The sequence below is a fragment of the Camellia sinensis genome, unplaced genomic scaffold, assembly GCF_055761805.1.
Source record: "Camellia sinensis isolate YWXY unplaced genomic scaffold, ASM5576180v1 Unanchor1, whole genome shotgun sequence".
In the NCBI taxonomy this organism is placed as follows: Eukaryota; Viridiplantae; Streptophyta; class Magnoliopsida; order Ericales; family Theaceae; genus Camellia; species Camellia sinensis.
In genome coordinates, this window is record NW_028128987.1 from 26744753 (window position 1) to 26816841 (window position 72089).

The 72089-nt window shown below is 37.8% G+C and overlaps 2 long non-coding RNA genes across 2 annotated transcripts; both read right to left on the reverse strand.

Moving 5' to 3' along the window:
• Positions 1-40976: 40976 nt before the first annotated feature.
• Positions 40977-57209, reverse strand: LOC145814221 (uncharacterized). Its single transcript, XR_014357561.1, has 2 exons — positions 56742-57209; positions 40977-41285 (listed from the first exon to the last, which is right to left on the reverse strand). It is a non-coding gene; the product is annotated as an uncharacterized LOC145814221 (long non-coding RNA).
• Positions 43015-46715, reverse strand: LOC145814222 (uncharacterized). Its single transcript, XR_014357562.1, has 2 exons — positions 45419-46715; positions 43015-45318 (listed from the first exon to the last, which is right to left on the reverse strand). It is a non-coding gene; the product is annotated as an uncharacterized LOC145814222 (long non-coding RNA).
• Positions 57210-72089: the final 14880 nt, after the last annotated feature.

Below are 72089 nucleotides of genomic sequence, written 5' to 3' on the forward strand. Positions count from 1 at the left end.
GTTTAGCATACAGTTTCTGTTCTCTTAAGGTTTGTAGGGCATGTCTCAGATGATGTTCATGCTGTTCTATACTTTTGGAGTAAATCAATATGTCATCGATAAATACAACAATAAAGTCATCAAGGTATGGTTTAAAAATTCTGTTCATGAGGTCCATAAAAGCAGCTGGTGCATTCGTGACTCCAAAAGGCATAACTAAAAATTCGTAATGTCCATACCTCGTTCTAAAAGCAGTTTTATCAATGTCTTCCGGTTTAACCTTCAGTTGATGATACCCCGATCTAAGATCAATCTTGGAAAACACTTGTGCACCCTGTAACTGATCAAATAAGTCATCAATACGTGGCAAAGGGTATTTATTTTTCACCGTTACCTTGTTCAGTTCACGGTAGTCTATACACAACCTCAACGAGCCATCTTTCTTCTTTACAAACAAAACTGGTGCACCCCATGGTGAGGTACTGGGTCTGATGAACTTTTTGTCTAACATTTCTTGCAGTTGCACTTTCAGTTCTTTCAGTTCAGTTGGAGCCATTCGGTACGGAGCTTTAGAAACTGGTTGTGTTCCGGGAATCACATCAACGGTAAATTCAATCTCCCTGTCAGTCAAATCTCCTGGAAGATTATCTGGGAAAACATCTGGAAATTCTCTGACTATAGGAATGCAATTCACATCAGTTTTAACGCTATCATCAGTAGACACAGTCAGTACAGAACACAGATATCCTTTACACCCCTTTCTAATTAATCTAACAGCTTTTACTGACGAAATCAAATACGGAGGAGGTACTACTCCACTCCCATTAAACACAAATTCAGGCAGACCAGGTGGACGGAAAACAACTTGCTTGGTCACACGGTCAATAGTGGCATGATATTTTGTTAACCAGTCCATTCCCAATATGACATCAAAATGATCAATGTTCAATGGCAGTAAATCAATAAACAGATGCATATCCCCAACAATAATTTCACATGCGGGGTACATATAAGCACATGTCATGGATCCCCCTACGGGTGATGATACGACTAGCAGATAGTTCATAGGTTCTAAGGGTCTATTCAATTTCCGTGAGAAAGCATGCGATACATAAGAATGTGTAGACCCCGAATCAATTAATACATATGCATTTTGTGCACAAATAGAAAGAATACCTGACACAACGGTCTCGGTATTCTGCACATCTCCCGGTACTAGTGCGAACACTCGGCCTTGCCTCACAGGCTCTTTCCCGGTAGCTTTAGGGTTAGGCTTTGGTGGAGCATTTGATGCTGCGCCGCTGGCTGCAGCTTTGCTATTGCCTTGAGGAGCAGAAGGGCAATCTTTAACCATGTGGCCCACCTTGCCACACCTGTAACAGGCTCCAGATAATTTGTGACAAACCCCTTTATGCTTGTTACCACATACAGAGCAGGGTGGAATGAACCCACTCCCTTGGCTGGGGCTAGTCATTGATCCCGTGTTCTGTTTCTTATTGGCTGGGTTGTGCTTGCCTTTCTTGAATTTGAAACCCTGCCTTTTACCATGCCATTCGGTTGTTGGTGTTTCAGATTGTTTCACTGCTGCAATGTTCGACTCGGCCATCAATGCCCGGTCAAGAACACCCACAAAAGTCGATAGTTTCAAGACATTTATTCGATCAAGGATCGCAACATTAAGGCCGCCTTCGAATTTCCTGGCCTTCTTATACTCAGTATCCACCATATGCGGTGCATAACGGGTAAGTTCAGTAAATTTTGTTTCGTATTCGGCAACCGACGTGGTGCCCTGTTTCAGTTGCTCAAATTCAGTCACTTTCCTATCCCTGACACACTGAGGGAAGTACTTTTCAAAGAAGGACTCCTTGAACTGAGCCCAAGTCATAACAGTATTTGTATCACGGATCAACATCCACCACCTTCTAGCTTCTTCTTGGAGGGTGAAGGTAGCTAACAATACCTTATTCGCTTCCGAGCACGGAAACACTTCAAATAATTTTTCTGTTTCAAGCACCCAAGCTTCAGCCTTTAACGGTTCGAGGCCTCCCTGAAAGGATGGCGGTTTCATCTTGCTGAATTTATGGGTGAGAGCAATAATATCCCCATCATTCACATTAGGCTCCGGCTGTACCGGAGGAGGTGGGGGCGGTTGGTTCTGTTGTTGTTCAAGTCTAGCAGTTATCAGTTCCATCATTCTTTCCATTCTTTCCATTCTTGCCTCAGTAGATGAGGACTCAGGTTCATTTGCATTGTCCATTTCACTATAAGCAGTTATAACAGTTTTTAAACATAAGCAGTCATTTGTTTAACAGTTTAACACATTAGCAGATATTCAGTCATAACGTAATCACACACTTAACATGCTCATGAGATGCCCTAATCACTTTCTAGGACACCCTATGGCTCATTTGGACACGTGTGTGCGGTATAACTCGTGGTAAGTATCGCTCTGATACCACTCTGTCACGACCCAAACCCGGCCCTATGGGTTTAGCACCGTAACCGGCCAGTAATCCGAGATTACCGAAGGCCTGCAGAACGGTAATACAGTAAAACAGAGTACAGGGCCTGGCGGAAGCCAATACAGTAAATAAATAGTGTCCATTGAGCTGTGACAGTCTGTATGCAAAAAGGCTTTTCATACATTCACACATAAACAGTACAGAACAGTATGTACAATATTCACATCCATTCGACTAGGGACTCAACCCTACAGATCAGTACAGAAAACATTCCGTCTGTACAAAACAGTACGGTCTATACCAAACAGTAAAACAGTACAGAAGGGGGAAAAGCAGACAAAACACCCCCAAGCCATAGCATGGCAACTCGGAACCTCACAGTGAGGCACAAAGGCTGGCTTGACCAAACTGGAGTAACCCTGGCGCCTCTAGCTGCGGTCTGGTGCCTGTACACCTACATATATATATGAGCAGTGAGCTAAAGCCCAGTGAATAACATAAAGCGTAAAGGGGTTTAGAATGAATGTCCTTACAGTATGAAAACAGTTCATTTCAATCAGTCATTCAGTTGTTCAGTACAGTAAACAGTCATATGTGGTACATCCATTAGCATAACAGTAACAGTAGGTCTTAAAAGACCGAACAGTAATGATGGCCATCAGTCAGTAAACAGTAGTGGTTCCACGAGGGAACCGACAGAGATCTCTGTGACAGTAACAGTAACAGTAAACCGTAGATACTAAGGATGCCACAGTACAGTTCAGAAATAAAGGACATACATTCATTCAGTAAATAATACCAGTTCAGTAAACAGTTCAGTTCAGTATTCAAAAGATATCAGTTGAACATATCTTTACACAATTGTTACTCACAGAGTTCTGGGCTACAGTATGCTAGAGCGTGTCTCCCCAGTTGCCAACCCTACACAGTTCACAGGTTGAACACACACTAAGCTACACAGTTGGGAAATATCATAACTTAATCCCTAATTTGCCTTGGTGTGTTCTACAACGATATCCTCATCTAAATGCCTTAAACTAGGCCTAAGAATACCTAGGATGGGATGAGGATGCAAAAATGCACATTTAAAAGCATTTTCAGGAAAACAGAGTCCCGCTCGAGCGCAGGTTTCCCCCGCTCGAGCGTACAGGCAAACAAAGGTACTCGCTCGAGCGCAAACTTTCCCGCTCGAGCGTACTGTAAAGGTACTGGATGGGTGAAATCCCCGCTCGACGCCCGCTCGAGCTTGAGACATGACTCCGCTCGAGCGCCCAATCCTCCGCTCGAGCGGACTGTAAAACAGTGCAGAGAGATGCTGGATGCTCGGATTCCACGCTCGAGCGGCATTTCCCCCGCTCGAGCGGAAGTGCGAAATCTGGAAAACCCAGATTGCACCTCCAAGCTCAAACTCAAGTTTAAATGCATCAAAACCCGACCTCTTGGGCTAAATTTCCAGAAAACACATGTAAACTCATAGTTAAACATGATTCAAAACTCACTTTGAGAAATCAAAGCCCAAGGGTGTTTTATTCAAACCCAATTTCAAACCAATTTCAAGAACAATATGAACATGCAACATGCATGAATTCAAACCAATTTCAAAGCTTCAATTTGATGCTCTAAGGAGCTAATTGTTTCCAAAACATGATGAAATCATGGACCTTTACAAAATTATGGACATGCATGTGAGGAAACATGAACTTACAACCTCAAAACTCAAGAATGGCAACATGCATGCAACAATCAAGCTTCAATTCAACATCTAACCCATGATTGGCTCTAAACTCCATCAATATGACATGAACCATGCAAGAATCCACTCAAAACATGAATAAGAAGACAATGGAGCTACCTTTAGTCTTGTATTTCAAGAAGGGAGCTCAAATATGCAATCACTTCAACAATTCTTCAATTACCAAGCAATTTACCAGCAAAATCAACAAGAACAATTCTCTCTCTCTCTAACTCTCCTCTCTTGGTCGGCAAAAGCAAGAAATGAGCTGGGAAAAATGTTTGATTCAAGCATACCAAGGCTCTAACATGTTATAATAAGGGCCCACTAACAATGGCAAAACGGTAATTAAGTCCAACTCTTCAATTAGCATATTTTAATCTAATTTAATCATACCTAATCAGTTTTCAGGTAAATACACCACAAAATCACATAAATTATGATGATCATTAAACATCAATCAGTTTCTAATTCGGCCGCCGATAAGGCCTTCAATTAGCAGTTTAAACATATAAGTATGAACAGATAATCATACAATCAAACAGATAGAATGCAATTTAACTAACATATACTCAATCAATTCGGTTTCCAGTTTCAGTCAGTCAGTTCAGTACTTTTAATCAGTTCAATTATCAGTCAGTTATCAGTCATTATCAGTCTCGTTTAACAGTAATCGGTGATCAATCGGTCATTAATCAGTAAACAGTATGAGGGTTGTTACATCTAAGGTATGTTTTTTATATTCTGAATAGTGAGTTAAGCACTTTTGCTATCTTTGAGAGATAACTGACATGATCGTCGGAGTGCCCCCGGGTGGATGAACCACCGCCGGAATCTTTTCTTTTTATGACAGGTCATTCGGGCTTAATCTATTCTGCCAGTGTTCTCCAGCTGAGTGCTTGATTGGCAATGTGATCGAAAATTGACACACACAATTTGGCGCCGTCTGTGGGAAAGAAAGGAGAATAGATGGCCAACGACGGACAGAAAGAGAAGGTTGGGGACGACACTCCTACTAGAAGTGGGAAACCTGTTAACCTTGACGTCGAAGAAGACAACTGCAACGAAGAGACTCGTGATAGGAGTCACGGAGGAAAGGACATCGGCCAGGAGGGCGACATGCCAAAGAAAACGGACCGAAGCGGATATTACAACGAGAACGACCTCCAGGTATGGAGAGAAAGATGCCTGAGGAGGGATAATGACGTAAAGGCCATGGCGGACAAATTGGCGAACCTATAAATGGTGGTCAATTTCATGATGCAGAACAACGTCATGCAGCCACCGTTCCCGCTGCAAGATACGTCTATTCTAGCAACCAAGAAAGATGCCCGAAAAGATGGGCAGAAAACAGTCCCTACAGTTCCCCAGCACACTAGGAGCGAAAAACAATCTCACCGGCCTTCAAGGGAGGTCAGGCGTGGAGAGTCAAAAAGGAAAGAATCTAGAAGGACGCATCGCACCAAGGAAGCAAACCCCAAAGAACATCGGCATGTTCAAATGCAGGAGTTGTGCTTCGACACAACTAATGGAGAAAAGTCGAAGATGGCCCCACAATGAAGCTGACAGTAGTGCACCGAAAAGGCTGAAGTTAGGAGATAGCCGAGCTCCTGGACGGACCAATGAGGATCTAAGGGATTACCTATAGAGGAGGCAATAAGATGCCGAGGTAACCTCCCCGGTCAAGCCGAGAACGCCGTTCTCGGTAGAATTGGACAAATTCGAAGCCCCGAAGAGGTTTAGCATGCCGAGATTCCAGATCTACGATGGTAAGTCGGACCCCAACTTTCACGTCAGCTTATACCTGAACTCGATGGCGTTATACACCGGGAACGAGCCGTTGCTTTGCAAGGTGTTTCCCTCATCCTTTGAAGAAATTGTATCGGAATGGTTTCATAAGTTGCCAAAAGAAACTGTGAAAACCTAGGAAGGCTTGGCTGAGATGTTTGTGGCCAGGTTCGTGACAAACAAGTTGTAGCCATTAAGGGTGGACGCCCTGATGGCCCTGAGAATCAGCGAGGACGAAAGCCTTAGGGCCTACGCCAAAAGGTATTATGAGGTATTTAACTGAATACCAGGATGCAACCAAGAGGCGGCGGTTGTGTTGTTTAAAAACGGCCTGAAGGATGACTGCTTGCTTCAGAAATCATTGGCAAAGACATTGCCAAAAAGCATGGAGGAGCTTATGGCTAGGATAGAAAAGTATGCCACAGCCGAGGAGGATACGCCGGGGACAAAGGCCCCGAAACTAGAAAAGAAAAATGGCTCGCCGAAACGAGGCTGAGGTGGTGGTGGCTACAACAAACCAAAAATTGGATTAAGGGCTACTCAGGCAATCACAACTGTATTCCGAATTCCGATTTACAAAATCTTGGAGAAAATCCGCAATCAGCCCTACTACAGAGCACCAGCAAGGGTACCAGGCGAGTTTATGGGAAGAAGCCTTGTGTAATAACCCTTACCCCTGTTTACCGATAAACTACTGATTACTGCTAAACTGAGACTGAACATGATTAGTAATTGAACTGACTGAATTACTGAACTGATTGACTGCGTATGTTAGTTAAATTGCATTTCTATCTGTTGACTGTTTAAATTATCTGTTAATGTTTTATGTTTTAAACTGCAAATCGAAGGGCTTATCGGCGGCCGAATCTGAAATTGATTGACGTTTAATGATCATTAGAATTTATATGATTTATGGCATATTTAATTGAAAAGTGTTTTGGTATGATGAAATTAGATTGAATTAAGCTAAATTGCATAGTTAGACTTATTTACTATGGTGCTATTGAGTGGGCCACTTAGCCAACACATACTTGAGCCTTGTTATATATGTAAACAAAATATTTCATCAGCCAAGTTCCTTGTTATTGCCGACTAGAGAGAGAGTGTGGGAGAAAAAGAGTGATTTCAATTTGCTTCATCTTGTATTGCTTGAAAATTGAGGAGATTGGAGGAGTTTGTGATCAATTGAGCTTCTAGACTTGTATTTGAGAACCTAGGTAAGGAATTTATCCTTTTAATTGTGTATTCAAGTTTGTTCTTGCATGATTCATGAGTCTTTAGTGATCTAAGTCATGAATTAGTTCTAGCATGTTGAGTTGTAGCTCTAATCTTGCATGCATGTTTGTATTGTTGAGTTTTAAGTTGTTTTTATGGCAAAATGTTACATGCATGCTCAAAATTATGTTTAAGTCCATGATTTCACCTTGTTTTGAAAAGAATCGGCTCATTAGAGCATGTATTGAAGTTTTGAATTGATTTAAACTCATGCATGTTTGCATGTTCATCATGTTCATGAAAATTGATTTAAAATTGAGTGTTTGAAACACCCTTGGGCTTTGATTTTACAATTGAGCTTTGGAATCATGTTAAATTATGAGTTTTGGAATGTTTTCTGGAAAATTGGCCCAAGAGGATCGGAATTTGTGCATTTGAACTTGGTTTTGAGCTTGGAAGTTCAAATCTGGAAATTCCAGATTTTGAACTCCCGCTCGAGCGGGGAAAGTGGCGCTCAAGCGGGAAATTCGTGCTCCCAGTACTTCGCACTGTTTTGACGTTCGCTCGAGCAGAATAATTGACGCTCGAGCGGGACCTTGTGTATTATGCTTGAGCAGTTATCGAGCGCCCATCGAGCGTGATTTTCACCTATCCAGTACTTTTGCCCTGTTTTGCTGAACGCTTGAGCGGGAAAGTATACGCTCGAGCGGATAACTTTGTCTTCATGACCGCTCGAGCGGGGAAACCTACGCTCGAGCGGGACCTCTATTTTCTGAAAAATATTTTAAAGTGCATCTTTGCATCCTCATTTCATCCTAGGCATTCTTAGGCCTAGTTTAAGGCATCTTAATGAGGATATAGATGTAGAACACACCGAGGCAAATTAGGGATTAAGTTATTATCTTTCCCAACTGTGTATCTTAATGTATGTTCATCTTGTAAACTGTGTAGGGTTGGCGACTGGAGACGTGCTCTAGCTTAACTGTAGCCCAGAACTCTGTGAGTAACAACTGTGTAAAGATATGTTCAAAGATAAATATTTTCTGACTGTCAACTGAACTGCTTTCTGAACTGTTACTGTCAACTGAATGAATGTATGTCCTATATTTTGAACTGTATTGTGGCATCCTTAGCAACACTGTTTACTGTTACTGCTACTGTTACAGAGATCTCTGTCGGTTCCCATGTGGAACCACTACTGTTTACTGTTATGATGGCCATCATTGACTGCTCAGTCTTTTAAGACCTACTGTTTACTGTACTGCTATGCTAATGGATGTACCACATATGACTGTTACGATTGAACGATTGAAATACTGATTTAATGAACTGTTTTCATTACTGTAAGGACATTCATTCCTAACCTCTTTACGCATTATGTTATTCACTGGGCTTTAGCTCACTGTTTATATATATATGTAGGTGTACAGGCACCAGACTGGAGCTAGGAGCGTGGGTTAGACTCCCTTTTTGTTAAGCCAACCACTGCGCCTCACTGTGAGGTTCCGAGCCTGTCAAGCTATGGCTTAAAGGAGTTTAAATTTCCCCCGTCTGTCTCTGTATCTGTTTTGTAATAACTGTATAGACTAATAGCACTGTACTGTACTGTCTAATAGGGATTAGGTCCCTGTTCTGATCGACTGTAAATGTTGTACATACTGTTCTGTATTGTTCATGTATATACGTATGAAAAATCTTTTTGCATACAGACTCACAGCTCATTAGACATTGTTTATTTACTGTTTTGGCTTCCGTCATGCCCCTGTACTCTGTATTGTTGTCTGACTATTAAGCAGGCCTTTGGTAATCTCGGATTACTGGCCGGTTACGGTGCTAAACCCATAGGGGCGGGTTTGGGTCGTGACACCTTGACAAGCACTGTGCTTACCATAATGAAGCTGGACATCTGACTCAGGGGTACAGAGCCCTGAAGACACATCTGGAAGACCTGGTAAGACAGGGCCATTTAAGGGATATGGTAGATGAAGCCAAGACAAGGGAAGGGCAGGCAAGACTACCCCAGGCACCAATAGCACCACCCCCACCAGCACCACAACCACAAGCAGACGGACCTCGAGTGATCAATGTGATCCACTCAAAGGTAAATGAGAATGAGATAAGGGGGGAAACCCAAAAGGTAAAACACATGCAACATGTATATCAGGTCGAGAAAAAGAGACCTAGAGCAGGCGAGAGCCAAGGACCAGTGGTGTTCTTTACTAAGGAAGACCTGGAGATGGTGCAACATCCACACAACGATACCTTAGTAATATCCCTCCAGATTTGAGAGTGCCAAGTGAAGCGCATCTTAGTTGACCAGGGCAGCTCTTGTGACATCATGTATGTCAAATGTTACAAGGAGCTTGGCCTTCACCAAGATGACCTGGAGCAGTCCAATGGCCCAATGGCTGGGTTCAATGGAACGCCGACATGGCCACTGGAAGCAGCAAGTCTGGAGGTGTAGGCTGGCACCAAGAAGATAAAAACAGAGTTCACCATAATCGACACTAGGGGTGTGCGCGGTGCGGGTCGGTGCGGTTTGAGAGAAAAATAGAAACCGTATGGCGGGTGGCGGATTGATAAAAGTGTCACTAGAATTTGTCATTTTTCTTATCAAAAACCAGCGGTTCGGTTGGCAAATAATGACGGATTTGCCTTGGCGGTTTGGGCAGATTGGCGGTTTATAAAAAATATAATTCAAATTACAAAACTTAAATCAAAGAGTAAAAAAAAGATGAGAGATACCGTGATGTTAAGCATCTTGAAAAGTGAATTGAAATCCAACTTTATTTTGGATTACTGACATCTTGAATTCCCCTCGAGCAGTAATGTAATACTATATTCTAAGGTATAGAACAACAAGCAAACTTAAGTAAAAAAGAATTTTTAGAATTTTATAAAACATGATTTAATAGCGGTGCGGGTCGGTGCGGTTTGGAAGAAAAATAGAAACCGGCGGATTGATAAAAGTGTCATTAGAATTTGCCATTTTTCTTACCAAAAACCGGCGGTTCGATTGATAAATAATAACGAATTTGCCTTGGCGGTGCGGTTCGGTGCGGTTTTGGCGATTTCAGCGGTTTCGGCGGTATTATGCACACCCCTAATCGACACCCCCTTCCCTTACAATGCTATCCTGGGAAGGCCATGGCTACATGCAATGGGGGTTGTTCCCTCAACATTACATTAGCTATTGCGGTTCCCAACAGAACATGGAATAGAAGAAGTCAGAGGGGATCAGCTGCAGGCAAAGAATTGCTCCATGGCAGCAATGAAATCCACCTAAAGCATACGAGAACCAGGAATAGCAGAGATCGAGGGCGAGGACGTGGAAGTCTTGGAGGACGTCGGCAAAGAGCCAGCTGAAAAGAGTGAAGAAGCACTGAAGAAAATCATTGTCCAGCAAGGGGATAAAGAACGCTTTTTCCTTCTCGGCTCGGGCTTAGCCGTGGAAGAGGAAAGAGAACTAGAGGTATTCCTGAGAGCAAATCTGGAGGTATTTGCATGGACGCCCTACGTGATGCCTAGCATTAACCCTGAGGTCACTTGCCACAGGCTGAATGTAGACAAGTCGGCCAAAACTGTCATCTAGCGAGCAAGGAGGCCGATATTAATGCACATTGAGGTAGTGGAAGAGGAAATAGATAGACTTATGGAAGCCGGAGCCATTAGAGAGGTAAATTACTCGACATGGCTATCAAACACAGTGGTAATGAAGAAAAAGAATGGTAAGTGGAGCGTCTACGTGGACTTTACCAGCCTAAACAAGGCTTGTCCCAAAGACTGTTTTCCATTACCCAAGATAGACCAATTGGTGGATGCCACTTTAGGGCATGGAAGGATGAGCTTCCTGAATGCCTACAGGGGGTACCATCAGATAGCCATGTACCCTCCAGATGGGGAAAAGACTGCATTCATCACCCCAAAAGGGCTATACTGCTACAGAGTGATGCCTTTTGGATTGAAAAATGCAGGAGCAACCTACCAGAGATTGGTAACTAAGATGTTCAGACATCTGATTGGAAACACAGTGGAGGTATACATAGATGACATGGTCGTGAAGACCAAAGAACCTAAGGGTCATCTGAAAGACCTAAAAGTAGTCTTTGACATCCTTAGAACATATCGGCTCCGACTCAATGCATCGAAGTGTGCATTTGGAGTTAGGTCTGGTAAGTTCTTAGGATACTTGGTAACTAGAAGGGTCATTGAGGCAAGCCCAGATCAGATCAAAGCCATCTTAGAGCTGAAGAGCCCAACATCGGCAAAACAAGTGTAGATGTTGACTGGAAGGGCTGCAGCGCTGAATAGATTCATAAGTAGAAGCTCTGACAAGTGCAAACCTTTCTTCAGCCTAGTGAAGAAAGCCACAGACTTCTTGTGGATAGAAGAGTGTGAAGCCGCCTTGGTCGACTTGAATAAGTATTTGACCACAGCTCGAGTTCTCTCAAATCCAATACCAAGAGAGGAGTTGTTTTTATACTTGGCAGTTTCAGAGCATGCAGTGAGTGTAGTAATAGTCAGAAAAGAAAAGAGAGAGAAAAAAGTAGTTTACTACGTAAGTAAAACCCTGACAGATGCAGAGACAAGGTACTTACCCTTGGAGAAGTTAACACTAGCATTAGTAATGGCTTCTAAGAAGTTGAACCATTACTTTCAAGCCCAAAAAATTGTGGTATTAATTGAGGGAGATCTGACAGGCAGAATAGCCAGATGGGCAGTGGCCTTGCGCCAATATGACCTGGAATTCAGACCCAGGACAGCAATCAAAGGCCAAGTCTTAGCCGACTTCGTTGCCGAATTTACACCAGACACCGCCATACATCGGGCTCCGTTGAGCAGAGGTATGCAACATCCAAGTGAGCAAGGAAGTACCCAACAGGGGATATCGGAACAAAGGAAAGAAGAAAAACTCAGACCCTATAGCATTTACATCGGCGACTCCTTCCGATTGTTTATTGATAGAAGTTCAAACCGACAAGGAGCGAGGGCAGGAGTAGTGCTAGTATCACCAGATGGGCAGATACTAGAACAATCCATTCGTTTAGGGTTTAAAGCCTCAAACAATTAGGTAGAGTATGAAGCACTAATCGCAGGATTAAAGCTGGCAACAGCCATGAAAGCCGACAAGGTAATAGTCTTTTTTGACTCCCAGCTTATATTCAATCAGGCAACAGGGGAATTTGCAACCCGAGATGAAAGGATGTCGGCCTACGCAAAGGAAGTGGGCAGACTGGTAGCCTTATTTCGAAATTGCCGACTACAGCAGGTAAGCCGAGATGAGAACAGCCATGCCGATGCTCTGGCCAACCTGGCTAGTGCAATGAAGCCTGGAGAGGCAAGAACAATAATGGTTAACTACTTGTCAAGTCCAAGCATAGAACCACTGAGCACAAAGCATGAAGTAATGTGTGTGGAGATGGGACCAAGTTGGATGGATACAATAGTAGTATTCCTCAAAGAAGGAAAATTTCCAGACGACCGTAAAGAAGCGCACAAGATCAGATTTAAGTCAGCAAGATTCAGTTTGACCGAAGAAGGACATCTCTACAGAAGATCTTTTACTGGACCCCTTATGAGGTGTGTGCATCCTGCACAGGTCGAAGACTTTCTGTATGAGATACATGAAGGAGTATGTGGAAGCCACGCTGGGGGCAAGTCACTTGCTTATAGGGCCATTACTCAGGGGTACTGGTGGCCCTACATGCAGAAGGACGCCGAAGCCTATGTCAAGAAATGTGAGAAGTGCCAGAGGTTTGCACCGTTAATACATCAACCAGCAGCAGACTTGAACCCGGTGTCCAGCCCTTGGCCATTTGCCCAATGGGGCATGGATCTTATTGGAAAACTGTCTCAAGCCACTGGACAAAGGAAGTACCTGTTGGTAGCAACAGATTACTTTACCAAGTGGGTAGAAGCTAAACCCCTTGCCAAGATTCGGGACATTGATGTGAAGAACTTCATATGAAAGAACATCATCACCAGGTTTGGAATCCCAAGAGAAATAATAGCTGACAATGGTGCACAGTTTGACAGTAAGCTAATCAAGAGCTTCTGTGCAAAGTTCAAAATCAAGAATTATTTTTCCATCCCAAGTTTTCCTCAAAGCAATGGACAAGCAGAAGCATCCAACAAAGTTATCTTAAATGGGATTAAGAAGAGGCTGCAAGCAGCAAAGGGAAAGTGGGTGGATGAATTGCCCAGTATACTCTGGGCATATCGGACTACCTCGAGAAGATCAATTGGGGAATCCCCATTTGCCATGGCTTATGGCACAGAAGTAGTTATTCCTCTGGAGGTCAGCATCTCAGGGATCAGAACCCAGGGAGTGGAGAATGGAACTAATGATATATTTATAGCCCGAGATCTGGATCTGCTAGAAGAGAGAAGGGAGAAGGGAGAAAGCAACAATTCAGCTGGGGGCATACCAGCGGCAGCTTGCCAGGGCTTATAACAAGAAAGTGAACCCATAAGAGTTCCAAGTTGGTGACCTCGTCCTGAGAAAGGTTGTCGGCAATAAGAAGGATCCCAGAGAGGGCAAGCTTAGCCCGAATTGGGAGGGACCCTATAAAATCATCTCGGTCTTGGGCAATAGGGCATATCGGCTTGTGGACTGTGAAAGCAAGAATTGCCAAGACCCTAGAATACTTGCAATCTAAAGTTTTTTCATCACTAGATTTTCTTGTTTTCTAAGTTTTCTTTTTGTCTTGTTATTAGCAAAAATAATAAAGTTTTAGCTTGATCTTTAAACTTGTGTAAATGTGATTGACCAGATACTTGATGATGTTTCTAAGCGAAACATGACGAATAACTTAGACTTATTATATGGCAGAGTAGAACTTTTGTTTGCATATAATAGAGTTGAACTAAGTTGACGATGTTTTTAAGCGAAACATGACAAATAACTTAGACTTATTATATGGAAGAGTAGAACTTTTACTTACATATAATAGAGTTGAACTAAGTTGGCGATGTTTCTAAGTGAAACATGACGAATAACTTAGACTTATTATGTGGCAGAGTAGAACTTTTACTTGCATATAATAGAGTTGAACTAAGTTGGGATAACATGGGCTTGTCATATTGGCAGAATCAAACTCAGATTGGAACTAAGTACGTATTGGTCAGATTAACAAAGAGGCCGAGGTTGGTTACCTCGGCCAGTCTTTATTTGAATCTGACCTCTGCAACAAGGTTAAAGCCCCAGGCTTAAATGAGAACCCAAGTGGAACTTAGGTTCACATTAGGGGGCAGAGGGCTGGAAATTGATACTTGGAAGATTGGTTTAACACTTGTTGAAATTTGAGAAAAATTTACAAGTTGAAGTTAAACCGAGGTCATGTTTAACACTTGTTGAAATTTGAGAAAAATTTACAAGTTGAAGTTAAACTGAGGACATGTTTAACACTTGTTGAAATTTTTTAGAAAAATTTACAAGTTGAAGTTAAACTGAGGTCATGTTTAACATTTGTTGAAATTTGAGAAGAATTTACAAGTTGGAGTTAAACCGATGTCATGTTTAACACTTGTTGAAATTTGAGAAAAATTTACAAATTGGAGTTAAACCGAGGTCATGTTTAACACTTGATGAAATTTGAGAAAAATTTACAAGTTGAAGTTAAATCAAGGTTGTCTCAAAGGAAGATTGGCTTAAAACACTTGTTGAAATTTTTTAGAAAAATTTACAAGTTAAGCCAAGGTTGTAACGAAAGAAGTACTTGCGCACTTGCTGAGATGAAAGCGTTGGTTTGTTTAACCAAGGTGTTATACTCCAAGGAGATTGCACGGTTAAGGTGTATATTGATACTTGCAATCAGATAAGGAAGTTCAATTACAAAAGGCACTTCGGCCTGACATTAAAAAGTAATTTTTCAGATTGCAAAGGTGGCATGTCTGCCAAATTAAAGCTTACACTGTTTTAAAAAGAAAGAAAAAAGTACAGGGTACAGAACAAAAGGAGAAAAACATCAAACTAAGACCCTTCGGCCTCTCTGGCTGGTTGGGTCTAGAGCTCAGAAGACAGCTGAGAAGACATCTCGGCGACCCTCTCAGCCGCAAGCTCGACATCAATTTCTTAAAGAGTTTGGTCGAGGCTTTTGTCGGCATTAGGCGCGTCTGATGTTGTCTTCTCAGGAGGAACGTCTTTGGAGACCTCACCTTCCTCATCCTGAGTCAAGTCCAAGACTTGCTCATTCAGAGTAGGGGATTTGGCCCCAGCAGCTTCCTTCGTCTTCCTGACCAAAGCTTCCTCCTCAGACTCAGAATCGTCTTCGGATTGGCTTGAAGTAGGGAGGAATGGCAAAGGAAGGTCGCCGACATTCTTGAGGGGGGAGTCCTCGGGGACATCTAGCTTTTTTAGGGTAGCCATCCAACCAAGGGTGAAACCCTTGTTGCATGCCTGCCTCATTTGCTTCTTGTAGTCCTCCTTGACGTCGGCCGCCCCCTCGGCGTACACCTTTTCATCAGCAGCCTTGATCTGGGCGTCTTTGGTGGCCAAGGCATCTTGAAGCTCCTTTTGGGCCGCGACCATCTTTTCTTCGGCCTCTTTCTTTTCGGCCGTAAGAACCTTGGCAATGGCCTCGGCAATATCAGCCTTTTCCTCAGCCTAATCCTTAGCTTTAATGGTTGCTGCGGCTTGGTCTGATAAAGTTTTCATCTTGGCCTCAGTCTTCTTGATGGTCTTTTGCAAACCAAAAACCTCCCTGATCTTGTCGGCCAACTCCTTCCTCATTTCGAAAGCTTGCATTGAGAAGGAGTGGGCGTACTGGATCGCCTGAAAGAAGATGGACAGAACAAAAGTTAGTAGAAGTTCTAAAAGTATGGAAGAATAGAGAAACAAAAATACCAAGTGTAAGAAACTTACTTGAACAGAAAGCTGCAGCATCAAAGCGAAGTTTCATACTCGCTCATCTCGTCGTTACGATCGAGATCTGCAAGAAGGAGCAAGGCTGTTGTAAGGGGAACGCCGACATTAATGTCGAAGGCACTGTTGCTTACTTTGACCAGCCTGTCTTCCATTGTGATTGGGGAGCCCAGGGGGAGTCAGACTTCAAAGATCTCGAAGCTGTCGCCGACTCTGACCTCGGCCTTTTAGTCCGAGTTGATTGAGATGGTTCGGCCTCGGCGAGCCTCTTCTCGGGGACGGAGGTGGTCTTCTCGCTCTCGGACTATTTTGAAATTGGCAAGGTGTCCTCAGTGTCAATCTGAGTCACCGTTGCCTTAAGCTGGGCCTTCTTCATTCTTTTGGGTTTTTGCTTTGGTTGAGGCTGGGATTGTGTTGGTTGAGCTATGACAGTGTCAGAGATATCAGCCAGGAGATCGCCTGCAACTGCCTTCTTGCGACCCATACCGGTAGGAATTGCAATTCGGCGTTGGCGTCGGTGTTGGGATGAAGGGATCAGCTGTGAAGCCAAGGTAGATGGCTATTCTGCTGGATCTGAAGTTGACCCCTGATCTGGCCGAGATGATGAAGTTATTGGTGGAGTGGTGGCAGAAGGAGGAGACTTGTTTTTCTGCTTCCTTGGGACGTGGGGAAGTACTGACTTGTAGGTCGGGATGAAGTTGAGCAATAAAGGAGCTCTCCGCTTGTGGACTGGCAGATCTAGCAACTTTTTAAGATCCTTGCTAGGGAAGAAGGACTTACGAAAGTCTTTTGGTGGTTGTAGTAGAGCTGCAAGAAAAACAGACGTTAGAATATATGGAAAGAATTAAAAGACTTGGAAAAAATACAATACTTGGCTCTTACCATTACCCTCTACGAATACTGTTCGGCTGAGAGGGTAGAGGTGAAGGTCGTCATCTGGAGCAAACTCCCAGTTGCCCGAGACAATGAAATAATCATCCCCGACTCCCTTGTTGGAGTCTGGGAGGTCGGCAACAAGTTTGTACTCGGTGGACCTCGGTTTGAGGTAGTAGATGTAGCCTTTTTTTAACATGAGGCCACACATATTGTAGCAATACTGGATGTCGGCAAGGGTGACCCTAGCTTTTTTTTTTTGGCTAAGGCAATTATACCATTGATAACTCGATAAGAGTTAATGGCAAGCTGCATCGGGTTCAATTTGTAGTAATGGAGAACTTCTCGAAAAATGATGTCTAGTGGAAACCTAAGTCCACATTCTGTAAAGGCAACGATAGGGAAAGGCATGAGGTTTTCATCAGGTATGATGGAGTCATCCTCCGCGGCCAACCTTAGGTGAACATCGGTCGGGATGTCAAACTCCTACCTGAAGTATTCTAACTTAGTTGGGGTGTCTACCCTATGCCTCCATATACCCATAATATCGGCTTGGGGGAAGGTGTTGGAGTTTAAAAGGAAGTTCTTTTGTGAAGGTTTGAGGGACCTCGGCTAAAACCCAAATGTGCACTGTGGTCAGAATTTGTGAGGATCTAAGAAGGATTTGTTTCAGTTTTCCCTAAGATTTATGAATTCTACAAACCTAGATCTATAGAAACGAGGATTGAAGGCAAGAATCTGGAGAAAGCACAAAACAAAAATAAAGATTCAGAATCAAGAAAGGGGATGCTCTATTAAGAACACTGTGATAGAGTGTGTGCAAGGATACAAGGCCAAGAACAGTGGTAGAAAAATCAACAAATTTGTGAACAGTGTGTGTATATTCAAGAATGTATTAGGCCAAAAACGGAACCATGGAATAAATATACTCAACACGTGGGTCGAATTTACAAACACAAATGACGATTCAAGAACATGAATACAATCACAGTGGCGATATACAAACGTAACGGTATAAAGTGAAGTAAGAAATTGAATCAAAGAAAGGAACAGTGACTTACCGAAGAAAAATGAAGCCGAAGTAAAGTTCGCCAGGATCAGACGGTGGCCGAAAGCAACGAAGTGCAGCAGAAGCCTTGCCGGAGGAGAGAGTGAGACTGGTTGCAGAAAAAACTTGACGGAAGCAACAATGGGGAAATTGAGAAGGTAAGAGAGAGAGAGTTTGAACAAAGACGATGATGTGAAGTGAAAAGACGAAAAGAGAGGGAACAAGTTTTGTCAAAAACGCGAAGAGGCGGCAAAATGCAATTGATGTGCCTAGAACGACGTATTTGTCAGACGACGCACGCAGGAATGAAGCGACTTAATGGCGCGTATCAGACACGGTCCAGTGGGGGACAGACGCGTGGGAGAAACGGTTGAAATGTTGTACGTAACAGCTCATGCGCGTGATAAATCTCTTGGAGTTCTTGATCTAATGAAACAATGACCTCGGTTGGGAGGAATATCTCAGCTAAATAACTTGAACAAAGTAGGTTATTGGCTCTAAGGCCTTGATGAGACAGAATACAGGTGCTGGTCGTGTGAATCCGACGAATTATGACCTCGGTAATGAAGGATAGAGCCAGCTTAGCTAACGTTCTAGACAGTTTGCAGGGATAAGTTACATCACCTCAGGATGCCGAGGTAATAGAACCTAGGGGACAGTTGTAAGGACATATTTTTTGAGTACCAACACGTGGCCAAGGTGACACCGAAGTGTCAACCGAGGTGACACGTGTCCTGGTCATCACGCCGAGGTGATCTCAGCTAGTCCGAGGTTATCTTCGAAGATATCAGAATCTGGGATAAGCGGATAAGGGACAAGAGTCCTAGAATGAGAGAGGACTTCAGTTTGGATAAAGATAAGACTCTTAGAGTGTTTATCCCAATCTTACTGGGAGTCCAAGATTAGTAGTAATCCTAAGTCCATTGGAGCTAGGCTTCTATTGGGACTAGCTAAGTGTTGGCTATAAAAGAGAGGCACCCCCATGGGTCTAAGGTATGCTTTTTATATTCTGAATAGTGAGTTAAGCACTTTTGCTATCTTTGAGAGATAACTGACTTGATCGTCCGAGTGTCCCCGGGTAGACGAACCACTGCCGGAATCTTTTCTTTTTGTGACAATTCGTTCAGGCTTAATCTATTCTGTCAGTATTCTCCAGCTGAGTGCTTGATTGGCGGTGTGATCGGAAATTGACACACATAATATCTTAACAATTTAGGATTTTTATTTAATATTGTATGAAATTTAAAAAAAATTGTTCAACATAGCTAAAGTATGCATGAATCTTTATTAATTATTATGAAAAAAAACCTTATAACATCAGTAAATTTTGTTAAATGACCTAATGAAAGGTTAATACTGAGAAAATTTTAATAATAGTTAAAAAGTAAAAAATGTCAGTGGTATTATTAAAACCCTTGGAGAAGTTCATGCAATTACGCTAAATCTTAGGGGTATCATTTATCATTGTTAATATCTTTCCCTATTTTGGGAAGAATATGTCCCATCGATATCATCCGTGATGTGTCCTAATCATATAGAGCAAATATTTAACTATTTCTTCTCCCTTTCCCTTGTGTCTTAGACCAAATAATTATGTACAGTGGGTACACAGTCACGGGTTAGTACCACAGACTGGATAATTTATGTGGACAATTTATTCATGACTTTGTGGCGGAGTAGTATGGAGATGACATTTATATGATTGCGATGGAAGGACTTGAACTCCATCAATTTTTACATATATATATATATATATATATATAATAAAAAATAAATGGGAAATTTTAATAATAATTTTTGTAATTTAATCTTTGTATCATTTTAATATTTATAATTTTAATTGATTCAATTTTGATTCTGAATTTATGATTTTACTTCAATTTTTTCCAATTAATTACAACTTTTTTTTTAAATAAAAAAAAAGCATATAAGTGGCATGTATCATATTTATATGTAAAATTATAAAGTTACTCAACTCAGTGACTCAGTGAGTTAATTTTAACAAATTCAATAATTATTTTTTATCAAAAATATCATGGCATTATTAATTATATCAAATTGACATAAAATTTAAAAATAAAGATTAAAATTAAAACAATTAAAATTGTAGGAACCACAATGATACTAGGACCAAAATATAAAGACCACCGGTATAATTTATCTAAAAATAAAAAAATAAAAACTAAACTTATGTGGACAACTTAATATATGCACACTTTCAAACATAAGTTATGACTCAATACGATACTATTGACCCATTAGTCATAAATTTCAATCTTGTGAATTTACATCAAAAGAAGTCTTTTTAGATTGTTATATTAATTAACACAACAATGTTATATTTTTTAATTTATCACTTGTAAATCATTTCTAATAATATGATATTAAGATTAGATTTCACATGATGAAATATTTGATAAATTAAAATTTAACACTTGTTAGACACATCATTAAAAGTAATTTTTAAAATAATAAATTAAGTCATTCAAGTATTTTTTAATTAATATTTGTCAAGAGAAATGTACTAAGAGAGGGCAGGGATGTCTTTTACTTCCGGAGAAGGAGGAAGACGAGGAAGAAGAAGAAAAAAAAGGAAGATTGGTGAGAGAATTGTTAAGAGGTTTTACAAGTTGAGAAGTGTGCCCCTCCTTGATCTTCAACTAATAAAAAAAGATGTGATTTTCTCAGTCTTCTTCTGTTAACTCACGGGAAACAATAAATAAATAAATAAAAATAAAAAATAAAAAAAAAACTCACGGGAAAAATAAGTTCAATGACTTGGATTGACGTGTAAACCTTTCAGTTGCCCATTCTGTTCATCATCCGAACTGTGATTTTTTTTTTTTTTTTTTTGACTAACGTGTAATAGGTAAATTTATTATTCAATAGGTTCTATGATAATTAATAATATTTTTATCAAATACTATTAAAAAAGTCATTAATTGTTCATTTTCAACGAAAGTTTGAAAATTTTGTCACAAAAAATGTCACTAATTATAAATTTTAAAGACAATTTAAAAAAATTATTACAAAAAAAATCACTAATTTTTAACTTTTAGCGATAGTTTAAAAAATTCTTCACAGAAAAATATCACTAATTGTAAGTTTTAGTGATAATTTATAAAAATTGTGATAAAAAAAATCACTAATTATCATTTTTAGCGACATATGCCAAAAATGTAACACAATATTATTTTTTAGTAACGATTTTAGTAGGACTTATTTTTAATAGGACTTTATGAGAATTAAGTCCAACTATTAAAACATATTGGTAATTTATCTTTCTTTTTTTATTTTTTTAGGATTGAATTATAGGATATATATCTTATTATATAAGAATTGCTTTGCAGGTGGCTCTATTTGCACCCTAAAAATTAGGTTGGGCATCCCAATTTAATAAAAAAAAAAATTATTACCATTAAATCCCTATTTAAAATGATTTGAAAGTACTTAACATTGAAAAAAAGTATAGATTAAAGTGTTTTGGACATCACATTCATTATCAACCCTAATATTTTTTTTCTTTCACTTCTCTTCTTACTTTCATCACTTTGCATCTTCATACATAACTCTATTTACTTGAATCCATCATTTTTGCATTCTATTTCTTATGGAAATCAATAATGGACAATAAAGAATATGTTTTCAAGTAGTTTTCTACAAAGAAAGTAAGTTTTCATTTGATGTTTATTGTTTTTCATTGTTTGATTTACGAAATTGATTTGGAAATTCAGTATTGAACAAATTACGTTTATTCATAAATTTGTTTTTAAAGTAAATTCATATATTCGACAGTGTGTTTCTGAAATAATGGTCATTGTTTAATATTTAATATCCGAATAAATTGTTTATGTTTGACTCTGTTTTTTCGAACATTTAATTTTCTAATTTTTTCACACTCCAATTTCGAACAAAAAAAACTATCTTACATCTCCAACCAAATTACGTTTCTGAACAAATTGAATTTGTTTCAGTATTGGGTATCCAACGAAAATTAAAATATTTAGTTTTGTGTTTCCATACTTTTAAATTTCATTTGTTTGGCATTGAGTATCCAAAGAAATTTCATTTGTTCGGAATTAAGTATCTGGATATAGGGCTGAGCAAGGAATCCGTGAAATCCGTAATCCGATCCAGTCCAGTCCAATCCAGTAGGTTTGGATTGGTTTTTTGAATCCGTGGTTCGGTTCCGGATTGAAAAATTAAAAATCCGTAATTTATGGATTGGTTCCGGATTGAACCCCACGGTTCCAGATTGGAACCGATCCGGACCGTATACAAATAGTTTATATTTTTATTATACACCCTCCTGCATAGTAACTTCTTTGATTTCATATAAAATTTAAATCCAAACCTAAACTTACATAGTATCTTCTTTTATTACTTTTGTTTGCTAGTTTTTAGTGTTAATTTGTAATGGTCTAAATACTTATGGTGGAACTAGTTTTCTTATGGTTGTTTAAATTCTAGAACAATTTGTCGCTATTATGAAAAGACATGTTGCTATTGTGAAACTAATATGGTGCTATATTTATATTTTTATGAAATTAAAGTGTTATATATATATTTTTTGTTATTTAATTATGTAAATCTGTGGTCCTAAACCGATCCAATCCGTGTTTAAATGGATTGGTTCGGATTGGTTCCACGATTTAAACGGATTGGATTGGTTCCAATTTTTCAGGATCCGTAGATAACGGATTGGTCCTGATTTTACTTCAATCCGGTCCAATCCGGACCATGCTCACCCCTATCTGGACATATATAATTTATTCAACATTGAGTATCCAGATGAAAATACTGCAACTAATTTTCTATTGTTCAAAATTCAGTATCCAAAGAAATTTCATAGGTTTGGAATTAAGTATCCAAACATATATAACTTGTTCGGCTCTGAGTATCTAGATGAAAATATTGCATTCAATTTTCTATTATTTGAAATTGAGTATCTGAACATATTTAGTTTGTTGGACACTGAATATCTAAAGAAACTTCATAAGTTCAAAATTAAATTTCTGAACATGTATAATTTGTTCAGCATAGTGTTCAGATGAAAAAAGTTATTAAACTTGAGGTGTAGAAAGTAGAATTTCTAGAGTTTCTACTTTTATTTTTAGGGTTATAATATACATTATTTGGGGTGTCCAAATAAATAAATAAATATTGAAATTTTCAATTGGGATGTTCCAAGAAATGGGAATGCCCAACCTCTTTTTTGGGGTGAATTTACAGCTACCCTTGCTTTGCCTTGTATTTCCATTCCTGTTTTACCCTTGTTTTTTTTTTTTAATTTTCCATTTTACCTTCTCTTTTCTTTCTTTCTTTTTTTTTTTTTTTTGTTTTTTTGTTGTTGTTGTTGTTGTTGTTGTTCTTTTTGTGAAGTTTTGAGGGTTATTTTGGAAAAATCAGCTTTCAAAAATGTATCTTTGCTTACTTCCATTTTTCCAAAAACAATTTTCAAAAAATTTTACTTTCTAATTTTTCGTATTTTTTTATTTTTATTGAATTTTTTTAATATTTTTAAGTAATTTTTTTTTTACTTTTTAGACATACCTAACATAAATATACCTAAAAAGTAAAAAAATTGTGAAATTTTTTTTTAAAAAAATTCACTAAATACCAAAAATATAAAAAAATATATATAAGAATTCAGTACATTTTTTATATTTTTATGTATTTATTAATTTTTTAAAACATTTTTTCACAAATTTTTTACTTTTTAGATACATCTAAGTAAGGTGCATCTAAAAAAGTAAAAAAAAAATGTTTGAAATTTTAAAAATATTCACTAAAAACAAAAAAATCCGAAAACCAAAAAACTCAAGGTGTATTTGGTTTGTGTTTGTAGAGTAATTTTTGAGATAAAAAGTACGAAAACTTGTTTGGTTTGCCTTTTTTCAGAAATGATTTTGAAAAATTATTTTGGGGAGAGAGTTTTAAAAAAAGTGATTGATTTGATGTGTATGAGAGAGAGAGAGAGAGAGTGATTTTGAAAAATAGATAACCAAACAAAATTTTGAGATTTTTTTTTGAAAAAACTTGTTTGGTTTGATTACTCTTGAAAATTTGTTTGTAGAGAATTTTTTCCAAAAATTTTTCTGAGAAACAAACCAAACAAGACCTCAGTTTTCAAAAAATTTAATCCAAAAAACTCAAACCAAACACACTGATTTTTGAAAATTTCTATTTGCACACCACGAATCCTGTTAGTACACACTATTCTCTCAGTTCATACCATATACAAATTAGATTCTTTCATTTTCTCTCAATATACATCATTGTTTTTCAAATAATACCAAACTACCCTCTATCTCCTCCAACAAAACCCTAACCTTACCTATCTCTACCACCTGCTGCTGACAGCCAGTGGCCACCCCTTACCCTCCAGTCATCCACCCTTCCACGATCCCTCTCCTCCTACTAACCTTACCATCCTTTTCCAATCCTCGTTGCCGCAACCACCACCAACCTTTCATCAGCTCCATCGCACATCTTCAATTCCATCATCCATTTCTCTATTGTCACACGCCATCCTTCATGTCACGACCCCAAACCGCCCCTAGTAGTTTGGTGCCGTGATGGCCAGTAATCCGAGATTACCGAAGGCCAACTTACAAGATTCACACACATTCAGAGTATAAATAAATGGGGCTCACAAGTGCGGAAGCAAAAATTTAAAATACAAGTGGTCCATAAGAGCTGTGCTTAAGTCAAATGAGATAGCAACCATTTGCATATGGGTTATAACTTAATTACAAACAAAGCAAAGTGCAAGTTACATTTTTCGTATTAGCAAAGGGCTCTACAAGCCGACATAAACAAACTGTACAAATTAGAGATCTAAGAATACAGTCTGCCAGGTTGCCGACATCTTCTTTGCCGACATAACAATCATACAAAAACATACATCTTGATCAAAAGGCTTCTTAGCCGACGTGTTCGAAGCACAAATATTACAAGTCGAGAAGCATGATTTTCAAGATTGCCGATATGAATGCAGGTTAAGCCGACATAATCAAAACCCAAAACAAGCTCCAAAAATCACATCTAGGCGTCACCGCCTTCTTGTTCATCACCTACATATATATAGAGAGGGTGAGCTTGGATACTCAGTGAATGGTATAAATAATAAAGGGGTTTGCATGAATAATAGCCGAAATCCTTTCAAAATAATACAAGACAAACTCTATATATAACAAGGAATGGACCTCGTCCATCTAACAAATCTTCAAAGTTTCAAGGGATACTTACTAGCATCACATATTACAAACAATAACATTCCGGCAAACATATCCATGCGGTAAACAATCCGTGGCAAAGCAAGACAAAGCAAGATAGACATCTCAAACGAGGGTGCTTCAAAAGTTTAGAGTCCTCTAGCACAAGGGACTTTCAAGACAAGATGTGCTGCGAAAGTTTAGAGTCATCCAGCACGAGGGACCTATGTTACAAAGGCCCGTAGCCCTCTAACACTAGAGTACAAATCAAGGGTGCTGCGAAAGTTTAGAGTCCTCCAGCACAAGGGACTTTCAAAACAAGATGTGCTGCGAAAGTTTAGAGTCCTTCAGCACAGGGGACTTTCAAACGAGATGCGCTGAGAAAGTTTAGAGTCCTCCAGCACAAGGGACTTTCCAAGAAGGTCATTCAAGCGAATAAGAGACGATATACGAAACTAAGGACAATTATTCATGCTTAACAAATATCTTTCAAGACAAGCAAAGCAAAGTTCTTCAAAACATTGATAACATAACTTTATCAGAAATACCACTCACCTTGTTCTTCAAACGTCGGGGTCAAGGCAAGTCCAAGTCCTACAACACATAGCAAAGTCTATTGAACGCATTACTCAAGACAAGTCTAGCTTACATGCAAATGACCTCGGCATTCTTCAAAAACTAAGTCAATCAAATCGAAACACAATTTCTTATCTTTGGAAAAACGCGCTGGGCAACTACCAGGTCTAGGCCGAGGTCCCACACCTCCTCGCCGAGGTGCAGCCTCGATGGCCACTTTCAAAAGCGAAGTCGGGAAAATCTGGGTTTCCCTCTTGCTAAACATGAAGAACATGAGCATGAAGAACTTGAAGAACATGAACATGAGGAAGATAAATGCAAAAATCATAACTTGCTATTACAACAGCTGAGACTTCATGCTATGAATTCAAAACTTGGACCTGGGTACCCACACTCAAGAATCTTATCAAAACAAACACAAAAACATGAGCTTTAATGCAAACTTTCGGATCAAACGAGGCTTTTCTTCAAAACACATGAAAACCATTTTCTCTTTCTAAACCAATTTTAAATCGATGAATGGCATGTAGAACAGGTTTGATCGAGCAATGCAGCTAGATGATCGATAAGAACAACAAGAATAGGTTAAGATCCTAACCTCAAAACTCGAATCTAACGGTTCAAGCTCCAACGATCAAGCTTGGAAGTCACCCTCTCTAGTTCGAACTTCTCCCCCTTCTCACTAGAGCTTCTCTCTCTAAAAAGCCAAGATTGATACAAAATGAATGCTTCACACAACAAATATTGACTTAATCCCTCTGTCGGGACACGTGGCATCGACTGATTCGCTCAACTCAAAAAGGTGACTGACTTGACAAGACAAGACCAAGACAAAGCGTACTCAGCAAGCTAGGCGGCAAGAACACACCGGCAAGTAACGACATCGGCTAACAACAGGACTCCGAAAATCAAAAGGGCAAGGACATCGTTTTGGAAAAACAACACTTGACTAAACTGTGCCACACCTTGGCCTAGATGTGCCACACCTCGGTCTAGGTCATACCATTCTAGGAACAAAATCACTCACGCACGGATCAAGGATCTTGAACGCCTAGATATTAACATCTCGGCCCAGATGATGCACATCTCGGCCTAGGCTACGCGCACCTCGGCCCAGATGATGCACATCTCGGCCAATATGCCAAGGTGAAGATGGGGGGGGCGACCAAAGGGGTTCCGAGATAGTTCTAAGTGATAAAGGTTTCAAAGGTGTCAGGCTTAAGACGACCTCGGCAACACACCAGGCAAGAACAAAATATGCAAGCAATCATTCAAGCAAAACAAGACAAGATTTGCAAATGTTCATATTAAAACAAGATCATCCACAAATGTATGCAAGTATGACTAAATCAAAATGAGGGTTGTTACATCCTACCCCCCTTAAAGAAGTTTGGTCCCCAAACTTGAGTTACCTTGTTCCAAAAACAATTCTGGATGTCGAACTTTCATTTCCTCTTCCATTTCCCATGTAGCATTCTCCCCGTAATGCTCATTCCATTCAATTTTCACCATTGGTATCGTCTTGTTTCTCAACTGCCTCACCTGTCTATCGACAATCCGTATCGGCTTCTCTTCGTAGCCCAAATCTTCATTAATTATAATTCCGAAATAGTCAATCACATGTAGCGGATCTCGAATATATTTCCTCAACATCGAAACATGAAATACATTATGGACTTGGCTCAATCCTGGCGGCAAAGCAAGTCTGTAGGCTGCGAGGTTAATCTTCTTAAGGATTTCAAAAGGTCCGATGTAACGGGGTGCTAACTTACCCTTCTTCCCAAATCTTGTAACTCCTTTCATCGGCGAAATCTTTAGGAACACATGGTCCCCGACTTCAAATTCTAACTCCCTTCTTCTTTGGTCGGCATAGCTCTTCTGTCGACTCTGAGCGGTTTTGATTCTTTGCTGAATGAGCCTAATCTTCTCGGTTGTTACTTGAATTAACTCAGGACCAAGCAGAGCTTTGTCTCCCGTCTCGGTCCAACATATCGGTGACCTGCACTTTCTGGCGTACAGTGCCTCATACGGTGCCATGCCAATGCTAGCTTGGTAGCTGTTGTTGTAGGTAAATTCCACCAAAGGCAAATGTACTCCCCAACTTCCTTGGAGGTCCAATACAGATAGTCTAAGCATATCTTCAAGTGTCTGAATCGTCCTCTCCGTTTGCCCATCAGTCTGGGGATGAAAAACTGTGCTAAACCTCAACTTGGCTCCGAAAGCTCTTTGTAGACTCTGCCAAAATCTGGAAACCAACTTCGGATCTCGGTCTGACACGATTGACATCGGCACTCCATGAAGTCTAACAATCTCATTCACATACAACGAAGCAAGTTTATCGGTGTTGAAGGTGGTCTTAACAGGCAAGAAGTGCGCTGACTTAGTTAGTCTATCCACAATAACCCAAATCGAATCCATACCCTTTTGTGTCTTCGACAACCCAACCACAAAGTCCATAGAGATGTGCTCCTATTTCCACTCAGGGATCGGTAAAGGTTGAAGAAGTCCTGCTGGCCTTTGATGTTCTGCTTTCACTTGTTGACAATACAGGCACTGTGACACGAACTCGACTATCTCTCCTTTCATGTTCGGCCACCAAAACGTCTGCTTCATATCCTGATACGTCTTGGTGTTTCCGGGGTGAACAGCAAACTTAGAACCATGAGCTTCTTGCAAAATTTTTCTTTTCAAATCTGGGATGTCGGCTACACACAATCTTCCTTCAAACTTGAGCACTTGATTTTCTATGGTGTACCCTGATCTCGGCTTTGTGATAATCTCATCGGCTACCTTCTTCAAGAATTCATCCTCCATCTGTCTTGTCTTTACTTCCTCAACAATAGTCGGCTCCACTAAGATTGCGGTTAGACATGCCAAATTTCCAACCATCTTTCTGCTCAGAGCGTCGGCCACGGTGTTAGCTTTACCTGGATGATATTGAATCTGCATATCGTAATCTTTCAACAACTCAAGCCATCTTCTCTGCCTCATATTCAATTCCTTCTGAGTGAACAAGTACTTCAAGCTTTTATGATCTGTGAAAACCTGACAAGAAGCTCCATACAAATAATGGCACCAAATCTTCAAAGCAAACACTACGGCTGCTAATTCCAAATCATGGGTGGGATAATTCTTTTCATGTGGCTTCAATTGGCGAGAGGCATATGCTATAACCCCATCTTTTTGCATTAATACACAACCCAGACCTTTATGCGAGGCATCACTGTAGACATGGAACTCTTCATTACCTGATGGTAGGACAAGGATTGGTGCTGCGACTAACCTCGTCTTCAACTCCTAGAAGGCTGCTTCTCTATCCTTAGTCCAATCGTAAGCCACTCCCTTCTTAGTCAGTTGTGTCAACGGAATTGCAATCCTTGAGAAATCTTTTACGAATTTTCTGTAATAACCAGCCAGTCCCAGAAAACTACGAACCTCGGACACATTAGTCGGCCTCGGCCAATTCACCACGGCTTCAATTTTACTAGGATCGACCGAAATACCCTCTTCATCAATTACATGACCCAAAAATGAAACAGTGGAAAACCAAAACTCACACTTGTTAAATTTAGCATACAGTTTCCGATCCCTCAAGGTCTGTAAGGTAAGTCTCAAATGCTCCTCGTGTTTGGCTTTACTCTTAGAGTAGATCAATATGTCATCGATGAAGACAACCACAAACTCATCTAGATATGGCTTAAAGACTCTATTCATCAAATCCATAAATGCTGCAGGGGCATTGCTCACTCCAAAAGGCATTACTAAAAACTCGTAGTGGCCATACCTTGTCCGAAAAGCGATCTTCTCAACTTCCTCGGCTCTGACCTTAAGTTGATGTTAACCTGACCTAAGGTCAATTTTGGAAAAGACTCGTGCTCCTTGCAACTGGTCAAACAAATCGTCTATCCTCGGCAATGGGTACTTATTCTTAATGGTTACCTTATTCAGTTCCCAGTAATCAATACAAAGACGAAGTGTGCCATCCTTCTTCTTAACAAACAAGATAGGTGCTCCCCAGGGTGAAGTGCTCGGCCTAATAAAACCCTTATCTAACAACTCTTGCAGTTGAAGTTTCAATTCCTTAAGCTCGGCGGGGGCCATCCTATAGGGTGTTTTAGAGATGGGCTGGGTTCCCAGCATGATGTCAACCGTAAACTCTACCTCTCTATCAACTAAGTGACCAGGCAAATCATTTGGAAAGACGTCGGGGAATTCACTAACCACTGGAACGTCGGCTAACTCAACGCTTCCATTCAAATCACTTATTATGCTACACAGATAACCTCGACACCCTTTTTGGATCAATCTATAGGCTTTCATGGATGAAATTAAGTAAGGTGGGGATACTACCCCTTTTCCTTGAAACGTGACCTCGGCTAGGTTTGGGGGTTTTAACGTGACACTCTTTGAAACACAATTTATGGACACATGATTTGTCACTAACTAATCCATCCCCAATATAACATCAAAATGGGTTATGTCCAATGGCATTAAGTCGGCTAACAGTTCAACATTCCCAATCACAACAACACATGCTCGATAGATGGATGCAACATTCATAGATCTCCCAGATGGAGTAGATACAAATAATACATAATCAAGGGGTTCTAGGTTCCTATTAATCTTCTCGGCAAACTTAGCAGAAATGAATGAATGCGTAGAACCCGAATCAATCAATGCATATGCACTTTGGGAGCAAATTGAAAGCATACCTGACACCACTGTCTCAGCATTTTGAGTGTCCCCTAGTACCAGTGCAAAAACTCTGCCTTGTCTCATCGGTCCTTTTCCAGCGTTACCCTTCTGCACGGAGCCCGAAGTGTTCTCATCTTTCTTACTTTCCCCAGCCTTCATTTTTTGACAGTCCCTCACAAAATGACCTACTTCACCACATTCGTAACAAGCCCCAGACACTCGACGACAGACCCCGAAATGTGGCTTCCCACAACTGGAACATATCGGCTTAGTACCACTCTCTTGCCTTGGGTTGTTTGAACTGTCGACGTTCGCTTTCTTCTTGGTACCAAACTATGCTCGGCGGTTTTCATAACTCTGCCTCTTCCTCTAGCTCTCTCCCGAACCCTGGTATCTGTTCAAGTTAGCTTCGGCCAGAATAGCTTTGTCCAGCACTTCGGCATAAGTTGGCATGTTGAGCATGTTAACTCGGTCTTGTATCGGTCCACGGAGTCTACTTTCGAACTTCCTAGCCTTCATATATTCATCATTGACAATGTGGGGTGCGTACCTTGCCAATTCGGTAAAGGCACGGTCATATTCAGCTACTGTCCTACTGCCTTGCGTCAACGTCTGAAACTCGGTGGCCTTGCGATTCCGAACACTTAAGGAAAAATGCTTGGTGTAGAACAATTCTAAAAATCGGGTCCAGGTCAAGTCTGGATTGCTTTCTCGAACCATCATCCACCATCTGCGGGCGTCATCATCTAGTGTGAAAGCTGCTAATGTCACCTTCTAGGTGTCGGTGCTGGGAAAGATCTCGAATAGTTTTTCCATTTCCAAGACCCAGGCTTCGGCTTTCATCGGTTCTATGCCTCCTTGAAATCTCGGCGGTTTCATTTTCTTAAACTCTCTAATCAAAGCTATCGTGCCATCCCTATACAAAGCTGGCTGTGGGGGCACTTGCGGTACTGGAGGGGGTGGAGGTGGGACTGCATTCCGGCCGTTTGTCTGCTCGGCCTGAGTCGATGTAGCACTAGCGTACTGCTGTCTTGTCTGCCTTAACTCGCGGGCCAAACCTTCAACTAGCCTCTCCAGTCTGTCTAGTCTGTCCTCCGACTGATCTCGGCCAACTAGAGGTCTACCTCTCCTCATGATGCTATGAGTATGCAAAAATGCGGCTTTAAAACAAAATGAGCAAATAATCACATAGGCAAGTAACAGTTAAGCATGCCGAGACAATGCACACCTTGTTCACATAGCAAGCAATATGATGCAATTCTAACTTCCTTCTAAGGGGAAATCCTATACTCTTTAGGACTCAAAGTGTGTGAATAACGTACACCAAGGAACTTGTGCTCTGATACCATTCTGTCACGACCCCAAACCGCCCCTAGTAGTTTGGTGCCGTGATGGCCAGTAATCCGAGATTACCGAAGGCCAACTTACAAGATTCACACACATTCAGAGTATAAATAAATGGGGCTCACAAGTGCGGAAGCAAAAATTTAAAATACAAGTGGTCCATAAGAGCTGTGCTTAAGTCAAATGAGATAGCAACCATTTGCATATGGGTTATAACTTAATTACAAACAAAGCAAAGTGCAAGTTACATTTTTCGTATTAGCAAAGGGCTCTACAAGCCGACATAAACAAACTGTACAAATTAGAGATCTGAGAATACAGTCTGCCAGGTTGCCGACATCTTCTTTGCCGACATAACAATCATACAAAAATATACATCTTGATCAAAAGGCTTCTCAGCCGACGTGTTCGAAGCACAAATATTACAAGTCGAGAAGCATGATTTTCAAGATTGCCGATATGAATGCAGGTTAAGCCGACATAATCAAAACCCAAAACAAGCTCCAAAAATCACATCTAGGCGTCACCGCCTTCTTGTTCATCACCTACATATATATACAGAGGGTGAGCTTGGATACTCAGTGAATGGTATAAATAATAAAGGGGTTTGCATAAATAATAGCCGAAATCCTTTCAAAATAATACAAGACAAACTCTATATATAACAAGGAATGGACCTCGTCCATCTAACAAATCTTCAAAGTTTCAAGGGATACTTACTAGCATCACATATTACAAACAATAACATTCCGGCAAACATATCCACGCGGTAAACAGTCTGTGGCAAAGCAAGACAAAGCAAGATAGGCATCTCAAACGAGGGTGCTACAAAAGTTTAGATTCCTCTAGCACAAGGGACTTTCAAGACAAGATGTGCTGCGAAAGTTTAGAGTCCTCCAGCACGAGGGACCTATGTTACAAAGGCCCGTAGCCCTCTAACACTAGAGTACAAATCAAGGGTGCTACGAAAGTTTAGAGTCCTCCAGCACAAGGGACTTTCAAAACAAGATGTGCTGCGAAAGTTTAGAGTCCTCCAGCACAAAGGACTTTCAAACGAGATGCGCTGAGAAAGTTTAGAGTCCTCCAGCACAAGGGACTTTCCGAGAAGGTCATTCAAACAAATAAGATACGAGATACGAAACTAAGGACAATTATTCATGCTTAACAAATATCTTTCAAGACAAGCAAAGCAAAGTTCTTCAAAACATTGATAACATAACTTTATCAGAAATACCACTCACCTTGTTCTTCAAACGTCGGGGTCAAGGCAAGTCCAAGTCCTACAACAAATGGCAAAGTCTATTGAACGCATTACTCAAGACAAGTCTAGCTTACATGCAAATGACCTCGGCATTCTTCAAAAACTAAGTCAATCAAATTGAAACACAGTTTCTTATCTTTGGAAAAACGTGCTGGGCAACTACCAGGTCTAGGCCGAGGTCCCACACCTCCTCGCCGAGGTCCCACACCTTCTCGCCGAGGTGCAGCCTCGATGGCCACTTTCAAAAGTGAAGTCGGGAAAATCTGGGTTTCCCTCTTGCTAAACATGAAGAACATGAGCATGAAGAACTTGAAGAACATGAACATGAGGAAGATAAATGCAAAAATCATAACTTGTTATTACAACAGCTGAGACTTCATGCTATGAATTCAAAACTTGGACCTGGGTACCCACACTCAAGAATCTTATCAAAACAAACACAAAAACATGAGCTTTAATGCAAACTTTCGGATCAAACGAGGCTTTTCTTCAAAACACATGAAAACCGTTTTCTCTTTCTAAACCAATTTTAAATCGATGAATGGCGTGTAGAACAGGTTTGATCGAGCAATGCAGCTAGATGATCGATAAGAACAACAAGAATAGGTTAAGATCCTAACCTCAAAACTCGAATCTAACGGTTCAAGCTCCAACGATCAAGCTTGGAAGTCACCCTCTCTAGTTCGAACTTCTCCCCCTTCTCACTAGAGCTTCTCTCTCTAAAAAGCCAAGATTGATACAAAATGAATGCTTCACACGACAAATACTGACTTAATCCCTCTGTCGGGACACGTGGCATCGACTGATTCGCTCAACTCAAAAAGGTGACTGACTTGACAAGACAAGACCAAGACAAAGCGTACTCAGCAAGCTAGGCGGCAAGAACACACCGGCAAGTAACGACATCGGCTAACAACAGGACTCCGGAAATCAAAAGGGAAAGGACATCGGCTTGGAAGGACAATACTTGACTAAACTGTGCCACACCTTGGCCTAGATGTGCCACACCTCGGTCTAGGTCATACCATTCCAGGAACAAAATCACTCACGCACGGATCAAGGATCTTGAATGCCTAGATATTAACATCTCGGCCCAGATGATGCACATCTCAGCCTAGGCTACGGGCACCTCGGCCCAGATGATGCACATCTCGGCCAATATGCCAAGGTGAAGATGGGGGGGGGGCGACCAAAGGGGTTCCGAGATAGTTCTAAGTGATAAAGGTTTCAAAGGTGTCAGGCTTAAAACGACCTCGGCAACACACCAGGCAAGAACAAAGTATGCAAGCAATCATTCAAGCCAAACAAGACAAGATTTGCAAATGTTCATATTAAAACAAGATCATCCACAAATGTATGTAAGTATGACTAAGTCAAAATGAGGGTTGTTACACTTCATCCTCTTCCCTCACTACATCTCTCATAATCCTCTTTTTTCTTTTTTTGTTCGAACCCTAGTTCTAGAAACTCAAACCCTAGATCTCTCTCTCTCTCTCTCTCTCTCCCACCATCGCGATTCATTTCCCATCATTGCAATTCATTCTATCCTAGGGTTTTTAGATCTTTGACAAAGGCACGAGTTGCAACGTTAACGACGAAGAAGAGCGGTATGGGTTGCTGTGGAGAAAGGTGACATAAGCAGCGAAGGCTAGAAGAAGAAGAGAGAGAAAGAGAAAGAGAGATGCAACTAAAAGGAAAAGGAGAGTCATTGAAGAAAAATGAGGTGACGACGACAAGCAGTGGTGCCAGCAACAGCTAGGGTTATGGTTTGTGGGGGTGATGGGGATTGAGAAATGATTGATTTGTATAAAGGTTAAAAATGTAATTCACTAAAAGGATAAAATTGTAATAAACAAAAATTAAGGAGACGGTGTGTACTAAGAGGGTTAAAAGCGTCTAAATAGAATTTTCCATTATTTTTGTGTAATTCTATTTGCACACAGTACAAACTTTTAGTGCACACCACAAATAGAGTTGGATATAAATATTCAAATAAAAGTTAAATGTTTAAATATAAATTTATGAACATAGAGTAGTTGTTCGGATATAAATAATTGAACGAAATATATATTTTACCTATTCATTTTTATTCATAATTTTAAATTTGAACATTTGATATTTGTTTGAAAGTTTATATCCAAACACTATTTATGGTGCGTGTTAATAATTTATATGATATGCAAATAGACTTCCTCATAATTTTTTCTTATTTTATAAAAAGGATAATTTTTCTTTGTTTTCTCTAATAGTTGGATAAAAAGACTTCTTATTTTTAAAAAAAGTATGAAGCTCAATTTTGAATAATTCAAAACATATCCAATTAATTTGAATTGAAATGAAATTATTCTTCTTTAACCTCTGTCATATAATCATTCCATTATATTTTGCTTCAATTAAATCAAACACTATCATTATTTTATTTTATTTTTTTAAAAAAAGAACTGTGCAAGTCGCCATACCATTCACGAGCCTAGTTAACTAGACTATACATATATATATATATATATATATATCTTTTAATCTACTTGTAATGATACGAGTGGTCATTCTAACTATCACCACAAATGTTATAATTAAATTCAATCATATTAAAATTTTTAAAAATAAAATGTTTCATAACTGAATATTACAAAAAGTATAACTAAAGAATTTTGAAAAAATAATCAATAAGTCATCTTTGGCTCTCAAGATTAATATGGAGTCCTATCAAGTTTGCATATGAAATTCCTATTTGTCACAAAATGTTTCCAAAAGATTCATTACTCTATAATAGTTGTGTCTTATTCCAATTTTACCTTTTTCATTTAATATGAATAACAATTTTATAAACAATTTTAATTTAATAAAATTTTAATTTTTAATTGCAAAAAAAAAAAATCATAAATAACAATTGGATTGAAACAAGTATACTATAAAATGCGTTTCCAAATTATGATTTTTTTTTTTTTTTTGGGTACAAACAATTTAAAATGGCTAAATTCTATTAAAATTACAAAGAGTGATGAAAAATAGTATTATGAAAATTTTATATATTTCTCAAAGATAGTTGATAAATCTTATAGTTATGCTTTTGTTTATGAAAATTTACTTAATTTCAACAATTAAAAATGTTTTTATTATAAATTTTAAATAAATAAAAATTATGTATGAAATTTTTTGGTATATTTTAATAAAATAAAAATAAAATATAATATTATGAATAATTGAAATTTTTTTTAACAATTTATAATAAAAAAAAAAGACTTATTTGTTAATATTAAAATTTAATATAACTCAATACTAATTTTCAAAAAAAAAATTATTGATAATTTTTTATTGTGGTTTATGATTTTTTTACTACAATATCAGATTTACAATTAAAAATATAATTTTACTTAGATTAAAAATATTTATGAAATTGTTATTCATATTAAAACTTGATAAGACTCAATAAGAATCTTAAGAGTAAAATAGGATTTATTGCTTATTTTTCCAAGACTTTTTTTTTTTTATTATAATCAAAATAGTAATCACAATATATTATAATCAATATTACAATGTATCATTACTAATACTACTATAAATTATAATCAAATCATAACTAATATTATAATAAAAATTACAAATATCATAACTAGAACATGTGGTGCACATTCTATTTTGGCATATGTATCATCAGCAGCCGAGCAATAAGAGAGAATGAACTCACCAGATGCCACAGGTGGCACAGTACAGAAAAAGAAAGAAATAGAAATAAAAATAAAATAATAATAATAAAATTAATTAATTGAATGTATGACAGTGAGTAGAACCAATTATAAGAAATGAATCAATCTAACCAACCTCAAGTAATTGAGACAAATTTGAGTAGACTTTACATTATATATATATATGAAAATTAATTTAAGGGTCAATTATACTTGGCACCTTACACTTCACATAAAATTTCATTTTAACCCTTTTACTTCTAATTGTGAAAGTTAATCCATTCTATTTTTAGTCAGGTTTCAATGTCACCTAATTGCGAGTTTCTAAGAAATTGATAAAAATTTATCATGTGACAACTACACATGATCATCACGTGATTATTCTCTACCAACTTCTTAGTAGAAACACAGGATTAGATGACATTTACAACTTGACTAAAAATATAAGTTGACTATCACTAGGGGTCTCCAAATGACCCATGGACAAAAAAACTGATATTATTCAACCCGACCACTCGATTGATGGTGGCTCACAATTGGACACTTTAAAAATAAAAACCATAAAAGCTAATATCCATTAGAGTGATCGAAAACCCCCAATATTAAGGACAATCAAACCCAAGATTGGTGTGGTGAACTCACTTATTGTGTTCTTCAAATATTAAGGGCAACTGTCATAAATAGTAATGAGAAGTTGCAAAGGCTGGATGTGAAGGGAAAAATAGTGGAGAAACGAAACTGTAGGGGTAGCAACGACCTACACTGATACAAAGTGGTTGTCCATTGAGTGATCATTAACATTAATAAAGAGTTTGGTTGAGAGAGAGTCTCTGGAAGAGATGTAAAGCTAGAGAAGAAAGAAGGGATAAAATTGGTGGGTATTAAGATAATTTTACCATTGCATTAACGGAGTTAGCTGACAAGGGGGTGACAGTGTGACTTGAGAGAATAAGGGATGACGGTCTGATTTCAAAACAATATTAGGGATATCAATGTAATTTACCCTTAATTTAAGGGTCAATTTTACTTGGCACCTTACATTTCACATCACATAAAATTTCATTTTAACCCTTTTACTTTTAATTATGAAAGTTAATCCATTCTATTTTTAGTCAAATTTGAATGTCACCTAATTGTTAGTTACTAAGAAATTAATTAAAAGTTAATCCATTCTATTTTTAGTCAAATTTCAATGTCACCTAACTATGAGTTTCTAAGAAATTGATAAAAATTTACCACGAGGCAACTACCTATGATCATCACGTGGTTATTCTCTACCAGCTTCTTAAATAAAAACTCAGAATCAGATGACATTTGCAACTTGACTAAAAATGTAAGTTGGCTATCACTAGAAGTCCCCAAATGGCCCACGGACAAAAAATCAATATTACCAACCCAACCAACTTATCTCATGGCCCGTCCCAACCTGCTTGAGTGACCAGCCTGTCCCAACTCATAAAAGATTTAGGATTTTAGACAAATGTTTGTAATCTAAGCCCACTAATAAACCTTGCCCATAGGAGCCCGCATGAGTAAGTCTAGTGTTTCGTTTGATTTTTTTTTTTTTTTTTTTTTAGTCTAATATTTAGTTGGTTTGTTTTTTGGTTCTCATGTTTAAAGTATTTATTTTTTTTCTTTCTGGTTTTTTTTCCTCCACTTGTAAGCATTATATGTTACTAGATTTTTTTTTTTTATATGAGATGTAAAATATATATATATATATATATATAATTAAAAAAAATCAAAAATACTTGAATTATGTTAGAAAGTAAATAAGAAAAATAACTAATGAAAAATGTGTAGAATTTAAAAATACAAGGGTAATGAAAAATGTAGAGCTCAATCCGATTTGATTTTGACTCGTAAAATTTAGTCTTATAAGTGGGACGTTATTTTACTTTTTTAAATAGATCCAATCTGTACCAATCCGTTGATTGGTCAAAATCTAAAAAAAAAAATTAAAATATTAGATTTAAATACAATAATTGCAAACTGGAGAAACCCGACTTGTCCCATGACCCCTAACTCTCACACAATCAAAAGTAAAAGGCCAAAATGAACTTCCGTGTAAAAGGAAGGGTTGTCAAGTGTATTTGCGCTTAATTTGAAAATATTTTACAATGGGTGATAGATTACATTATAATAACAAGATTTATTCACGGTCCATCTGTTTGGATATAAAATACTTTTTGAAAAATATTTTTTATATTTTTTGGTGTTTGGAATAATAAAATATAAAATGTAAATAAAAAAATAATTTTTCATAATCAATAAAAAAGATATATATATATATATATATAGACATATTTAAACGGAAAATAATTTTAACTTTTAAAAGGTGAAAGGCATTGTCCAGACTGTCTTATCAATGCCACTAGAAAAACATTATATGTATGTATAAATGTAGTGCTATCACCACTATAAAATAAAATAATAAAAAAAAAAAAGGAGGCATTTGCGAAAGGTTTTGCATTATATTATGTTAATGGCTACAAATATTTAAAACTTGTTTGAAGTGAGTGATCATTCAGCTTTTGAGCAACATGTGTGCAGGCAGGGGCAGCAATGAGATATGTGACCTATATAAACACCTAAAGTGAATTGAAATGGAGCGAAGACAACAACAATCCAAAAAGAGGCTTTTTAAAACTGTGGTTAACCTTTTTAAAACTGTTCTTGACTCACCCTCCCATCCCTCAGAACCCCATAATTAGCCTATATCTTCCCATTTTATTCTATTCTATTCTATTCTATATTATATATATATATATATATATATAGTTCATTTACTTACACTTTTAATCCATAATCTATTTCAGTTGACATTAATCCCCATGTACTCACCATCTCGTCTCGTCTTGTCTGCTATCATTATCATTTTTATTTTATTTTTCTTTGGGTGACTTTATTTTTTAATTTAAAAATAGTGATAACAATTTTCAAAATTTTTGATTTTTTTCTTTTTAATGTGTTTCTAAGTATACAAAAACTAGGAGTGAGCATGATCCGAATTGGGATAAAACTAAGACCAATCCGTTATTTACGGTTCTGAAAAAATTAGAACCAATCCAATCCGTTTAAATCATAAAACCAATCCGAACCAATCCGTTTAAATACGAATTGGATCGGTTTAGAACTACAAATTCACATAATTAAATAACAAAAAAATATATATATAACATTTTAATTTCATAAAAACATAAACATAGCGCTATATTAGTTCCACCATAGCAACATGTTTTTCTATAATAGCGACATACTGTTCTAGAATTTAAACAATCATAAAAAAATTAGTTTCACCATAAATATTTAGACCATTACAAATTAAAAGTAAAAACTAACAAACAAAAGTAATAAAAGAAGATATGATGCGGGTTTAGGTTTGAGTTTAGTTTATATGAAATAAGAGAAGATACTATGGGGGAAAATGTATAATAAAAATATAGACTATTTGTATACGGTCCAGATCGGTTCCAATTCGGAATCGTGGGGTTCAATCCGAAACCAATCCGTGGATTATGGATTTTTAATTCTTCAATCCAAAACCGAATCGCGAATTCAAAAAACCAATCCAAACCTATCGGATTGAACTGGACTAGATCGGATTACGAATTTCACGGATTCTTTGCTCAGCCCTAACAAAAACTAGTTCACTCCCCCACCACCTCCACCTCCCCCGGCCAACCTTTGACAACCCTCCAACCACCTACTTGTGACCTCTAACTAGCCCATTGCCAGCCACCACCAACAATTCACTAAGGTCATATTTGATTCACAAGACTGATAGTGAAATATTAATAATCCTATTAAATTAGTATGATATTCACTATCCAATTGGATTAAATATCCATTGGATTAATAATCTCACCCCTACCCCATTACTAATAATCCTACAAATTTATTGAATTAATTATCCATTGGATTAATAATCCTAAATCAAAATGTTAAAACAAACATAGAATAATTAGGCTCACGGATTAATAATTTTAATCTCATGCTCTAATCTACCAAATCAAACATGCCATAATAGACTAGGTTTTTTTTTTTTTTAATTTATTTATTTTCCGAACATTTCAAAAACAAAAACAAAAACAAAAAAATGACAACATTACCAAACATCACCACTCTAATCACCCAGAAATTACACAATTATGAAACGCCAGCTCTCTAAGCAGGTGTGAAGGATGATCATATCAAATGCTACAAAGCATTTGATATGTTCCCCACACATGATATGCTATTCTAAAATCAAACAGGAATCCTCTTTAAGTATGTCATATCCGTATCAAATTTTCAATTTAAAAAAAAAAAAAAAAAAAAGAATAAAAAGAGGATTGATTCTTGAATGATTAACCTTTTTTCAGTTCAAGTCGCTATCCGAGCATATGTTTAAGAAGAGCATCTACCTTTATGATTTACCAGTATATATGAAATGAATGAATGCTCTGAAAAGCATAACACAGCTGTCATCTTGTTTCTTTCCATGAAAGGTTGTTGAGCCTAAAAGACCAGCCAGCAGTCTCTTTTAATTATCTAGTTTCAAAAACTGAACAAAAAACAAGGTAGTCTCAGCTGAATCACTGCTCTAAAACATCCAACATCCAGGGTTAAGTTAAAAACCAATGAGCCACAATATTCATATGACAAGAGATAACAGAAAATTTGAATACAACAAACACGCGGCAGCATATGATCACAAAACAAAACTAAAATAATCGCAAATCAGTAGTTCACATTTGATTAGATTCTCCACACACAAAAAAACAAAACAAAACCTCTAAGAGCATCAACCTCAACAAATTTTGAGCTAAATTATAACTCAAATTCCACTTTTCTATTTTAGATAACCTTTTCTTTACGAGCAAATTCCATCAAACTCTATATTCTAAAATTCTATTTCATCAAAATATTATTTTTTATTCTTTGGAGTGCAAAATGATGTTAAAACAGGTATAAAATAAGGCCCAAGACAACAACAGATCAACACCAGAGCAACAGCAACACAAAAGGGCCAAATCCACTGAGGAGTGGTCGACCAGTCAAGCCAAATTTGAGCATTTTCCTTCTTTTGTTACAGGGCACTCACGGGACATCCGAGAGGACAACCGGGTGGACAACCGGCCATGGTTTTTTTGGCCCAACTTTGCTCCAAAAAATATAATAAAAAATAAATTAACTTATGAACAAGTGTCTCGCTTAATCAGGTGAGATGCTGTAGCAAAGTCAAAATGAATGGTTGCTATAGAGAGTCTGATGGAACACCTATTTACAACTTTTGCTCTCTATAATAGCTTCAAAACCATTGTAGAGAGCCTGATGTGGATGGTCTAAGTTATACATATTTAAGCAGATCAAACATTGGGGATTACTTGAGCTTTCCTTCTCAGAAGTTGTATGGTTTATGTTCAAGGAACTGGAAGGACAATGGTAAGGACAAAACAACGCAAATTGAGGTTATGAAGATAAATCTTATAGCACAAGATCGTGCAGAAATGCGATCCTAGATGCTGTGCAGTGGGAAAACATAACTTGCACGGTTGGGTAAAAGGCAAGGAGTGATCATTAGGAAAGCCACTGGAAAAAGTGAAGCAAAAGGCAAGGTAGAAGGCATCCATGTAACCATTGCCTGCTTTGCATCAAAATTGATTTGCTAAAAGAGATCTAGTAAAGCATCATAAATATTTAATATAACTGAGCATAGAATAAGCAAAACTTCTAGAAGAAGCATAGAATATGCCCTCGTAGTTATCATAATATAAATGAAACTTTTAGAAGCAGCATAAAATGAAATATTTTCAGAAACAAAATGTGAACTAACAAACAATCAACACGTTCAGTGAGAACAAACAACAGGACATCAACTTGAATAGGCACACATTACAAAAGAAATAACGAAATATGAGGCATTCTGCACCTCAAAAGATCAAGAAATGTCACAATGCACAATAACTGTCATAACCATGTCAAAAACTTCTAAAACTAAATCGAATTAGAAACTCAACTAAGGAAAAGTTATCAAGAGGGGCACATGTCACTTTGACAACAACTAGACACATTTTTTTTCTCTGACCATTTGTTACTCAAATTTGAAGTTAAAATAGAGAGAGAAGAGAAAAGTGAAACAAATGTGGTGTACGAGTTTGTATGATCACAGTTCATATAAGACTGTGTTTCTCCGAAAATCTACTACATAGGTTCTAAAAAGCAGATACTGAGCAGTAAGCAAAGTGGAGAATGCTGCTTTGCCTTGGACTTCGACATAACACCAACACCTATTGATAAAAATCAAAATTCTCAACATCAAATACAATAGCTATACAGTAATATATTATCCAGCAGTGTCATTAAACAAAGAAATCAATCTTTGAGAGAGAGGATCCTCAAATTTATCATGCTCAAAGAGAAACTTCCGTTCTTTCAATTTTTGTTAGACACAAGAAAGGAACTTACTTTCAACCAACATTGACCTGGAAAAGTGACCAAGAAAAGCAGACTTGCTTAGGAAATCTGCTGATCCCCACAGCACCAGAGATGCATGGTTGCATCAATAGAAGTTAGGCGGTCTCAACTGGTGTGTTTTGAAAAAATAAACTTGTATTTTGGTAAATAATTTTTTTTCCCTCTTTTGGGAGGCAAACTATATCATGGTTTGGGTGCCATGTTCTTGGTTATGATTACTTTGCTTGTCATATTGTAGTCATGTACTGCACTGGTAGAACGAGTTAGGATTTTTGATGTTGCATTGCAGATTGCAGTATCAAGTTACCCTCATGTATCTTTGACATAGTTTCATCTGAATTGATCCATGATAATAATGCCCAGTAGTGTCCAGCTACCCCATTTCTGCTTTTCTTTCTACATTTCAGTAATGATTCCTTTCCTTCTTTTCAATAGATGAGGAAAGGAAGACTAGTGGTCAGTGTGGTGACAACCAAGATGTTAGTGCAAACTCACCAGCACCAACCACAGCCACTGCCACAAAACCGTAGCCACAGTCACAACCCCAGTCCCAGCTAGTGTAGCCACAGCAACAGCCACAAATACAGCCCCAGCCACCAATACTGGTAAAACTCGTCCACACCATCGTAAAGTTAAAAAAAATAAAAATAATAAGACTTGAAACTGAAATTTAAAGTGCAGGAACACTTCACCATGATTGATGGTGGTGATCCTGAACTACCTAGGGCTTCCTATAATTATTGTGGTAAGGATTATAGTGCTCATCCAAAACAAGTTGGGATGAGCAATATATGGATTCACTTTAATAATCAATGCTCTAAGTATATTTATAGGGTTAGCACTGTGGTTGTCACAGTAAAAGGAGGTCGGAGAAGACTGAGGGACACCTAAATCAACCAAGAGACAACGAAGCCAAACAAGTTCAGTAATGGCACGAGCCATAGCACGGTACTCAGCCTCGGCAGTGGAACGCGCAACAACAATCTGTTTCTTGTTCTTCCAAGAAATCAAGGAACCACCAAAAAACATGCAGAAGCCAGAAGTGGACTTGCAATTAGTGACATCACCAGCCCAATCAGAATTAGCATAATCTACCAAGTCCAAAGAGGAAGTAGAAAACAACAGTAAATCCTGAAAAATAGTGCCCCGGAGATAACGAAGAATCCGAACCAAAGCAGCCCAATGTGTAGAACGATGAGCAAAAACGAACTGACTAACCACATGAACAGCATAGGCAAGATTAGGGCGAATAACTGTCAGATAGACTAAGCAACCCACGAGCTCTCGATATAAAGTAGAATCATCTAGAAGAACACCATCAGTAGGGATGAGTTTCACATTAAGCTCAATGAGATATCAGAAATCTTAGTATCAGTAAGACCGACACAATGAATAACCTCATTGGCATACTTGGCCTGAGAAAGAAAGTAGTCTTTGGGAGAAGAAACTATCTCAATACCAAGAAAATACCGTAAGGGGCCCAGATTCTTCATGTCAAAAGTGCGGAAAAGATGCTGCTTGACCTCAGAGATAACAGAAGAGTCAGAGCCAGTGATGATCATATCATCCACATACAATAATAAAGCAAAAAAGCCAGCAGAGGTGTGGAGAAGAAATAAAGCAGAGTTCTAAGCACAAGGACGAAACCCAAGCATAGTAACAGCAGTCTGAAAGCGACCATACCAAGCACGAGGAGATTGCTTCAGACCATACAGAGCACGCCAAAGGCGACAAACCTGTTCAAAGGAATGGTGAAAGCCAGGGGAAGGATGCATTTAAACCTCCTCAGTGAGATGACTATTAAGAAAAGCATTCTTAACATCCATCTGATAAAGAGGCCAAGAACGACCAACAGCGACAGTGATCAAAGTACGGATAGTAGTCATCTTGGCAACAGAAACAAAGGTCTCCTCATAATCAATACCATACTCCTGTGAGAAACCTTTGGCAACCAGACGAGCTTTGTAACGCTCAAGAGAACCATCATAATGAGCCTTGACTTTGTAGACCCATTTGCAACCAACCAAATTCTTACCAGCAGGCAAAGGAACCAACTTCCAAGTACTAGTTTTCTGTAAAGCAGACAACTCATCCTCCATAGCTTGAATCCAATAGGGATCCTGCCAGGCCTACTTGTAAGACTGAGATTCTGAAAAAGAATGAATAGCAGACAAAAAAGTACGATAGAAAGCAGAAAAACATATATTAGACTAACCTAACCTGTTTGGAAGATGATGCGCTCAAGTAGAATAGCGGTGTGCAGCAGGATCAGAGTCGTCAGAAGCAGGAAGATCAGCAGTAGGAGTAGAGACAACTAGTGAAGGGAGAGCCAGGCGAGGCGAATAAACTAACAACGGAGGAAGAGACGGAGGAGAAGAAGCAAGCTGGGGAGACAGAGGAGAAAAAAGAGTAAGGTCATGGAGAACAGTAGAGATGTACTCATCAAGAGGGACCTCAGAAGGAAATGGATCAATGTGAACCAAATCCTCTTTGGAAACTAGAGCAGTAGGAGGAAGCTGAAAGTAAGGTAGACGTTCAAGAAAAGAAACATGACGGGAGAGGTAAAGATGACAAGAAATAGGGTCATAACATCGATAGCCCTTCTGAGTAAGACTACAACCCAAAAAGATACATAGGACAGACCGGGCACTAAGTTTGGTCTGATCTTTATGGGGAAGAAGAACAAAACAAGCATACCCAAACACATGAAGGAGGGAATAATTGGGAAGTTGAAAGAACGGAGCCTCATAAGGAGACCGACCAGAAAGAAGGAGAGTAGACATGCGGTTAAGAAGAAAAGCAGCAGTAAGAACTGCCTTGCCCCAAAACGAAGCTGGAACAGAAGCAGAGAGAAGAGACCTGGCTGTCTCAAGGAGATAACAGTAATTACGCTCGGCTCTACCATTTTAGGCAGGTGTATCAGTACAAAAAGTTTGGTGAATGGTACCCAAATTGGCCAAATACTCACAAAACTCAGTTTTAAAATATTCCCCACCCAAGTCAGATCGTAACAATTTAATGGTAGCCCCAAACTGTGTGGTGATCATAGATTGAAATGTACGATAAGTCAGATTTAAGAGTCATAAGATAAACCTAAGTAGAACAGGTGCAATCATCAACAAAAGACACGTAGTATGTGGAACCACCTTTAGTGAGAACAGGAGAGGGTCCCCAAACATCAGCATGCACAAGTGAAAATAGAGAAACAGAAACTGTAGTACTTTTATTAAAAGGTAAAGCTAACATTTTGGCAAGTTTACACCCCCGACATTCATCAATGTTACTAGGAGAAACTTTACCCAATAATCCTAACTGAGCTAAAGACCGTAAGCGATCAACAAACAAATGACCTAGGCGAAAATACCATAAGTAAAACTAACTCGATTGAGAATCTAACTGAAATGAGAAAAAAGCAACTAGAGAGGTGGATAGGGGTAGATGCAATCTTTCTACCACATAGAGATCTCCAACACTACGCCCGATCCTAATCTGCTTTTTGGACACCTGATCCTGCGCACTACAGACAGAAGAGGAAAAGAAAACATCAAAATCAGAAGTATGAAGTTGACTGATAGATAATTAACTGACTGATTGCTGAGGAACATAAAGAACGGAGGGAATATTAACAACAGACATGGCAGAGGATAAGACAGACCCAACAAATAGAACAGGCATACCAGATCCATTAGCAGTATTAACAGTAATAGAAAAGGAAGGGGTGATACAATTTTGAAGTAAGGAAATGTGAGGAGTCATATGATGAGAGGCACCAGAGTCAAAAAGCCAGACAGAAGAGGAGATACCTGAAGAAGACCCAAACAAACCTGAATAAAGAGAGGTGAGAGCAGAGGCAGATAAGGATGGCTGTGAGGTGGACAGGAGATGTTGAAGCTGAGCTATCGGGGCACGCAAGGAAGCTAAGTCAGGATCAGAAGTCGGAACAGATGTAGTATAAGCAGCAGGAGGTCGAAACTATGTCTGAGGCGACTAAGAAGACTGAGCAGACTAACGTCCCTTCTTGGGACAGTTGTACTTCCAATGGCCTTTCTAATGGCAAAAAGCACACTCATTAGAAGCTAGTGGCCCCTTCTTAGGCTTTGCAGTGGAATAAAGCTGATGATGTGATGGGGTCGACAACATGGGAGGTTGAATAGGAGCCAAGAAGACAGATGGAGACAGAGTCTGACTAGCCGTCTTTAGACAGGTTTCCTCGGAGAGGAGCTCACGAACAATAGCATCTACAGAGAGGAGAGAAGACCGATGAAGAATGCCACCACGGATAGCCTCATACTGAGGGGAGAGAGTCGTTAAGAACTGCACTAAACGACCTTGTTCCCGAAACTCAATATAAGCATCTAGTGCCTTGAGACTAGATGGTTCCATGATAGCCAACTAATCCTAAAGACCTATCATCTCAATGTAGAAGTCCTGAATAAATTGATCCCGCTGACGAGCACTTTGAATAGCTGTTTCCAACTCATACCATTTGGCAAAGTTGGACTACTGATACACACCCAATAAATAGTCCCACACCTCCTTAGCAGTACTATAGTTGGAAAACATCATTCCAATACAGTCATCCATTGAATTATGAAACCAGGTTAGAACTTGGGCATTATCACAATCCCAAGTGTCACAGGAAGTCAAATATCCTTCTTGTTTCGGGTCCAATGGACGAGGAACAGAACCAGAAACATAGCATCATTTTTTCTGACCAAGAAGGAAATTCTTCATAACACTAGCCCAATACGTATAATTGGCACCAGTGAGTTTACATCTGATGGCTTGGATTTTGGTGTCCGTCATTGCAATAAACTAAAGATAAATGGGTCAAAGTATAATAATAACTTAATAAGTGGGCCAATCAGGAAATAAGGGTGTTAACAGTATTGAGAACAAATTACAGAGACAGAGAGAACCAAGGACAAAGTCATGAGAGAGAGTCGCGATGACGAACCGAGAGAAAGCCACAGAGAGAGAGCCTTTACACTATCATCGGTACTGCTCTTACCCATTCTCGAATATACTTATTTATAACGTCTTTTCTACTCTTGCCACACATCCACCTTAACATCCTCATCTCAACAATACCCATCTTCTCTACATGTTGTTTCTTAGTTTCCCAACATTCTGTCCCATACAATATCGCTGGTCTAATAGTTGTTCTATAGAACTTCCCTTTTAGTCTAATGGGTACTCATTGATCGCATAGTACTCCAGACGCACTCCTCCACTTAAGCCACCCTGCCTTAATTCTGTGGACCACATCCGCTTCAATCTCCCCAGTCGTTATGATAACTGATCTTAAATAACGAAAATATTCACTCTTAGATAGTTCTTGGTTCTCAATCTTTACTTCTCCTCTGCTTCCATTGTGGATGTTACTAAAATTACACTCCATATACTTTGTCTTAGTTCTGCTTATCCTAAATCCTTTAGATTAAAGTGATTTTTCCCAAATCTCCAACTTAGTGTTAACTCCTTCTCTAGTCTCATCCACTAACACAATATGATCTGCAAAAAACATACATCATGGCACATTATCCTGAATATTGCGCATCAACTCATCCGTAACTAAAGCAAAAAGATAAAGACTTAAAGTTGATCCTTGGTGTAACCCTACAGAAATTGAAAATTCACTCGTCTCTCCAGCAAGTGATCTGATAGTGGTCACCACACCTTCATACATATTCCTAATCACATCAATGTAACCTTTTATTACACCTTTCTTCTCTAACATCTACCAGATTATATCCTAAGGCACTCTATCATATGCTTTCTCAAGATCGATAAAAACCATATGAATCTCTTTTCTTTTCTCTATGCTTTTCTATTACTCTCCTCAAAAGATAGATCGCTTCCATTGTTAACCTACTAGGCATAAACCCAAATTGATTCTCTCATACCTCTGTTATATCTCGCAATCGACGTTTCATCACTCTCTCCAACACTTTCATTGTGTGACACATCAACTTAATTCCTCTATAGTTGTTACAATTCTGGACATCTCCTTTATTCTTATATATTGGCACTAAAATACTCTTCCTCCACTCCTCTAGCATTTTCTTAGTCAACAAAATCTTGTTAAATAACCTAGTCAACCAAACAACCCCCTTCTTACCCAAACATTTCTACACTTCAATAGGTATATCATTATGTCCCAAAGCCTTAATCAATTTCATCTTCTTAAGTGCAAACTCCACTTCAAAGTCTCTAATCCTACAATAGAACCTATAGTCCTGGTTTTCCTTATTATTGCACACTTCCTCCCCTTATGACCTACCTCCATGTTCCCCATTTAACTTCTTAAAATAATTCTTCCACCTCTCTTTAATCTCTTCATCCTTCACCAACACCTTAGAGTCCTTACCCTTGATGCACTTAACCTGATTAAAATCTCTTATTTTCCTCTATCTTATCTTAGCAAAGTTGTATATCCTCTTCTCTTCCTCCTTACTATCTAGTCTAGTGTATATATCATCATAGGCTTTCAACTTAGTCTCCCTCACTACTTTGTTGGCATCCTTATTGGCCAATCTATAGTGCTTAAGCTTTTCCTCAGTTCTATCATTCTATCACTTTTTAAAGCTCTCTTTTTTCGTCTTTATTACCGCTTGGACCTTCTCCCTCCACCACCAAGTTTTCCTAAAGTTGGGTCCCTTTCTTTTCGACTCTCCTCCAAGAACTTCCCTTGAGATTCTCCTCATACAATTAGCCATCGAGTTCCACATTGTGTTAGCATCATCTTCCAAATCCCAAGTATCGTCTTTATCCATTCTATTCTTAAATGTGACTAGTTTATCCCCTTTTAGGTCCCACCATCTAATTCTGAGACACCCACTATCTTTCCGAGTTTGGTATTACCCTTTAAAGCATAAATCTAGTACCAAAATACTATATTGAGACGTTAAGCTCTCTCAAGGAATCACCTTACAATCGCTCCATTTAGACGGTCCCCTTTTCTTACTAGAAAGTAATCTATTTGGCTCCTAATTGACCCACTCTTGAAGGTTCTCAAATACTCCTCTCTCTTCTTATACATAGTATTAGCCACCACTAGGTCAGAAGCCAACGCAAAATCTAAAATACTCTCTCCAATCTCATTTTTATCACCAAAACCATGCCTACTTTGCACCGTCTCATACTCTAATTTATCGACTCCTACATGGCTATCATCATTGTAGTAGCCATCTTTCATCATCTCAATGGTCATTCTTTATCAGTCATCTTGCTCTCACACTCCACAACAAAATGGAGTTGCCGAGAGAAAGAATTAGCATTTGATTAAGGTTGTCTGCACCCTGTTAATTAAAATGAATGTTCTCAAACTTTTCTCATATGCCCTCTTCTAATCTTTTTTTTTTTTTTTTTTTTTTGGGGGGGGGGGGAGGTCAATCAGTAGGAAGGTAATTACAAATATGATAAACATTTTTTTTTAGACTCAGTATTCAGTCTAATGGACTGACTAATCTGGGAGATCAATCCCACCATCCACTAGAGGGGGACCCAATTAAAGTAGAAGTAAATATGATAAACATTCATCAAATTGGACAACTGAAATTCAACAATAGCTAGAAAGCCCAACCATCAACAAGCCTAACAACCACCAGTAGTCCAAACTAAAGCAGAAATGAACAACTAAATATACAACCCCCATATTAGGAGAGAAATAAACCCTACGAAAGGTATCAAACTCCTTTTCATAGAGTTCTTCTAGTAAGACTCCCCATTCTATTATTTTTCCTCACGATCCTCCTTTCACCTTACCCCTTTGCATTTTGGCTATGTTAGTTTTGTTCATCAACTTTCACCAAGTGGTGACAAGTTTGATCCTCAGGCTATTAAAAGTGTATTTTCTTGGGCTACTCTCGCACTCAAAAGGATTATCAGTGTTACAATCCGGTCTTGCATCATTTCTTTGTTTGCCATAGTGTTACTTTCTTTGAATCTACACCTTACTATTCTGAAACCCTAGATGCAAATGGCGTAGCTCATGATCTCCCTCTTCCTAATCCTAATCTTATTTCCTTCCTTGGCCAGTCTTCCACTCCTCCTATTAAGCATTTGTCTCATTTAGATTACACCATGGTTTCTTCATCACTTAGTCCCAGTCCACCAGGTTCTCCACCTCATGATGTAGATCTTCCCATTGCAATTCAAAAAGGTAAGAGAACATGTACTTTACATCTTATCTCTAATTTTGTCTTATATGCCTATTTATTTTCATCCTATTCCTCGTTTCTTACAGAATTATCTTATGTTTCTCTTCCTAACTCTATAACAGAGGGTCTTATCTCATCTGGGTTGCAAGATAGCCAAGGAAGAGGAAATGCATGCTTTGAAATAAAATGATACTTGGGACTTGGTGCCTTCTCCTCCGGACAAGTCTATTGTAGGTTGTCGATGGGTGTATGCAGACAAAGTCCATTCTAATGGCACCGTCAATCGATTGAAGACCCCAGCTTGTGGCCAAGGGGTATACCCAAGTTTATGGGCTTGACTACTCCAAGACTTTCTCGCATGTGGCAAAGATTGCTTTTGTTCATCTTTTTATCTCCCTTGTTGCCACCTTTGATTGGCCTTTACATCAAATGGATGTGAAAATTTCTTTCTTACATGTTGATCTCCACGAGGAGATTTATACGGAGCAACCTCCTAGATTTGTTGCTCAAGGGGAGTCAGAGTTAGTGCGTCGTTTAAGTCTTTATAAGGCCTAAAATAGTCTCTTCGCGCTTGGTTTAGCAGATTTAGTAATGTCGTAATTGACTTTGATCTTCAAAGGATTGGAGCAAATCATTTTGTGTTTTACAGACACACTGTGGTTGGTAGGATATTGTTGATTGTGTATGTGGATGACATTGTGATTACAGACAATGATTGTAGTGGGATTCAGGAGTTAAAACTATTTCTGCAGAATAAATCTCATACCAAAGATTTAGAACAATTGAGATATCTTTTGGGCACTGAAGTGGCTAGGTCACATCATGGAATTTCTCGATCTCAAAGAAAGTATGTTACTGATTTGTTAAGTGAAACATGGATTCTCAATCGTAACAATTCTCAATGCTCCTATGGCTAAAAATGCCAACTTCATAATCCACGCAATGGTACAGGAAGCAAGCATGAAAAACTTAGGTTGTCAGTTAAAGTGAAGCGCATTTACAAAAGTGTGAACACTTTTTTGCGCTATTCTATTTTTTTGTTTTAAAAAACAACTTATTAGTTTTAACCTTTAGATCATGATAATATTGAATAAGCCTTTAATTTGTTATACAATTACCAATATTATGGTATGATACACTACACACAAGTTACGGTTGGGGAGATTAGAGTGGATGTGGCCCATAGAATTAAGGCAGGATGGCTTAAGTGGAGGAATGCGTCTGGGGTACTGTGCGATAAATGAGTACCCACTAGACTAAAAGGAAAGTTCTATAGAACGGTTATTAGACCAGCGATGTTGTATGGAACGGAATGAGAAACAATATGTAGATAAATGAGTGTTGTTGAGATGAGAATGCTAAGGTGGATGTGTGACAAGACTAAAAAAGGCAGAGTTAGGAATGAGTATATTCGTGAATGAGTAGGAGTAGCACCGATACAAAAAAGGTAAGTTGAGAGAAAATAGATTGAAATAATTTGATCATATACAACAGAGGTAGTAGTGAAGAGATATAATACAATGACGATAGATGGAAGTGTTAGGGGAAGGGGCAGACCTAAATTGGCGTGGGTGAATGTAGTAAATAGAGATATGAATCTCCTTAATTTGACTAACCAAATGACCATTGATAGAATTGAGCGGAGAAGAAAGATTCATGTAGCCGGCCCCATTTGATAGGACTTAAGGCTCGGTTTGGTTTGGTTTGGTTTGGTTAAACTACACACAAGACAACAAGAAGTATAAAAGATATGCTTAATCATCATTTTGATTCAACCATGTACTTTATTTTGATCATGGCTATCAAATATCACGTAGTAAGTCTGCTGTAAAACACAGGAGAAATTATATAAAAGATACGTTTAAATGTTATATGATTAGTTGGCCACTTGATTTTCATAATTGTTTTAAAATTTACTTCATATAATTTTAAGTAATTGAACAAGCCTATGTAACATTTGCACCTATAATTTTTGTACAACTGCTTAAGACTCTTAACCATTTTAGTTAAAATTGTTAAATATATGGCTATTTTGTTTTTATTTTCCTATTATATTAGGAATCCTTTGGCATTATACATTATTTTTTTAAATGTGCACTTTACTTCAATTAAGTACGCGCTTTGTGCCCAGGCTACCGAACACCTTTGCGCTTAAGTGTCCCTTACACTTTCACCAATAGCAGGTGCCCAGAGGTGGTGGGGAAGGGACGAGGGAATAAAAACTTCTTTTGAAAATAAGTGAAAACACCAAAATCTTGACTAAATATTGAAAAAATGTTGCCACTTTTTTTAAACGAAAGCACTTCCGTTTTCAGTGTACTATTTTTATTTTCTTTCTTTCTTCTTCTTCTCTTTTTTTTTTTTTTTTTTCGGGTAAAATGAACCCAAAAGCTTATTTGGTCTATTGTTTTTGATGTATATATATATACATATGGTTCAAGCCAATGATTGAGTAGGGGCCCAAGCCCATAGTACACTTGGCCCAAGGAGATGCCCAAACACATAGTACAACCCCTTGGTATGACCAGCCCAGTGGATAGTAGATGAGATCGGGCTCAAAAGTACAGGTCAAGCTCAGCACCCCATTTTGAAGGATGACCACATTCACTTGATCGGGAAGATAGTGAGTTGGTCAAAAAGGTCCATTCCCAACCTAACCAAGCTATCATGGTCAACTACTCGAGAGGCCAACCTAACCTAGAGCATGGCACACATTTTATGCATGTGACAGTTGGGACACGTGGCACAACATAAAGTGGTCCTTCACACCTACAACCGTTGTCAGCTAGCATGAAAACATGCATCATACGTTAACCTCCTTGATTTTGGCAGTACATGTGGCACACCTTGATTGAAAGAGAGGCTAACAGAACTAGTCCCCTTAAGTGGAGTGTAACCGTGAGAGGTGGGCTCTATATATAGACATCTAGTCACATTACAAAGGTATGCTATTGATTCTACTCTAACTCTCCTATTATCTTTTTCCTTCAGGGTTGTTCTAACTTGACCGTCAAAGGGCCCTTGAAAAGGACGCCCACCAGTGAGTTCTCAAGGATTTGTTTGCAGGCTCATCGAAGGAAGCCCAGCTCGACATTGTTAGAACCCAAACCATTTCCTTTCCATCTAGCCCGTGGGCTGCCAATTTACTAATGTCATCAGTTTTTGTCTCAAAAACCCTCAAAACTTGTGCAAACAAAAAATCGTTGTTTTCATTTGTTTAAAAAACGCAAGTGCATTCTTCTTTTTGGCTGAATAACAAGTGCACTCTTCACACACAAATGAACAATGATTATGCCAGTTGGCCACACAATGTCACCTATTCAAATAGTGGGGACTACATATTACACTAATGAATATTTATTGACCCCAACAGTAACTGACAACCCTATCCCCTTCCCCTATCCACTTTATCTTTCTCTTTGTAAAGATATCCTCCCCATTCTAAACGAAGTGGTGAAAGAGGTATCAAAGAAGAAAACATGCTTTTGTTTCTAATTGACAAAAAAATTTGAAAAAAACCAAGGGGTTGTAGCCTGCGTGGCTAACCCTATGGCCACCAAGTCTTTCTTAAGGGAAAGTCTTGGGTTTCACTCTTTGGAGTGGAATAGGAAGAAAGACTTAAGTGCTTGCAAGGAGAGGATGAGAGTTCAACTCTCCCAAGGTGCTAATCTAACAACTAACAACTAAATACTAACTTTCACCGATCAAAAAAAAAAAAATTAAAAACAAAAATAAAGAACAAGAAAAATAAAATCATTTACAAAATTTAGGAGCAAAGAAATATGATAGAACTGACGAAACTAAAGAATATAAGCATTATCATAGACTAAGGGAATTTGAGGTGGAATTTTCACTAAAGAAGATTAAATCAGGTAAGGCATTAGGACCAGATTGTATACATATTGAGTCTTGGACATGCTTAGGTTAAAAAAGGGTAAATTGGTTAACAAATTTTTTTAATAAGATTCTAATGACTAAGAAAATGCCTAATGAGTGGGAAAAAAATATTTTAGTACCTATCTATAAAAATAAAGAAGATATCTAAAATTGCAACTAATATAGAGATATTAAGGATTCGTTTGGGAAGTGGGTTGGCTTTTTGGCTTTTTGATTTTTTGACTTTTTTGGCTATTTTAGCATGGAGCTAAAAAGCCTAATCTGGGAAGGACTTTAGACTTTTTTGGCTTTTTTGTGAGAGAAAGAATGTAACGATTATGGGTTGGATGTGATATTTTGTCTTATTGGGCTAAAAAAACCTATTTTGTTTTTGTGGCTAAAATAGCCAAAAAAAGGCCAACTTTTGCTTCCCAAACAAAGCCTAAGTTAATGAGCCTTACAGTGAAATTATGGTAGAGTGATTGAGCATCGCTTAAAGGTTATAACATCAACGTCAAAGAATTAGTTTGCATTTGTGTTCGATAAATCAATTATGGAAGCGATAGATTTACTAAGAACATTAACAAAAAAAAAAAATACAGAGAGAAAAGAAAGGATCCAAGTTAATAATATGGTTGCCTAGAGACAACAAGGTGGATGTTGGAGAAAAGAGGTGTGACCTATAGGGTGCCTCGGTGGTATAGATTTTAATCCTTTTTTTTTTACCAGTCCAAATATGTTTGGAGTTTGATCCTCAAGATATGATGTGTTTTGCATATTAGTGTGATATGATGCTTTTGTTAAAGTTGAACAATGCAGATGGTTACAACTTACAGCTCACAACTAAATGCCAATAGGTTAACCATATTGCAATAGGGGTGGTTGTTCATAGGAGAGAGGGAAGCAAACATAACAGTAGTGTGAGCATTCAAATTTCCACAAAAAGCATCTAACAACAATAATTAAATAAATTCATAATAAACATGATCGTCTCTAGGATCATTTTTCACCAGATGGCCATGACCCAAGACTAGCACATACTATCGTTGTCCTTTACTTGGAGGATATACATATTTGAATCCCAATATGATATCCCTAATGGGTACAGTGTAACTAAATTGGAAATTAAGACTAAAATAAAGAAAAATTTGCATCTTTGATGAAGAAAAGGCCAGCAAAAAATGACTCTGGGCAAAGATGGAACGTTATTCGTGCAAATGCCACAAAGAATGTAAAACAGAAATGGGTTTGTTTCCAAATGCTATGTGAAAGAGATCTAAACAATTTCATTTACTTGCAACACATACCGTATTAAACTAATGACACAATTAATAACACATTTATGAATGAAATTACAAAAACAAATCGGGGTCAGACAATCAAATTCACAAAGAAGCCAAAAATTGAAAAAGAAAAAAAGTCAAACATTTACATAAAAGAAAAAGAGAGAGAGAAGAATCGGATTGAGGAGTTACTGTACAAGGAGAGAGAGAGAGAGAGAGTACATTCGATGATCAATCAATCGGAATGCGAATCATAATAGTTGTTGGTGTTGTGGTCGTGGTGTTCATCGAAATCGGAATCGGAATCGGAGTCGTAGGAGGAGGAGGAATAAGAGTAAGAGTAAACAGGAGAAGGAGGGAGGCAAAAGAAGGTCCAGAGACAGAAAGCCAAACGGCCAAACTGTTGGAGAGGGAAACAACACACCAGATCTAACAACTGATCGCTGCTTATCCTTTCTGGAAAACATGCTACGTATTGCCATACATCTGCGGATATGTTCGCCACTGTTAATACTACCAAGCTGTTGAACACCATTTGCTTCTTCTTTCCTCTCCACTCTCTCCCTCTCTCTCTCTCACTCTGGTTTCAATTACTTGCTTGTCATTCTTTCTTGTCTCTCTCTCTCGTTGCTTGTGAATTGGGTTTCGTTGACCCTTTCCTGGCTCATACCAACCAAAACTCTCGGATCTATTGAAAATGGGTTCGATTATCTTGTAAAATTACAACTCAAAATTGAAAATTATTGAGTCCAAGTTTGGCAATTGTAAAATAATTTATCTTTTTTTTATTACATTATCTTTCTATTTTTTTACATATTTTTTTATAAGAAGACGAAAAGTACACTTATTTAGATCATCCCAAACAATTCCTGAATATTAAATCCTAGAATATTTTAAAAAATTGCAACTCAAAATTGAAAATTATTGAATATTGAATGTTAGAATATTTTAAATTTAAAAATTGTTTGTAAAAAAAATAGCTATCAATTAAAATAAAGTATACAATAAAACTTATAGTGATGGGGTGGAGTGCTATGGTGGTTGTGGGATGGTGGCAAGGCCAACTTTAACACTGCACTTGGATCCTAACTAAGGTAAAAAAATAAAAGGAATGTTTGTATTTCCTCACTATTGTATTTGGATGGGTGAAAAAATAAAAGATGTGAGAGAGGAGTATGAGTGAAATTTTATTTTATTTTTTTCTTTTGTATTTTAAGGCAATAAATGCTAATCCGAACCAAGCTGACCCATGTCACCCCTAGTATAAGCCACTTCTTGAATCATATATGTGAGTATTCGTCCTAACGACTATTAGGGGACATAAATATGCTAATAATATTGGGTATTTGTCCGTTACCACCAGACTTCTTGCATCATCCCAATTATTGCTCTCCTCTCTAGAGCCCTCCTCATCATCACCTCTCTCGTCCTCTCCAGAACCCTCTTACCCTTTTGATGTATACCAGCATACCAGTTTCTTCAAGTCTGCAATAGTCTTGTAACACTCTCAAGCATTTGTTTCTTTTCAATCTCCAACCTTTTCTTCTCGACTTTAATAGATTTTTCCTTCTCATTTGAAGTTTTTAACTTTGTCTCTCCCCTTTAGTCTCTCTAACTTCATTTCCAATTCATGGTTTCGTTTTTCTAGTTTTTTCTTCATGTTGTTGATTTATGCTTCCTTTAGGTTCATTGATTTGGGAACCTATGAGAGAAAAGAAAAAAAATGATTAATTAAGTAATAAGAGAAAAGAAAAGAAATGAAATGATTGTGTTTTCTCTCATTTTTGTTTGGATAAGAAAGAAATAAAAGAAAAAGAAATGATTATGATTTCTCTCATTCTTGTTTGGTTAGATTTCATTAACAGAAAAGAAAAGAAAAGAAATTATTTTATGTTATATTACCAAAATAACTTTTTTATATTTTCAATCATTTTATTTCTTTTATTTTTATAAGGACAAAATTGGTATTATGAAAATAATAGTTTCTTTTCTCTCTCAACCTCTCCACTTTTGGGAAGATTGAAAATGAGACTTATAAGAGAAATGAGTTTCTCTCCATTTCTCTCAATTTCTTTCCATTTCTCTCCACTTAGATTATCCAAACAAGTAAGAGAAATGCATATCTCTCCATTTTTTTTCTTTTCTCTCCAAATCACTCAATCCGAACATAGCGTTAGTTCTTCATCAAAAGATTTCCTCATTTCTTCCATTTCCAAATCAAATTCCTTCATTTTCATATCCAAACAGGCGCTATGCTCGTCAAGGACCTTCTGAATCTCCACCTATAACAGATTAAGCAAAATTAAATGTGATTATATTTACTAGAATGTTGGAACTTAAAAATAATTAAAATACCTCAATCCATCCAAGTCATATTCAAATATCAATTATCTTAGGTTTTTATAATTGACAATCCCGTTTGACAAAATTTGTTTTAGTTATAATTTTATTCGATCTTTTATTTCAATGAGGCTATTAGTATTTTAATGCTAATCCAACCCAAATTGTGTCTATGCAAAAGAGTTGTGCAAGTAGTATGTCAATTTTATATTAAAAAAACAAAGATGATCGGGGTTCATACTCTAACAAATTTCCTTTTTTTGAAACACTCATTCCTTCCCAGAACTGTGTTGTAAGCGAACTATCCACTTGACTTTGAGATTGTTTTTTCAATCCCCAAATGTTGTTTTTTGTGAACCTTCCATTGCTTGACTTCCCATCACGGTGGTCCTCATTCTGACTGAACTTCCAGGAATTGAACGGTGACTCTTATTGACTGGACTCCTCAGCCTGTTTCTCCAGTCCCCAAGTTTGGTTTTTTGTCAACCCCCATTCCTTACCAGAGTCCTCATTTTGACTGGACTCCCAGGAATTGAAAGGCGACTCTTTCTTCTTTTTTGATGGAGATTGAAATTCCTTACGTAGAGCATCAATATTTGATAGTGTTTTTACAAATGGTGGTCTGGTTCAGAAATGAACTGGGCTATCTATTTGAAGAAGAAAATAAAAGAAAAGAAAACCTGTTTTTATTTTTAGTTTTTATTGATTTGATTTTGGACTGAGGAACTTAATAAAAATATATAGTGATTTTGATATTTTGGAAGATAAATTTTATAAAAAAAAATTAAGAAAAGATTTTAGAAATTTTTTTGGTTTGTTTGATTGTATATTTTGGAAATAGTGTTGGAGTGTGAGAGTTTAGAATGATTTCATATTTTGTTGTAGTTGGGTACATGCGTGTGAGGGAAAAAGTATTTGTAATTGAGTATTTGTATTTAAAAAATTAGTAAATTTTACAAATATGTGCATTGATTTTTTACAAACAGCAACTTTAATTAATTTTTTACAAACAAATTTTGGAACCCAAGGGAACACAGGATAGACGGTGACAGTGTCCTCACTGGCACGTGGACATCAACCTTGTGTATTTTATAAATATCTGTGTGGACAGTTTGGTAAATCTATATTCCACTATCATTTTAAACACATTTTCCAATACAACAACTCCAAAAAAATCCATCTCATCTTCCCAAACACAAAAACTAAAATAGTCTACTAAGAGCAACTCCAACCACACTCTTTATTTTTCACTAGCTAAAGTACAAAAAAAGTTCACTCTTTATTTTACCTAATTAGTTTAGCTATTCTGTATTCCAACCATACTCTTTATTTTAACTAGTCATTCAAACTAACTTAACTAATTTTCAAAATAAAAAATGCTATATATATTACTATATTTTTCATAGAATGCCACATTTTAAGTGCTACTTAAATTTTTTATTCACAATAATTGCGATTATCAAAGGAGCTTAATGAATTTGTACTTAATATATTCAATTGTAAGTGTTGAATTACATTATCAAACATCAGCTTACCTAGCATATTAATTAAATTGGATAGAATTAGAGAATATATATATGTGTGTGTGTGTGTATGGTTATGGTTGCAACCACTGATCTACATCAATAAAAGACGCATTGAGGAAAGGAGAAACTTGTGTATCATTCGTCTTTGGGCATATGGCACCCTCAAAGTCATATTAGCTCCTGCACCTCCGCACATGTACTCTCCAGAGAAAGCAGTCCTAAAAAAAAAATTAAATTAAACCATGCAGAAACAGAGAAGAAGAAAAAGAATATATAATAATGGGTAATTTTAATTAATTACTGGTCTCTGGTGGGGTTATTGAAATCGTTCCATCCCTCAGGAGCAACAATATCAGTCATTTGTGTGTAAGCAAATACCACTGTGGAGAAGGGCATCCATGCTCTACCTAACCATATTCTTCCAGTCCCTCCCACAATGCAGTTCACAAATGCAAATCCACTGTTTTCATCCTTTGAAGCTCTTTCATGCGCCGTTACTACTCTGTTTATCACCTTCGCCCCTAGTGCCATTGGGTTCGCAATCGAACTCAACTGGCAACTCTGTATTCATTTATTCATTCATCCATTCATATTCATTATCATTATAGCCAAATTACAGAAGTATTGCCAAAGACAAAGAGAGATAAGCAGAGTATAGTATTATATATTACCTTATACAAGGACCTAGCATTGCCAAAGATGAAGTCAATTGAACCTTGAATATAGCAATCTTTGAAGTAATGGCGAAACCTATCATCATGAAGGGTGTCTTGGGCTCCAAAGAATCTGCAACCCCAAAATGTAGCTTGGTTTCCTGCTATCCTAATTGACAATTATATATGGATTTTGAATGCAGAATCAGATTCAGCAGCAACAATTGACAATTATATAATCATAATTCTAGTACTAGTACAAGTACAAGTAGTAGTAGTGGTGATATTGTCATTATCAGCAGCAACAATTGCAGCACCACTACCAAAAGCAGATTCCGCAGCAACAATTATATATGATTTTGTAGGTGATATTGTCTTAAAGCAATAGTTGCAGTACTAAAATATGTTGTATATTTTTTTCGGTGTGGAGTAGGTTCTAAAGAAACAACAGCAAAATCAAAATGAATTGGATAATTTGCCGTTTCACAAGAATCAACAGGCCATAATTCAATAGAAAGGGCCCTATCAATAATAATGACATGTATCAGCTCAACTATATGAATTTTGGCTTCTACATCAAGATACGAAATTGACTGCAAAAAGTATATTCAAGCTTTCCACTACCCACAGATGTATGGAGCATAAGTCAATGGTGCCATCTAAAAAAACACATACAAAATAGTACAAGAAATCTGCCTAATCCCATACAAAATGATGGTTCCAATGCCTAATCCCATACTTCAACCTAAAACCCCAAAGAGAGTTGGCTAATGTTCAAAATCATCTAGACACTCCCCTTCCACATTGAAGTACTTGACAAGTGAAACTAAGGTGAGATATACATGGTCATATATTATTAGATTAGAATTATATCAAATTAGATAATAATTATGTTTAAAAAAAAACAATCAATGCTATATAACCATGAGACATACAACAAGTCCAATAACCGTTATAATAACCATAAAATTGGTGAATTAAGAAGTGTTGAAAATTATAATCTACAATTTTGTAGAATATAATTATGTTGAGTAATACATTTATCTATTGAAAGACACATTTATATTTGGATAGGAAAATAAGGAAAGGGATTATAGAAGTGTGAGATTAATCCATCTACAAACTTCTATGTTAATCTTATATAAAGGACACTACTGTGCTACAAGTAAAATTAAAAAAAGAAATGTTAATAACATAGAAATATATTCTGATTGAATTCTATAAGTTCATATCAAATGAGCTATAATCGACTCCTACATTCCATGCATACTTGCCCCTCTAGCATGTGTTATGTTTTACATCTTTGTTGCCACATGCTTGTATGAACCACATTAGCTTAGATTAATTGTTGGTAAGATTTTTTTTATAAGTTTACTCTACTAATTTTCAGTAATTGTTAGTTAGATGGTCTATTTTCAACAAATTATGTTCTTCTAACTTGTTCACCATTTCAGTTGATAAATGTAAATAAATTAATGAAGTAATATCCTTTACAAAATACTAAATTCAGCCAAAGTAAATCAGTGGCACCAAAAGCTACTGACAACTATCTACATACCTCTTATTTTTGTTTGGCTTTAACCAACAATTGATCTTCTTTCTGCCATAACATTACATTAGCAATGCTGAAGTGTCAGTTCCAAGAAGTCAATCATTTTTAAAGCAGTTAATTATGCATAAGTGTCTCTTTGAGAAGATATAAATATAAATACAACAATAAGTTTATATTTATATATAAGAAAGAGGATGATGAAATTAAATGAGAAGATCCACCCACCCTTAGAAAGACCAACAACATACATGACTCCAAATATTTAGTAGATGAATCAGACATATCAGCAGCAAGTGATTTAAGAATTATCATTTACTTGTGACTGTGAATGAAATTCTAAATACTGGTATCTAAAAAAAATTAATAAAGATGCCTCAATGATTTTGGCGCAAGCAACATTGACATCCAAAACATTAACTCAACAATGCATATCATAGCAGGACTTTGGTCACAACTTTACTGTGGTTGGCAACCACTAGAGGCACAACTTAAGTATCTCCATGATAAGAGAACAAACGATTTTGCATGTTGGCTAAATATGCTTTTATAAGATGGCATCAACAGGTTGAGAAGTATGATTCACTACATATTCAACATGTATTTTCTTCATTGCAAAGATCAACATCAAAACTTACAAGTAGCTTGGATCTTAACTCTAAAATCTGTAAATGCTACCAAAACTCATAGAGAACTCAACAAAGACACATTAAATTAAAAATATATTCAACACTAACCTTGGATGTATAAGGCAATAACTTCTTAGCACTTCCAAACAAATGGTTGTGGTCCTTGTGAAGATTCATGGGTATAATGACAGAAATGTATCCTGTTTCCATGATAATGACCTTACATTAAGTTACCATTCTTTTTGAGGACTTGATCTATTCCTCAAATTCTATAATTTAAGTTACCATCCTATGTTAGGTTTTTCCACTCACAATTTTATCTTTTATACTGCTCTCTCTCTCTCTCCTCCCTTCTAATTCTACATTCACCAGTTGGAACTATACCCAGATTAATTTGCAGGAAAGTACACTCTTTAATCTGAAGGAGCAGATCGATTTCGCAGGAGAGACGATTTTGGAGAGCCTTCAATCACTCTCCAATTGAAGCCAACAGAGAAGGCACAAGGGATAATAGGAAGCCCTTTAGTCAGCCCATAGGAGTGAGAATATTAGCTAATATTATTACCCTATGCCTCTTCCCTTGGAGTTGCTCTAAAATAGGTAAAAAGCCAAAAAAACCTAAAAAATAGCCACTTCCCAAACACCCACATAGTGTCCTGTGAATTGGTCTCTGTCAACATCTTTGCTGTGTTTGCTTTGTAATACAGATTGACCTTGATCTTAAACGTAAGGAACCGCATATGTGGTACAAAATTTTCTCATTATATTAATAAGCGGAGAGCTAATGTATACGCTAGTACTTACAAAAATGATGGACGCAAAATTTGCCCAAGTTTACATACAAAAACAAAACATAGACAAATATTAACATTTAATTATGCGTGCTGCTAACAAGAAGCAATTCCAAAATATATGCCACTTTTCCCAACTCTCCCTTTGCCCTGAACCGTTGGCCACATTTGCAATCTTATTCACAAGCAGAAGTCCATCTCTTAGTGCAATCTGCATAACAAACAAGATGAAATATAATTCCTATCTAAACACATACATATATGGATTTATTACACAAAAATAATACATATGCAAGCAAATACATGTTAAAAAATCTGTGGACAATATTACTTCACAACCATGATCACACTTTTTGTACAAAAGCTAGGCAACATGAATGTACAACTCCTTTCAAAGATCATTTGACTGTATAAGTGGGCCATATATGCAGAGCAAATAGCAGCAGAGCTGTACATGGACACATTGAATACATATTTTCGTCGAGCACAGGACACCGTCACCACCCAAGGCATAAAAATTGAGTTCATGAAAATGAAGACACAAGGTAGGCAAAAGTTGGAAATAGGAAAACAATCTATTCAAAAACATTGAAGGAGTACTCATTCCAATATTAAAGAAGGTGTTTACACTTGTGGTGTTGAACTATTGTAACAACTGTGTGTTGTTAGTGTGGTATATCTCATGGCAACCTAAATAACAAAGTAGCTGAAAAGGTTTATGAAAGATTTTTGGGAATGAGGTTGCAATTGATCCAATCTATCCTTTTTTCTATGCAGGTTTATAGGAGTTCTATTTTCATCCTCCCTAAAAAGGTTGTCAAACATATTGAGGGTTTATTCAGGGCCTTTCTTTGTTATGGGAGTGAGCTTAAGAAGTATGGTCCAAAGTTGTCTTAGAATAAAGTGTGCTCCCCTAAAAAGGAGGGCGGTTTAGGTCTTAAGTCTATAGGGGTGTGGAATAAGGTAGCCATTGCTAAACACATATGGCTTGGCCTGTGTTAAATTGGTCTGGCCTGCTGGTTGTAATTGCTAAATCTGGTAAGGGTAATTTAGTTAGCTCTATTATTTCCAGGCTTGCTCTAAATTGCACTGTTTACCTCATCTGGCTCGAGAGAAATATTACAGTTTTTACCAAACAGAAAATTCCTGAAGAAGTTCTTGCTTTCAACATTGTTAATATGGTTAGATTTATAATGTTGTATCTGAAAAATTTAAAAAAAAAAATTCAAATGATTCATGGTTTTGCTCTTTATGGTTTGTTTATGGCCCTATTTATCTTTGATGGGGTTATGAACAGGGTAATTAGCTTTCAGCTGTAACCTCTATTGTTTTATTTTATGACTTATTCACCTAATATATATATATATATATTGAAAATCATAGCAAAGAATAAATACCATCATCACTCTGGTGGCGGTGGAGGATGCTGTTGCATGTGAAGCATGGATAGAATATCGGCAAGTTGGAAAGAAGGCTGGCCCACGGCATGCTCAATGCGTCCACATGAATCCTGTAATGCAGTAAGCTGAGCGTCGGTGGACGTCTCTAAGTCAATGAGACGTGCATCATATACATCCATCTAGTCATGTAGGCGATCAAACCTTGCAACCATGGCCTGCTCAAACTGGGCAAGCTGTCCTCGAATGGTATGACCAATACCAGGCTGTGCCCCCTCACCAATAACGGCAGCATTCAACTCAGCCTTTTCGTCCATCATATCTGCACCTGCACCACAATCACCCACCCCTAACGAAGTCCCCTTCACATGCACCTCACTATGGATACAGTCTTTTTTGTAATGGGTTTGACAAGACACGCAGACTCATCATCTGGAAATGTAGGAACCGCGATATACGAGAGTATCCTATTTACAAGACACCCATATGGAAGACCTAATGATTTTTTCCCTTTAAAAACCGAAATCATCTTTTCCACCATCATTTCCGGAAGATTAATAGGGGGACCCCGATCTATACAGTATAACACATATCCTTAGTCCTGTGAGATATCGAAACTGTGGGTAGTGACATAAACATTGGCACAAACAATGATGTTCAAAAGGCGAAAGCGAGGAATAAGTTCATGTTGCTTAATCAGAGTCCCGTCAATCCAACGCCGGGGTGTGCCACAAAGTTCATAAGCCACCTTGTCAAAGTTGGCCATTTGTTTGGCAAAAAAGGGAAAGTGAGAGTTATGAACTTTAGGAATACCAAGAAATGATCGAATATATACTTCATTTACAAAAATTGGCTTCGAACGGACCCATGTCTTGAAATCAAGAGCGATATCTGTGTTAATTGAGTGCATGTTACAATAGAATTCCCGCACCCAACTAAGATTTTGAGGGCCCGAGAACAATAGGACACGGTTGCCACCCAAGGCATCAAAAACAGAACGAATGAGGATTGAGTCAAATGTATTGGGTTCGACATTACACTCTAGATGGATAGTCCTAGACTCTTACAAATGCCGAAACAAATTGGATTTCTCATTAGATTAGAATTTCTTTTTGTTATAAGAGGTACAGGACACAGTGGCCTTTTGGCGTTTAGAAGATTCAGCCATCACTAAAACTCCAACAACACACATATATCCACCACGCAAGAAACCACAAAGAACCCCCCCCCAAATGAGAACCCATGAACATTCATCACAAACCCAAATCCCCAATCACAACCATAAACCATGAGCATCATTACAAACCATTAAAAACACAATTACTAAACTGCATCAAATCAAATCAAGTTATCTGCAATTACACTTGGTTCATAATGACAAACAGAGGTGATGTAATTAAAGAATAAAGTTTTTTTGTTTTGTTTTGGGCAAGTAGTCACAACACACTTGTACTTTTCCAAGGTTGATACAAACTATTACAAAATTAAAAAGGGGAACATAATGGAAGGTTTTTGTAGTATTATATATAAACTTGGAGCTAATCATGCATGGAATTATGCAAGCATGCCTATGTTACTAACAAACCATAGTAGTAGATTACACAAAGTATACATTGGAATAATTAAAAGAGAAAAGCAAATAAGATACTCACATCTTGAGGTAATCATGCTCTGGATTATGAAGGCATGCCATAACCAAGCCAATGTGTTGGGAACTTCCGAATATAATACTATAGTTTTTTTCCTATTCTAATGAAACTTCATTATGGGGATGACTCTAAATCAGTGAAACCTAGTATTCTTTAATTATACAACATTGTAAACTGTTCCAAAACAATTTATAAAAGTTAGTTTTATAGTCAAGTTTTGGGGTTACTGGCAGATGAAATTTTTCCCAACTCTGTACATGGCTTATATGAAATACGCAGGAACATTGTACCAAACATAATGTTATACTCAATTTGTGCTGCCAAAGTTCATAGGCGTTCATGAAATGTATGAAACAAATAACAAATTTTCAAATTAAACACGTACCTATACGTATAGATACAAACCACAAAGAAGATAAATGTATGAAACAAACCACAAATTATTGAAATTATATGCCTTCATGAAATGTAAGAAACAAACCACAGAGGATAGAAAAAAACCAAACAAATTAAGCACGTATAGATATAGAAACACTTACCATGTGCTGATGAAAAGTATGTAGCAAGGGGGTAATCCAAGAGAGAAGGTTGGATAATCGGCCATGCATAGCAGCGGCAAGGATTTGCCCTAGTAGATTGGGAACAAATCGATACAATTTGGAACGTCGAGGGGAGTAGAAATTAGGGTTTGCGATAGATGAATGCCCCTTCTGCTCGAGCAAAAAAATAGTCACTCCAGCCCACTTGTGGAGTTCGCAGCAGTTCACAAACCTGCAAATATACTGGATTCATGTTTTTTTTGCTCGAGCCATCGTCAAATTCGCTTGAGCGTAAATTTAGGACCCCCAACAGTTTTGCAGGCTGCGTATAACTTCTAGGAGCATGGAATGTTGGCTCAAGCCAACCTTTCTTGGCTCGAGCGGTCCCATTGCAAATTGAAAAAATCTGTAAACAAATAAAAGACAAAATTAAAACACTGTTGTGCCAATTTTAAATGATTTTCTTTACTCTCTCTTAACTGCTTATTGGAATGCGAATAATGCGTAATTTTCTGATTTTGCACAAAAAAATTTAGACATAACTTATGTTTTGTTGCAAATTTTTTGTTTATAATAATTTTTTTTTTTTACGTCACAAAATTGGACATATACTTCAGGACGAGTCATTACTGATCAAAACTGTTAAGTGAGAAAAAAACCTGGTTCGAATCAAGTCATTTCTTCCAAAAATGTGAAATTATTAGCGCTACGTTCAAAATTTTATCTCCAAAGATCCTTCTTTCATTTCAATATTAAAAAAAACAAAACAAAACAAAGAAATATTACCTACTGAATTAACTAGGAATGTCAAAACAAATCACCGATTTCTAAAAATATGGTTGTTTGTTTTTGTATTTTTCTTGTACCCCTGAACATGTATTTGCAACACAACACATTTGAAATTATATAAATAAACAAAATAAAGCGACCAAAAAAGATGAATAAACCAAAAATAGAAAAAAAAAGCTACTGAATTAACTAAGAATCTCAACAAATACATAATCACAATTTCAAATTCACAACTGATTCCCAACAATACCTTGGTTTTACCTCTTGCAATCCTCAAAAACACAAGACACTTCTGTACTAATTTACAATATGAAGGCAAAGAATACAGACTCATCCCACATGAATGCCAACTAGAAGAATGAGAATATTCCCCGGTCACTTGTGAAGACGATGGCCCTGTTTGGCAGAGCTGTGGAAAAGTGCTTATAGCTTATGCCTAAACGCTTATAGCTTATAACTATGAACATAAGCTGATTTCTGAATTATAAATTAAGCATCTCCTGTCCCACTCAAACAATGAGCTGATTTCTGACTTCCAAAAAGCTATAAGCTATAAGCTATAAGGTAAACCAAACACATCAAAATAGCTTAAATTAAGCAGAAAGCTGAAATAAGCAGCTTTTAAGCTGCACCAAACAGGCACGATAACCAGAACCACCAAACAACTATTTCTGAGATGTCGCCGCTAAATTCACAATCACAGTTCCACATGCTTGTAGGTCCGGTTTGTTGGCTCGTACTAGTTTTTCAACTTGCTGCGCATCTTAGAAGAAAAAGAATGTTGGAGTGGCTTTAATATCCCATGTTGTACTGAATTCCTGCACCATAAAACAACAGAATTTATGTCTAATGCATTTCGCCAATGGTACAGAATCATCACAATACATCAACAAAAGAATGAATCAGACAATTTTATACCACACCTTTTGCTTATTAACGAGATGAAACTTTGTTGAATTTAAAAATTGCTCAAGTGAGGCACAAAATGAGAGGTAAGGTGTGTGAATGTCTTAGTTTGCATTAACATTGCGTAACTTACAGTTAGTTCGTCAACGTCAACGGATAGGAACATTAGGACTAGGTATTTGTCAGACAGCTCGAAGTAGAACGGCGCAATCACTCTACAAGGACTACACCATTCTACAAGGATCACACCATGATGCATTGAAGTTTGCAACCACCTGTTGAAGATTCAGATCCATTTAAAAGGAAAACCATACGCTACATACAAAACAAACTCCAATCAGGAATAAAAAAAAATTTAAACGAACATGTATATGGTACTAGTTGGCATGCATAATGCTCATACTCAAGAGAAAGGAAATAAGCACATTGCTTCTTTTTGCTTTTATTTTTTTATTTTCTTATAAATAACAAAGGTGTGTTCATGATATATTTTTTAATTAACGTTGGCTTTTCCCCATCAGTTTTTTAATATTTTTTTCTAAAATTATAGGGAGGGGCTACCAGTGGGTGGAAACCCTACCTGACCATGATCGTAGTAGCCTCTACCCGTCAGAGTCGGTTAGTTTGGAGAGGTTTAGGTATGCCTAAAGGAAATGAAGTTCCAAAGAGAACCTCCATTTAAACAGTTTTTTCGTATCTAAGGATTTGGCCCCATTATATGTCATTATGCATGAAAGAAAATTCCATATCTTCTGAGTAACTGTGCTCATAAGCAACCCAATTCAAAGGTACTATGTAGAAAAGGCCAGCAATTTCAAAATGGGTTATCTCTCCAAAGGAGGCATCGATGGCATTTGTTTTTAAATTCCTCTACCCAGTTCATGCACTACTGGTTATTAAAGTGAATGAAATAAGGGATAAACTTTGCACCAAAACTAACCTCATGCAATTGTTATCAGATCTTCATCATAGTAATGAAAAAATAAATAAATATCCACCTACCATAGAGTACGTGCTTTGGTTGTCCATTTTTGACCACCAACAAGTGTGGCCTCCATCAACAAATAAATATCCCGTCTCTCTCCCATGTCCATCAACAAATGTGGCCTCCACTTCCTACAATAACAAAGCAGCCCAAGTTAAATGGTGCCAAATAATGAAACAGGAAAATAAAAAAGTAAAACAAATACATATATTAAATCAGCAATTGTACGTTATCATCTCTAATTTTCATGTCATTCATCTCTATCAACTCCAACAGTATGGCTACTGGATTATCTCAAACCACAAATCGGTGCTACACCCATTAAAGCCATTAACTAAAATGGATGTCCCACTCAATGTTTTACCTCAACACTTACATGATTAACCTATCAAATCAACACAATATCAATAAATTGAAATTTGAAAGTAAGTTTTACACAGTCCACATATATTCTTTGTTTGACCAATCTAATAAATACAGTATTAAGTTTGAGTTATGCAAAAACATAATCAATTATAATTTCCATCAACAAATTATCTGTGGAACATATATAGGAAACAAAAAAGTAAAGTACAAATCACAAACATTGTACACTAATCTGTCTCTAAAACACCACATGGCATTAATGTTTGAAGGTACTTACCAGTGTTGGTTTTCCCTAATGTACCAATTTTCCTCCTGTTCCACAACCTCTTCCATGGGTCTGTCTCCTAGGTCTCTTACTATATACTCTTTGTATATCTAGTGGTGCTGTACATACGAAGCCCTCGCCAGCTTCTTTAGAAGGTGGTTGCCTGTCATGAATGGTTACAGTACAAATATTTGATACCACCACCAACAATCCTTCACATACGGCACTGCTCTGTGAAACCCTCGCATCCGCTGCACTACTGTCATGGTCTATAGCTCAGCCTCACCCTCGCCTTCGGCCTCTACTCACACCACGACCTCGGCCTCGACGGCCGCCATGACCTCTACCCCTACCTATCCCTCTGGTAGGTGCATGGACTTGGCCTTCCCCCTCCCCCTCAATGTAGAAGTCATGGGTAATGAGTGGATCATCAAGTTCGCTCAAGGTTATATGTGGGGTAGGAGATAATCAAGCCATTGTCTCGTCCACATTGGTCTGTGGTGGTGTCAAAGATAAAGGTACTGTCAAATGGTCAGGTGTGGTCAATGTCGAACTAGAGGGCATCATATTAGACAGACAGACATGCAGTGGACAATGGTGCTAAGGAAGTCACCGGGCTACCAACCTTTGTCCTGTATGGGGGTGGTGACCAGGAGGGTTCCAATATATGGCCATGGTGTGTGGATATATGTTCGGACATGAGAGGATCTCGCTCATGGGAAGATTGGGATGTGTATTGTGTACATTCAATTAGGTCAAAATACGGTGTAGGCATTATTATAGATGGACAATGACGTGCCAGACCCATAGAAAGCCCCTCACCAAAGTGTTCCACATCGAAAGGGTCAGATCGATGTGCATGACATAAGGTAAGATATAGTGGAGGCATTGAAGGCTCAGAGGATGGCATATTCATGTGTGGCACTGAAGTGGCTGTAACATCAACTGCCATGGAATGATCCTTGCCAAAGTGTTCGAAATCTAGTTAGTCACGTCGGTGTGCCTGTTGCAAACCATCGTACAGTAACTCCCGGATCTCAGCAATGGCATCCAAAGCATCTGTACCATCACGTGTAATATGGGCTGAGTCTGCCAAGTGGTAAGCCCTTGCAACTCTACGAACCTGTACGGTAATGGTAGTTGTGTTACGTAACTATCAATGGCAACTTAAACATAGACAAACTTA